This window comes from Ranitomeya variabilis, chromosome 4 (assembly GCF_051348905.1).
Source record: "Ranitomeya variabilis isolate aRanVar5 chromosome 4, aRanVar5.hap1, whole genome shotgun sequence".
NCBI classification, from domain to species: Eukaryota; Metazoa; Chordata; class Amphibia; order Anura; family Dendrobatidae; genus Ranitomeya; species Ranitomeya variabilis.
The window spans coordinates 247,357,097-247,429,185 of NC_135235.1; the positions used below are offsets into that span (position 1 = coordinate 247,357,097).

Sequence of the window (72,089 nt, forward strand, 5' to 3'; positions counted from 1 at the left end):
GCAAAAGGGCCAACAAGTGCTAAGCATCTCTGGGAACTCCTTCAAGATTGTTGGAAGACCATTCCCGTGACTATCTCTCGAAGCTCATCAAGACAATGCCAAGAGTGTGCAAAGCAGTCATCAAAGCAAAAGGTGGCTACTTTAAAGAACCTAGAATATAAGACATAATTTCAGTTGTTTCACACTTTTTTGTTAAGTATATAATTCCACATGTGTTAATTCATAGTTTTGATGCCTTCAGTGTGAATGTACAATTTTCATAGTCATGAAAATATAGAAAAATCTTTAAATGAGAAGGTGTGTCCAAACTTTTGGTCTGTACTGTATGTCACACAAAATACTTAATAAGTAACATTTCCCACATATCTACGTTACATCAGCACAATTTTGGAACCAAAATTATTTTTTTTTGTTAGGGAGTTATAAGGGTTAAAAGTTGAACAGCAATTTCTCTTTTATACAACACCATTTTTTTGGGGGGACCACATCTCATTTGAAGTCATTTTGAGGGGTCTATATGATAGAAAATAACCAAGTGTGACACCATTCTAAAAACTGCACCCCTCAAGGTGCTCAAAACCACATTCAAGAAGTTTATTAACCCTTCAGGTGTTTCACAGGAATTTTTGGAATGTTTAAAAATGAACATTTAACGTTTCTTCACAAAAAAATTACTTCAGCTCCAATTTGTTTTATTTTACCAATGGTAGCAGGAGAAAATGGACCCCAAAAGTTGTTGTGCAATTTGTCCTGAGTATGCTGATACCCCATATGTGGGGGTAAACCATGGGTGCATGGGAGAGCTCGGAAGGGAAGGAGCACCGTTTGACTTTCCAATGCAAAAATTGACTGGAATTGAGATGGGACGCCATGTTGCATTTGGAGAGCCCCTGATGTGCCTAAACATTGAAACCCCCCACAGGTGACACCATTTTGGAAAGTAGACCCCCTAAGGAACTTATCTAGATGTTTCGTGAGCACTTTGCTTCACAGAAGTTTATAATGTAGAGCCGTAAAAATAAAAAAATCATACTTTTTTACAAAAATGATCTTTTCGCACCCAATTTTTTATTTTCCCAAGGGTAACAGAAGAAATTGGACTTTTCAATGCAAAATTGGCTGGAATTGAGATCAGACACCATGTCGCATTTGGAGAGCCCCTGATGTGCCTAAACAGTGGAAACCCCCCATTTCTAACTCAAACCCTAAGGCTACTTTCACACTTCCGTCTTTTGTCCTCTGTCGTAATCCGTCGTTATGGGCAAAAAACGGATCCTGCAAATGTGCTTGCAGGATGCGTTTTTTGCCCATAGACTTGTATTAGTGACGGATGGGCACACGTCACATCGGTCGTGCGACGGATGCGTCGTGTTTTGGCGGACGCGACGCACAAAAAAAGTTCAATGTAACTTTTTTTGTGCGACGTGTCTGCCATTTCCAACCACGCATGCGCGGCCAGAACTCCGCCCCCTCCTCACCACTTATCACAAGGGCAGCGGATGCGTTGTAAAACTGCATCCGATGCCCACGTTGTGCTAAATTTAGCACAACATCCGTCGGTGCGTCGGGCCGACGGTTTGCGACGGCCCCGTACAGACACATGTGTGAAAGTAGCCTGACCCAAACACACCCCTAACCCGAAAACGCCCCTAATCCCAACCACATCCCTAACTCCAACACACCCCTAACCCTAATCCCAACCCTAACCACACCCCTAACTCAACACACCCCTAACCCCTAACATAACCCTAACCGCACCCATAACCCTAATCCCAACTATAAATGTAATCTTAACCCTAGCCCTAACTTTAGTCCCAGCCCTAACCCTAATGGAAAAATGGAATTAAATACATTTTTTTTATTTTACTATTTTTCCCTAACTAAGGGGGTGATGAAGGGGGGTGTGATTTACTATTTATAGCGGGTTTTTTGATTGCTGATGTCACACTCTAAAAGACGCTTTTTTATTGCAAAAAATTGTTTTTGCGTCTCCACATTTTGAGATATACATATAAAAAAAGTGAAACAGCACACTATAAATGCCTTTCGGGTGCACAGGCTTTAATTGCAATCCATCCACTATACATAAATCCAAAAAGAAGAAAAAATAAGGCAGCACTCCTTTTCTTCAAGTGAAAATCTGTGTTTTAATTCAGACCCACATAGCAGGTGACGTTTCGGCTCTGCTTGAGAAAGGCTCATCCAGAGCCGAAACGTCGCCTGCCATGTGGTTCTGATTTAAAACAGATTTTCACTGCCTTATTTTTTCTTCTTTCCACATTTTGAGAGCTATTTTTCCATATTTTGGTCCACAGAGTCATGTGCGTTCTTGTTTTTTGCGGGACGAGTTGACCTTTTTATTGGTTACATTTTCGGGTACGTGACACATTTGATCGCTTTTTATTCCGATTTTTGTGAGCCAGAATGATCAAAAACCAGCATTTCATGAATTTCTTTTTTTTTGGGGGGGGGCCCGTTTATACCGTTCCACGTTTGGTAAAATTGATAAAGCAGTTTTATTCTTCGGGTCAGTACGATTACAGCGATACCTCATTTATATAATTTTTTTATGTTTTGGCGCTTTTATACGATAAATACTATTTTATATAAAAAATAATTATTTTTGCATCGCTTTATTCTGAGGGCTGTAACTTTTTTTTATTTTTTCACTGATGACACTGTATGGCGGCTCGTTTTTGGCGGGACCATTTTTTTTATATCCCTCTTTTTGATTGCGTGTTATTCCAGATTTTGTTCAGCGGTATGATAATAAAGCGTTGTTTTTTGCCTCATTTTTTTTTTTAAGGTGTTCACTGAAGTGGTTAACTAGTGGGACAGTTTTATAGGTTTGGTCGTTATGGACGCGGCAGTACTAAATATGTGTACTTTTATTTTTTTTTTATATTTAGATAAATAAATGTATTTATTGGAACAATATTTTTTATTTCTCTATTTAGGGTTTTTTTTTTATACTTGCTTACTTTGTCCCGGGGGGTGGACATGACTATATATTGTCAGATCACTTATCTGACACTTTGCAGTGCATTGTGTTAGATCAGCGATCTGACAGGCACTGCAGGAGGCTTGCTGGTGCCTGCTCTGAGCAGGCACTTGCAAGCCAGACCCGGAAGGAGCCCCGCGGCCATTTTGGATCTGGGGTCTGCAGGGAGGAGGAGGTAGGAGACCCTCGGAGCAATGCGATCACATCGCGTTGCTCCAAGGGTCTCAGGGAAGAACACAGGGAGCCCCCTCCCTGCGCCGCCGGAACACTGCGATCATGTTTGATCGCAGTGTTCCAGGGGTTAATGTGCCAGTAGGGGACCGATCCTGGCACATAGTGCCGGTTGTCAGCTGCGATAGTCAGCTGACACCGAGCCCCGATCGGCCGCGCTCCCCTTGTGAGCGCGGCTGATCGGTGATGACATACTAACCCGTCGGTGGTCATACGGGCCAAGCCCACCTCGACGGGATAGTACGTCCAATGTCAGAAAGGGGTTAAACATACTAAAGTGTGATTTCACACTAAAATGTAAAATCCTACAAATATATATTACGACAAAATGTAAAACTCTTCCTGTTTTCATATTGTGACCATTTCCAAATGCCAAATAGAATTTTTCGATATTTCATTCATGTGAAAACAAAAAAAACTATTATTATTATAGCGCCATTTATTCCATGGTGCTTTACATGTGAGGAGAGGTATACATAATAAAAACAAGTACAATAATCTTAAACAATACAGGTCACATCTGGTCCTGGAGGAGAGAGGACCCTGCCCGCGAGGTCTCACAATCTACAACGGATGGGTGAGGATAGTCGGTGAGGATAGAGCTGGTTGTGCGGCGGTTCAGTAGGTTGAGGATCACTGCAGGTTGTAGGCTTGTCGGAAGAGGTGAGTCTTCAGCTTCTTTTTGAAGGTTTCGATGGTAGGTGAGAGTCTGATATGTTGTGGTAGAGAGTTCCAGAGTATTGGTGATACACGAGAGAAATCTTGTATGCGATTGTGGGAAGAGGATATAAGAGGGGAGTAGAGTAGGAGATCTTGTGAGGATCAGAGGTTTCGTGTAGGAAAGTACCGGGAGACAAGGTCACAGATGTATGGAGGAGACAGGTTGTGGATGGCTTTGTATGTCATGGTTAGGCTTTTTTACTGGAGTATCTGGGTGAGAGGCCGGGGAATAGCGGGGGGAACAGGTGGATTAGTCGGGTAGCAAGTTTAGAATAGATTGGAGGGGTGCGAGAGTGTTCGAGGGGAGGCCACAGAGCAGGAGGTTACAGTAGTCAAGGCGGGAGATGATGAGAGCATGGACTAGGGTTTTTGCAGATTCTTGGTTTAGGAATGTACGGATCTGTGAAATATTTTTGAGTTGAAGGAGGCAGGAAGTGGAAAGGGCTTGGATATGTGGTTTGAAGGAGAGATCAGTGTCAAGGATTACCCCGAAGCCGCGAGCTTGTGGGACTGGGGAGAGTGGGCAGCCGTTTACTGTAATGGATAGGTTTGTTGGGGGGGTCGTGTGAGATGGGGAAAGACAATGAATTCTGTTTTGTCCATGTTAAGTTTTAGAAATCTAGCGGAGAAGGATGAAATAGCGGATATACATTGAGGGATTCTGGTTAGTAGGGTGGTGATATCTGGTCCAGAGATGTAGATCTGTGTGTTATCAGCATAGAGATGATACTGAAAACCGTGAGATTCTATGAGCTGTCCCAGGCCAAAAGTGTAAATGGAGAAGAGCAGGGGCTCTAGGACTGCACCTTGCGGGACTCCGACAGATGGGGGCGAGGTGAGGAGGTGGTGTGTGAGTGGGAGACGCTGAATGTCCGGTCTGTTAGGTATGATGAGATCCAGGATAGGGCCAAGTCTGTGATGCCAAGGGATGAGAGGGTCTGTAGTAATAGGGAATGGTCCACTGTGTCAAAGGCAGCCGACAGGTTAGAGGAGGAGGAGGATAGAGTAGTGTCACTTGCTCTTGGCGGTTAATAGGTCATCGGTGACCTTAGTTAGGGCAGTTTCAGTGGAGTGGTGTGACCGGAAGCCTGATTGTAAGCGGTCGAAGAGGGAGCAGGAAGATAGATGGGAGGACAGTTCAAGATGGAGGTGTTGTTCCAGTAGTTTTGAGGCATAGGGGAGAAGTGATATAGGGCGATAGCTAGATACAGAGGATGGGTCAAGAGAGGGCTTTTTGAGGATAGGTGTGATTGAGGCATGTTTAAAGCTTGAGGGGAAAACACCAGTTGTTAGTGATAGGTTGAAGAGATAGGATAGGGTTGGGATGAAGACGGTGGCAAGGTTTGGGATGAAGTGGGATGAGATCGGGTCAAGCGCACAGGTGGTGAGATGCGATCTTGAGAGTAGAGTGGAGAGTCAATCTTCTGTAATGGTGGAGAAGTTGGTTTTGGAGGTGAAGGGCTGGGCAGTTGGGAGGAAGGGCTCTGGGGGTTGTCGACTAAAACCGTCTCTGATGTTATCAATTTTCTGCTTGAAAAATTAGGCAAAGTCTTCAGCTGAGATGAGTGGGGAGGGAGGAGGTGCTGGGAGACGGAGGAGAGAGTTGAAGGTGTTGATTAACTGTTTAGGGTTGTGAGACAGGGAGGATATGAGAGATGAGAAGTAGGTTGTTTTGCTGTGGCGAGTGTGCTCTTGAAAGTAGTGAGGGACTGTTTGAATGCGATGAAGTGCTCTTTGGAATGGGATCTTTTCCATCTCCGCTCAGCAGCCCTGGAAGCTCGCCTCAGTTCTTTGGTCAGGCTGGTGTGCCAGGGTTGTCTATTGATTTTGTGAGCTTTGGTATGTGTGAGAGGGGCGAGATTACAAAGCTGCAGCTATTGTGGTTTGTATAGAGCGGCAGCGTCATCCGCATTGTGCAGGGAACTTATGTCTGTGAGAGGGAGGAGGGATTCAGAGAGTGAGTGTAGATCGAGATGTTTAAGATTTCTGCGAGGGTGTGCATGTTTGTGGGGTGGTGATTGTAGACAAGGAGTGCAGAGAGAAGAGAATGTGAGTAGATTGTGGATATGATATTTTATACCTCTCAGTTTGCTTTGTACATCATATACCCTCTATAACATCATTTAATCCATCTGGGTATAATGTACCCAGACTGAAGATCCAATATGATTCTTTCCGGTTTAACTTTTGTACCCTATTAGTGCAATTCTCAGGTATTTGCTCCAACGGGGTTACGGAAATATTGAATGTTTTATTATGCTTCACACATAAATGCCAGCATAAGCTGATTTAAAAAACATTTTTAGTATTGTGTCTGTGGCCGTTCATACAGGATTGTAAGTACTGAATAGTCCAACTCACGTATTGCAGACCACAGGCACCGGTAATAACATACACAAAATCACTATCACACATTAATTTTTGTGTGATCGCTATGGTTTCACCCGTACTATACGACATGATGTAATGAGTCATATGGGTGATAATTTTGCAGGTAGAACATTTTCGGGAACTACATTGATAGATACCCGATTTGGAAGCATCCGTTTTGTTTATCCTATTTTTTTCTTTATACATTCCTGTTCCCCATCTTTGGTCATTCTGAGATTACTAGGGGCAATTATGCCCTTCACTGGCCCTGTAATGGGGTCTACCGTGCTGGAGTACCTCTTTCAGTACCACCCCGTGTTTCAGGAGGTCCACTCTGCTTTGGCTGGAGTCTGAATGAAGGACGCTGGCTGGAATTGCTTGGTTACATGGGCGCATATAAAAGATCACTGCTTCTCCACGTATTTCCAGTGTGACAACACTTTACTCACAGGACACAGAATATATCACACAGATACAGAGGGCGGGCCAATTGAAAAGTGGCAGGCCAGACATACATTCCCATAGCCGCAGCTGGCCCGAGCCTGCCGATATTTACTGTGGGAATTACAAAGGTGGGGGAGGTCAGAAGGGGGATATCTTGTCCCCTCTGCCCAGGGGAGCAGCCTGTGGGCTGATGCATTAGGGGCATGCATCTCACATGGAACCTATTATACATACATATAACTGCACAATATATTCTGGGTGCTGGGGGGTTCCGTAGCACGGCTCCCCTTTTCAGCGACGCGATCGGCATACACAGTCTGATCCTTAACGGATCGGTTTGGGGATGACCGAAGTTTATGGGGTTGGTACAAGTTCCGTTTGTCGACTTAGTCCATCGGCGTTACCGTTTTGTTTGCCGGGTCTGTAGTGGATGGTGAAGTCCAGAGGTTTTAGGGTTAATCTCCACCGCAGTAATCTGGCGTTGTATCCAGAGACTCGATTAAGCCAGACTAGGGGATTATGGTCCGTTAGGAGGGAAAACTGTCATCCATACAAATATGGTTGCAACTTTTTGAGTGCCCATACTACCGCCAGGCACTCCTTCTCGATGGCCGCATAGCTTACTTCACGGGGCAGTAGTTTCCGACTCAAAGTAAGCTACCGGGTGTTCTTGGCCGTCTGGCCCGACTTGGCTCAGTACTGCCCCAATCCAAACATAGAAGCGTCCGTGTGAACAAGGAAACGTTTAGTTGGATCGGGTGCGGCCAATACAGGGGTATTGGTGAGGGCGTCCTTTAGCTGGCGGAAGGCTTCCTCACACTCTGGGGTCCAGGTTACCTGGCGGGGTTGGTTCTTATGGGTCAGATCCGTGAGGGGCTTGGCTATGCTGCTGTAATTGGGAACGAATTTCCTGTAATACCACACTGGCCCTAGAAACGCCATGACCTGGGTTTTAGTGCGTGGGGTGGGCTATTTGGCTATGGCCTCAATCTTGGCTGGTTCTGGTCGCTGTTTCCCACTTCCCACCCAATGCCCTAAATGCTGAACCTCTGCTTTGCCCACGTGACACTTGTTTGGGTTCAGGGTGATTCCGGCCTTGTGGATCCTGTCCAATACTGTCTCTAGGTGATTTAGATGCTCTTCCCATGTCGCGCTGTAGATGGCGATGTCATCCAGGTAGGCACAAGCATAGTCCTGGAGACCATCCAGAAGCCGGTCAACCAGCCTCTGGAAGGTCGCCGGGGCAGACTTCATCCCGAATGGCATAACTCGAAACTGGAATAAGCCGAACGGGGTGACAAATGCAGACTTGGGAATAGTGTCAGGACTAAGGGGAATCTGCCAGTAGCCTTTGCATAGATCGATGGTGGTCAAATACTTTGCCCCCGCCAGCCGGTCTAACAACTCATCCACACGCGGCATGGGATATCCATCCGTCACCGTTTTCTCATTGAGCTTACGATAGTCTACACAAAACCGTGTAGTCCCATCCTTCTTGGGCACTAACACTACGGGGGATGCCCAGGACAATCTGACTCTTCAATGACCCCTAAACGCAACATCTCTTGTCGCATCCCTTCTCGTACAGACTCAGGGAAGCGGAAGGGGGGTTGTCACAGGGGGGTCTGATCCTGGGTCTCAACCTTGTGCTGTGCCAGGCGAGTGTACCCTGGTCTCCCTGAAAACATCCTGTCGCTGCCTCAACGCCTCCGCCTCCTGAGGTCTTCACCCAAGTGTACCTGGTCCCATGTTTTAGACTGAGTTCTTTCCCCTAAGACATCAGGCAAGGGAAGTCTGGCTAAATCCTCTGCCTCAGGTGCACAGATGGTCATTACCTCTTCAGGGCGCTCCCGGTAGGGCTTCAGCATATTCACGTGGAACATGCAGATAACCCTGGGGTCGTCACAATCGGCGACATTATAGGTGGTGTCGGCTATTTTCCCCACTACCTGGTAGGGCCCCTGCCATGCAGCTTGGAACTTGTTCTGCCTAGTGGGCTCTAACACCAGGATCTTCTGTCCTATTTCCAAGGTGCGTCCTCTGGCCCTCCGATTGTACCATACGCGCTGGCGCCGCTGTGCCACCTGCATGTTCCCACGTACAGCCTGGGTCAGCTCCTGTACGCGGTCCCGGAATTCCGGCACATAGGGTACAATAGGTACCCCTATGATACCCTCCCCTTCCCAGTGTTCTAGCACTAAGTCTAGGGGTCCCCTTACCCGCCTCCAGCATACCAGTTCAAACGGGGAAAACCCCGTGGATTCTTGGGGCACCTCCCGATAGGCAAACAGGAGGTGTGGCAAGAATTTCTCCCAGTCCCTGTAGGTCCTGGTAAAAGTCCCATTGAGTTGTTTTAACGTCCCGTTAAAGCGTTCATACAACCCATTGGTTTGCGGGTGGTGCGGGGCGCTTCTAATGGACTTTAAGCCGCACAGCTTCCACAGTTGGTTGGTCACCTCTGCTGTAAACTGGGTACCCTGGTCCGAGATAATCTCCCGGGGAAATCCAACCCGTGAGAAAACCTGGAGCAGGGCAGCCGCCACCGTCTCTGCCAGTATGTTAGGTAACGCAACCGCCTCTGGATACCGTGTGGCATAATCCACCACTGTCAATATACACCTTTTCCCTGACGGACTGGGTTTGGCTAACGGCCCTATCAGATCGACCGCTGCTCGGCTAAATGGTTCCTCCACAATGGGGAAGGGGCGTAATTTGGCCTTGCATCGATCTCCCCTTTTGCCAATGCGCTGGCAACTGTCACAGGTCTGGCAGTACTGACGAACATCATAGGTTACCCCCGGCCAAAAGAAGTTGTGTGTCAGACGATGCCTGGTGCGACTGACGCCGAAGTGCCTGGCCAAGAGTATGTCATGAGAGATTCGCAGTAACTCCTGCATATACTTCTTGGGAACTACCAGCTGTCGTTTTATAGTGGGGCTCGTCCCTGTGTGGTGCTACTCTGTGATCCGGTAGAGGAGTCCCTGCTTCCATACAAACTGTTTCCCTTCCAGTACCCCTCTCCCCTCCTGTGCCTTCCCACGATATCCCTCCAATGAAGGACCTCAAGTAACTCCCTCTTAAATTCAGCTGGGGTGGCCCAAGAAATGTGTCTGGCTATGGGAATACGTGTAGGGCTGGGATGTCATACCTGGGTCTCCTCTGAGTGTGATTCCGCCTCCGCAGCTCGAGTTTGTCTCCGGGTGGTCACAGGATATGTCTCAGCCAGAGGGGCAACCGAGAAGGCAGACAACATGGGCCCCAAGTCATTTCCCAGCAAGACGTCTGCAGGCAAATCCTCCATCAAGCGGACCTCAACAAGGCCATCCCCGACTCACCAGTTCAGGTGAATCCTGGCAGTGGGCAGTCGATGTATGGCTCCCCCTGCTACACGGACTGCCACTGTCCGGTCCGTCTTCTCTTGGTCCCGGACGAGATGAGGCTTCACAAGGGTCAAAGTTGCCCCGGAATCTCTTAGTCCCTGCATACGTTTCCCATTTACCCACACGACCTGTCGATGCTGTTGTCGATTATCTGCCCGGGCTGCCTGCACGGGGTCTATTTCATGCAGCACTTACTCCAGCTCTTCCACCCCCTGGTTAGTCATAGCCCCCAATGCCGGGTCAGCTTCGCCTTGGTAGCAGTGTACAGCGGCCCGGCTGAAGGTAGCTGTTCCCGCCTTTGGCCACTGGGTATGCTGAGTCCGGTTGGGACATTGTCTTTGCAGGTGGCCCAGCTGATGGCAGGTGTGGCATCGCGCCCCAGGGGGACTGTGGTAGGCCGGGTTTTTAGCTGGACCCCCTTCAATCTCCTGTGGTTTGGGGGCCTCCAGGTCCATGGGCGGACCCCTAGTGACCATCTTTGATCCGTACAACTGAGGCCTCCTGGCATCATGATGTTCATTGGCCAGACGAGCGGCCTCCTCAAGAGTCGTTGGCCGCCTGTCCCAAAGCCATTCCTGTGTCTTGGGGGTTAGTCCATTAAAGAATCGTTCTAACAAGAAGAGCTGGAGGACGTCCTCCTTAGTTGTTGCTTGGCTCCCTTGTACTCACTGTAGCAGAGACCGCCGTAATTTACAGGCCCATTCAGCGTGGGGATCGGTTACTCGTTTTATAAGTCCGCGGAACTTTTGGCGGTATGCCTCGGGTGTCAGCGCATACCGGGCCAAGATCACTTCTTTGATCCGCTCATAGTCCATACAGTCCTCATCAGGTACCGTGCGATAGGCGTCCGCTGCCCGTTCTGCTGGCCAGAATCTGAACTGAATCTGGCTTCACTTGATGAAGGGCACACTGCCGCTCAAAGTGCTGCAGAAAGCCATCAATGTCTTCCTCTGCCTCCCCCAACTGTCGGAAGGCATTATACTGGATCTTTTTGTGGCTTACTGTTGAAGGTACCTGGGCGGAGGCCAGAGCTCCCCTTGCTCGCTGACTCTCCATCTTGGCCAGCTCCACTTTGGTCCGCTCTGCCAACTCCATCTTGGCTAGCTCTATCCTGGTCCGCTTGGCCATCTTTTCCTTCAGATCAGTACGCACATCAGCCATCACCTCTCGTATGATCTCTACTGCAGGGTTTGGGCCATAGAACGCCAGTCTGTTCTTTACCTCCCTCTGGAATTCAGTCTCCACCACGTTCACATTGGGGGGCGCTGCACTGTCGTGTTCCATGATGGCTGCTATCAAATCCGCTTTTGTTTTGTTGCTGGCGATTAACCCTCAGGCTTCCACCAGATCTTTTAATGTAGACCTCTTTAACTTCTGGTAGTTGTTTTCCATTCATTCCTTTCCTCCTGTAGACGGGGTATCACATCCCGCTGTCTGCCACCAGTGTAACAGGGTCTACCGTGCTGGAGTACCTCTTTCAGTACCACCCCATGTTTCAGGAGGTCCACTCTGCTTTGGCTGAAATCTGAATGAAGGACGCTGCCTGGAATTGCTTGGTTACATGGGCGCATATAAAAGATCACTGCTTCTCCACGTATTTCTAGTGTGACAACACTTTACTCACAGGACACAGAATATATCACACAGATACAGAGGGCGCGCCAATTGAAAAGCGGCAGGCCAGGCATACATTACAATAGCCGCAGGTGGCCGGAGCCTGCCCATATTTATTGTGGGAATTACAAAGGTGGGGGAGGTCAGAAGGGGGGATATCTTCTCCCCTCTGCCAGGGGCGCAGCCTGTGGGCTGATGCATTAGGGACATGCATCTCACATGGAACCTATTATACATACAGTCATGGCCAAAAGTATTGACACCCCTGCAATTCTGTCAGATAATACTCAGTTTCTTCCTGAAAATGATTGCAAACACAACTTCTTTGGTATTATTATCTTCATTTAATTTGTCTTAACCCCTTCACCACCAAGGGTGGTTTGCACGTTAATGACCGGGCCAATTTTTACAATTCTGACCACTGTCCCTTTATGAGGTTATAACTCTGGAACGCTTCAACGGATCTTGGCGATTCTGACATTGTTTTCTCGTGACATATTGTACTTCATGATAGTGGTAAAATTTCTTTGATATTACCTGCGTTTATTTGCGAAAAAAATGGAAATTTGGCGAAAATTTTGAAAATTTTGCAATTTTCCAACTTTGAATTTTTATGCCCTTAAATCACAGAGATATGTCACACAAAATACTTAATAAGTAACATTTCTCACATGTCTACTTTACATCAGCACAATTTTGGAACCAAAATTTTTTTTTGTTAGGGAGTTATAAGGGTTAAAAGTTGACCAACAATTTCTCATTTTTACAACACCATTTTTTTTTAGGGACCACATCTCATTTGAAGTCATTTTGAGGGGTCTATATGATAGAAAATACCCAAGTGTGACACCATTCTAAAAACTGCACCCCTCAAGGTGCTCAAAACCATATTCAAGAAGTTTATTAACCCTTCTGGTGCTTCACAGGAATTTTTGGAATGTTTAAATAAAAATGAACATTTAACTTTTTTTCACAAAAAATTTACTTCAGCTCCAATTTGTTTTATTTTACCAAGGGTAACAGGAGAAAATGGACCCCAAAAGTTGTTGTACAATTTGTCCTGAGTACGCCGATACCCCATATGTGGGGGTAAACCACTGTTTGGGCGCATGACAGAGCTCGGAAGCGAAGGAGCGCCATTTGACTTTTCAATGCAAAATTGACTGGAATTGAGATGGGACGCCATGTTGCGTTTGGGGAGCCCCTGATGTGCCTAAACATTGAAACCCCCCACAAGTGACACCATTTTGGAAAGTAGACCCCCTAAGGAACTTATCTAGAGGTGTGGTGAGCACTTTGACCCACCAAGTGCTTCACAGAAGTTTATAATGCAGAACCGTAAAAATAAAAAATCATATTTTTTCACAAAAATTATTTTTCGCCCCCAATTTTTTATTTTCCCAAGGGTAAGAGAAGAAATTGGACCCCAAAAGTTGTTGTACAATTTGTCCTGAGTACGCTGATACCCCATATGTGGGGGTAAACCACTGTTTGGGCGCATGGGAGAGCTCGGAAGGGAAGTAGCACCGTTTGACTTTTCAATGCAAAATTGACAGGAATTGAGATGGGACGCCATGTTGCGTTTGGAGAGCCACTGATGTGCCTAAACATTGAAACCCCCCACAAGTGACACCATTTTGGAAAGTAGACCCCCTAAGGAACTTATCTAGATGTGTTTTGAGCGCTTTGACCCACCAAGGGCTTCACAGAAGTTAATAATGCAGAGCCGTAAAAATAAAACAAAAATTTTTTCCCACAAAAATTATTTTTTTAGCCCCCAGTTTTGTATTTTCCCGAGGGTAGCAGGAGAAATTGGACCCCAAAATTTGTTGTCCAAGTTGTCCTGAGTGCGCTGATACCCCATTTGTGGGGGGGAACCACCGTTTGGACGCATGGAAGGGCTCGGAAGTGAAGGAGCGCCATTTGGAATGCAGACTTAGATGGAATGGTCTGCAGGCGTCACATTGCGTTTGCAGAGCCCCTAATGTACCTAAACAGTAGAAACCCCCCACAAGTGACACCATGTTGGAAAGTAGACCCCCTAAGGAACTTATCTAGATGTGTGGTGAGCGCTTTGACCCACCAAGGGCTTCACAGAAGTTTATAATGCAGAGCCGTAAAAATAAAACTAAAATTTTTTCCCACAAAAATTATTTTTCAGCCCCCAGTTTTGTATTTTCCCGAGGGTAACAGGAGAAATTGGACCCCAAAAGTTGTTGTCCAATTTGTCCTGAGTGCGCTGATACCCCATATGTGGGGGGAACCACCGTTTGGATGCATGGGAGGGCTCGGAAGGGAAGGAGCGCCATTTGGAATGCAGACTTAGATGGAACGGTCTGCAGGCGTCACATTGCGTTTGCAGAGCCCCTAATGTACCTAAACAGTAGAAGCCCCACACAAGTGACCCCATTTTGGAAACTAGACCCCCCAAGGAACTTATCTAGATGTGTTGTAAGAACTTTGAACCCCCAAGTGTTTCACTACAGTTTATAACGCAGAGCCGTGAAAATAAAAAATCCTTTTTTTTCCCACAAAAATTATTTTTTAGCCCCCAGTTTTGTATTTTCCCAAGGGTAACAGGAGAAATTGGACCCCAAAAGTTGTTGTCCAATGTGTCCTGAGTACGCTGATACTCCATATGTTGGGGTAAACCCCTGTTTGGCGCACAGGAGAGCTCGGAAGGGAAGGAGAACTGTTTTACTTTTTCAACGCAGAATTGGCTGGAATTGAGATCAGACGCCATGTCGCGTTTGGAGAGCCCCTGATGTGCCTAAACAGTGGAAACCCCCCAATTATAACTGAAACCCTAATCCAAACACACCCCTAACCCTAATCTCAACAGTAACCCTAACCACACCTCTAACCCTGACACACCCCTAACCCTAATCCCAACCCTATTCCCAACCGTAAATGTAATCTAAACCCTAACCGTAACTTTAGCCCCAACCCTAACCCTAACTTTAGCCGCAACCCTAACTGTAGCCTTAACCCTAGCCCCAACCCTAGCCCTAAACCTAATGGGAAAATGGAAATAAATACATTTTTTTTATTTTTCCCTAACTAAGGGGGTGATGAAGGGGGGTTTGATTTACTTTTATAGCGGGTTTTTTAGCGGATTTTTATGATTGGCAGCCGTCACACACTGAAAGACGCTTTTTATTGCAAAAAATATTTTTTGCATTACCACATTTTGAGAGCTATAAATTTTCCATATTTTGGTCCACAGAGTCATGTGAGGTCTTGTTTTTTGCGGGACGAGTTGACGTTTTTATTGGTAACATTTTTGGGCACGTCACATATTTTGATCACTTTTTATTCCGATTTTTGTGAGGCAGAATGACCAAAAACCAGCTATTCATGAATTTCTTTTGGGGGAGGCGTTTATACCGTTCCGCGTTTGGTAAAATTGATAAAGCAGTTTTATTCTTCGGGTCAGTACGATTACAGCGATACCTCATTTATATCATTTTTTTATGTTTTGGCGCTTTTATACGATAAAAACTATTTTATGGAAAAAATAATTATTTTTGCATCGCTTTATTCTCAGGACTATAACTTTTTTATTTTTTTGCTGATCATGCTGTATGGCGGCTCGTTATTTGCGGGACAAGATGACGCTTTCAGCGGTACCATGGTTATTTATATCTGTCTTTTTGATCGCGTGTTATTCCACTTTTTGTTCAGCGGTATGATAATAAAGCGTTGTTTTTTGCCTCGTTTTTTTTTTTTTTTCTTACGGTGTTTACTGAAGGGGTTAACTAGTGGGCCAGTTTTATAGGTCGGGTCGTTACGGACGCGGCGATACTAAATATGTGTACTTTTATTGTTTTTTTTTTAAATTTAGATAAAGAAATGTATTTATGGGAATAATATATTTTTTTTTTTTCATTATTTTGGAATATTTTTTTTTTATTTTTTTTTACACATTTGGAAAATTTTTTTTTTACTTTTTTACTTTGCCCCACGGGGGGAAAATACAGATCGGTGATCTGCCAGTTTGCATAGCACTCTGACAGATCATCGATCTGCGAGAAGTGCAGGCTGCTTCACAGTGCCTGCTCTGAGCAGGCTTCTGTGAAGCCACCTCCCTCCCTGCAGGACCCGGATCCGCGGCCATCTTGGATCCGGGTCTGGAGCAGGCAGGGAGGGAGGTAAGACCCTCGCAGCAACGCGATCACATCGCGTTGCTGCGGGGGGCTCAGGGAAGCCCGCAGGGAGCCCCCTCCCTGCGCGATGCTTCCCTGCACCGCCGGCACATCGCGATCATGTTTGATCGCGGTGTGCCGGGGGTTAATGTGCCGGGGGCGGTCCGTGACCGCTCCTGGCACATAGTGCCGGATGTCAGCTGCGATATGCAGCCGACACCCGGCCGCGCTCCCCCCGTGAGCGCGGCCCATCGTGTATGACGTACTATCCCGTCGGTGGTCATACGGGCCCACCCCACCTCGACGGGATAGTACGTCAAATGTCGGGAAGGGGATAAATGAAAAAACACAAAAGAGAATGAAGCAAAAAGCAAAACATTAATCATTTCACACAAAACTCCAAACATGGGCCAGACAAAAGTATTGGCACGCTCAGTCTAATACTTGGTTGCACAACCTTTAGCCAAAATAACTGCGACCAACCGCTTCAGGTAACCATCAATGAGTTCCTTACAATGCTCTGCTAAAATTTTAGACCATTCTTCTTTGGCAAACTGCTCCAGGTCCCTGATATATGAAGGGTGCCTTCTCCAAACTGCCATTTTTAGATCTCTCCACAGGTGTTTTATGGGATTCAGGTCTGGACTCATTGCTGGCCACCTTAGAAGTCTCCAGTGCTTTCTCTCAAACCATTTTCTAGTGCTTTTTGAAGTGTGTTTTGGGTCATTGTCCTGCTGGAACACCCATGACCTGTGAGGGAGACCCAGCTTTCTCACACTGGACCCTACATTATGCTGCAAAATTTGTTGGTAGTCTTCAGACTTCATAATGCCATGCACACGGTCAAGCAGTCCAGTGCCAGAGGCAGCAAAGCAACCCCAAAACATCAGGCAACCAACGCCATGTTTGACTGTAGAGACCGTGTTCTTTTCTTTGAATGCCTCTTTTTTTCTCCTGAAAACTCTATGTTGATGTATTTGCCCAAAAAAGCTCTACTTTTGTCTCATCTGACCAGAGAACATTCTTCCAAAACGTTTTAGGCTTTTTCAGGTAAGTTTTGGCAAACTCTAGCCTGGCCTTTTTATGTCTCGGGGTAAGAAGTGGGGTCTTCCTGGGTCTCCTACCATACAGTCCCTTTTCATTCAGACGCCAACGGATAGTATGGGTTGACACCGTTGTACCCTCGGACTGCAGGGCAGCTTGAACTTGTTTGGATGTTAGTCGAGGTTCTAAATCCAACATCTGCACAATCTTGCGTTGAAATCTCTTGTAAATTTTTATTTTCCGTCCACATCTAGGGAGGTTAGTCACAGTGCCATGGGCTTTAAACTTCTTGATGACACTGCGCACGGTAGACACAGGAACATTCAGGTCTTTGGAGCTGGACTTGTAGCCTTGTGATTTGCTCATGCTTCCTCACAATTTGGTTTCTCAAGTCCTCAGACAGTTTTTTGGTCTTCTTTCTTTTCTCCATGCTCAATGTGGTACACACAAGGACACAGGACAGAGGCTGAGTCAACTTTAATCCATGTCAACTGGCTGCAAGTGTGATTTAGTTATTGCCAACACCTGTTAGGTGCCACAGGTAAGTTACAGGTGCTGTTATTTACACAAATTAGAGAAGCATCACATGATTTTTCAAACGGTGCCAATACTTTTGTCCACCCCCTTTTTTATGTTTGGTGTGGAATTATATCCAATTTGGCTTTAGGACAATTATTTTTGTGTTGTTTCATTTAAGACAAATTAAATGAAGATACTAATACCAAAGAATTTGTGTTTGCAATCATTTTCAGGAAGAAACTGAGTATTATCTGACAGAATTGCAGAGGTGTCAATACTTTTGGCCATGACTGTACATATAACTGCACAACATATTCTGGGTGCTGGGGGTTTCCGTAACAGGCCCCTCCGAAAAGTAAGATTGGGTTTATCTGGTAAAAGTTTTTTACAAAATGTATCCTTTTCCAACAATTACCAATATGTATTTAAAATGTTTCTTCTCTCCATATTACTACAATTAAAAGTGGTGATAAAATTATACTGCCACCCATCTTTTTTTCTATCCTAATTCTTATTTTTGTTTTCATCAGTTATCTGCTCAGGTTTTTCTCCTCCTTCATTTGTTATCCCCTCTTCCACGTCCTTATTTTTATTATTCTCTCTAGATAAGCACTCCTGCTGAGTTCCTTCTAGATCGGTTTAGAAATACGGATAAGAAATATCCAAAGCGATAATGGCAGCATATAGAACCAATGTGGTCTGATCATGGTGCCTGTGGAAATGAGATCTTCCCTCCATCCACAAGTGATAAGAAACAGTAATGTGACACATACAGCTAACTGCTATCCCGACCTGTACCCTCACTTTATCTGTACTTCTGGCTGCATTACCTGTATATTACCCTGTATATATTTGTAGTTTCTAGTGCACCTTTCGGCCATATCAATTAATTTTGGGCTGCTCTTTTTTCTCGAAACCCGATTTTCCCACATCCATGAGTCCGGCTAGTCCTTACACGCTAACTGGGGTTGGTCTCTGACCCGCTATCAGCTATTTAATAGACCGGGCTTATATCTAACGAGTAACTGGTGGCAGCATACCATTCTGGTGTTATTGGGGGATCCTGGCAGTGACGGACTGGAGGTTTATATATATAAGAGAAAACAAAATCGTGGAAAGATGAAAGGTCACCACCATAGTAATTATCTACCCACTCAGGGTATATATCTATATATATATATATATATATATATATATATGTCTCGACTGGGACCCAATAGATAGGACCATACTGGACTAACTGCCAGACAATAGAACACAAAGCCACATGGAGAAAAAGAGCAGCAAACAGTCCGATTCTTACAAATATACAAAATTCTTTATTAAATATCAAGACCAGGAAAAAACATGACAAAGGGAAGTTATCCCTGTGCAAATAACAACATGCATCAAGTAGGGACAGGGTATAGGTGACTAAAAATACATGCAATTAACTATATACTTGCCGGCAACAATCATATTTACTAGGTCTCCTGTATCAGAGTATCCACATCTGATATAGTAAGGACATAGTGTCCACAGAAATAACAGGAAAACTCTAATACATCAGAGGATCCAAAGTGTACATACCGGTCAGTGTAAGGATCTGTCAGGCTGGAATAGCACCTCACCCTCGTCCACCCCGACGTACGTTTCGACGGATGTCTTTATCAAGGGGTACATCGGTATAGTGCTGGGCTACATGTATATATAGGGGGAAGGGGCACACAATCATACATAAACTGACCAATCACATCGGATTGCCTCCTGAGTACACTCAGAAAACACCTGACGCCACACAACAAGGAGCACATGGGGCCCCATGCGCTCCTGAGATGTCAGCGCCATGGTGCCGAGGACAGAGGAAGCAGTTCCGGGTTGAAGAGCGGATGTATGCGCATGTCATAAGGGAATATCACTATATAGAGAAAAACCGCAACAGAGCCCACAGTGTGTGGCCATATTGCTGTAGTCTGGCATGCGCAATTGAAGTAGACACTGCCAGACACTAGAGGATTACATTTCTGTATCAAGGAATAATAGCGGCGGCCATTTCCTAGTAGTCTACCATGCGCAATGGGAGTTATGCTGACACATTGGTACAGACTCCGGCGCAGCTGCAGTGGTAAGTAAATAGACAATTGAATAGAATAAAAGAAATACAGCGGTACTCAATATAACAGTGCATCCTATTGATTGAAAGACCTATAGTCAATCAATATTATCCATGGATTGGAACAGCCCATATACTACAATACAAAAAAAGGGGGAAGGGGGGGAAAGAAAACTAGACCTAAGTGAAATACCAGGGAAAAAGAAACAAAAAAACCAAAAACCACCAAATAACATATAAAAACCATATAAGGGTAGGTGAAAAAATACTGAAAATAATAAAAATAAATATGAAAAAAAATATGAAAAAAATAGAAAAATCCCCAAGAGTGTATGATTAAATTCCTAACAATATTCAAAAACAATATCTCGAACCGGGGGACCATTCTCTATTGTAGATACCCTCATTCCACCATGGCATATGTAGAAAATAGTAAAAAGTCCACATTTCTCAAGTTTAAGTAGATATGTAGGTACGTATAGCAATTGATGTAAGCATAAATATAGTCCAAATGGATTTCTTCAACCAAAATCGTCACAGTCTGCCTGTTGATTCCGCAATATGGATGAATAGAAGACATTCATATAGATATCCTTCCCGGAAGATAGCCAAATACACGTCCATAGGTGCCACACGATTAATACTAAAATTGAAAAATAAAATATAATACCATTAAAAACCGATTAAAACCAAATGCATGCGGAAACATGCAAAGGGAAATACAGCACCAACAACCGGTGGACTATAGAAATGGGGCGAATTAAATATTCTCATTAAGGCCCTCTGGGTGGATAGTATGGAGACGCCAAATCCATTGCGTCTCCAGTCTACCCAGCCTCTTCGAAAGTTGACCCCCTCTAATATTTATTTTTAGGGCATCAATGCCCCTAACTCTCAACAATGATGCATTGCAGCCATGGAACTCCTTGAAGTGTCTGGGCAAAGTGTCAAGTTTGGATACATCCGTGTGGCCGGAGGCCGCCTGTATCCCTAGGACATGTTCCCTAATGCGGACTTTCATCTGGCGGGTGGTTAAACCCACATAGATGAGTCCGCATGGGCAGGTAGCATAGTATACTACATATCGTGTAGTACATGTAATGTAAGATCTAATAGAATATGTCCTAGAGCCCCTAGAGTCAACAAACGTGCCACAAGTATCCACATTGGGGCAGGCGACACAGCGGCCACACGGATAGCACCCAACTTTAGGAGCAGATCTTCCCAGAAAAGTTGGAGGGAGCTGACTAACATGGTGACTCCGTACCAAACAGTCCCGAAGATTCCTAGCACGTCTAAATGTCATCAGAGGTCGAATAGGGAGGAACTTCCCAATAATTGGGTCCACCTTTAATATAGGCCATGCTTTCTCCAAGGACCGGCGTATCTGATTTGATTGGCTACTAAAGGTAGTGATAAATCTAGTTTTTCCATTAGAGGAGGATCGTGTAGGGGGGCCATATATCAATGCATCTCGAGGGGTATGTTTAGCTCTTAAATATGCTCTTTTTATGGACCTCCCACTATATCCACGCTCCCTGAATCTTAGGGACAGTTTTTGTATTCAAGGGGTCCTTCTACCTACAGCTCCAGGGGACCGCTATGGGGGCTGCCTTCGCGCCCGCATATGCTGGTCTTTTCCTGGGGCTGTGGGAGAGGGACCTTCCCCTGTCAGATGAACAGGGATCGATTGAGCGTGTCCCGTTGTGGACACGCTACATCGATGATGTCTTCTTCATCTGGCAGGGCACATCCGTCGACCTTACTCAGTTTATGTCTCTCCTGAACGGTAATGACCTTAACATTCACCTTACCTTTGTGTCTGATGTTAATTCTATAGACTTTTTGGATGTCACGGTTAAGAAAAGCAATGAGGGTATTTTGAATACGGACATATTCCGCAAACAAACATCTACCAATACCCTACTACACGCCACCTCAGGACATCCAAAACATATGGTTAAATCTATTCCGGTGGGGCAGTTCCTCCGTTTAAGGCGCATATGTTCCAGTATGGTTGACTTTGAAAGACGGGCAGAGAAACTGTCCCTAAGATTCAGGGAGCGTGGATATAGTGGGAGGTCCATAAAAAGAGCATATTTAAGAGCTAAACATACCCCTCGAGATGCATTGATATATGGCCCCCCTACACGATCCTCCTCTAATGGAAAAACTAGATTTATCACTACCTTTAGTAGCCAATCAAATCAGATACGCCGGTCCTTGGAGAAAGCATGGCCTATATTAAAGGTGGACCCAATTATTGGGAAGTTCCTCCCTATTCGACCTCTGATGACATTTAGACGTGCTAGGAATCTTCGGGACTGTTTGGTACGGAGTCACCATGTTAGTCAGCTCCCTCCAACTTTTCTGGGAAGATCTGCTCCTAAAGTTGGGTGCTATCCGTGTGGCCGCTGTGTCGCCTGCCCCAATGTGGATACTTGTGGCACGTTTGTTGACTCTAGGGGCTCTAGGACATATTCTATTAGATCTTACATTACATGTACTACACGATATGTAGTATACTATGCTACCTGCCCATGCGGACTCATCTATGTGGGTTTAACCACCCGCCAGATGAAAGTCCGCATTAGGGAACATGTCCTAGGGATACAGGCGACCTCCGGCCACACGGATGTATCCAAACTTGACACTTTGCCCAGACACTTCAAGGAGTTCCATGGCTGCAATGCATCATTGTTGAGAGTTAGGGGCATTGATGCCCTAAAAATAAATATTAGAGGGGGTCAACTTTCGAAGAGGCTGGGTAGACTGGAGACGCAATGGATTTGGCGTCTCCATACTATCCACCCAGAGGGCCTTAATGAGAATATTTAATTCGCCCCATTTCTATAGTCCACCGGTTGTTGGTGCTGTATTTCCCTTTGCATGTTTCCGCATGCATTTGGTTTTAATCGGTTTTTAATGGTATATTTTATTTTTCAATTTTAGTATTAATCGTGTGGCACCTATGGACGTGTATTTGGCTATCTTCCGGGAAGGATATCTATATGAATGTCTTCTATTCATCCATATTGCGGAATCAACAGGCAGACTGTGACGATTTTGGTTGAAGAAATCCATTTGGACTATATTTATGCTTACATCAATTGCTATACGTACCTACATATCTACTTAAACTTGAGAAATGTGGACTTTTTACTATTTTCTACATATGCCATGGTGGAATGAGGGTATCTACAATAGAGAATGGTCCCCCGGTTCGAGATATTGTTTTTGAATATTGTTAGGAATTTAATCATACACTCTTGGGGATTTTTCTATTTTTTTCATATTTTTTTTCATATTTATTTTTATTATTTTCAGTATTTTTTCACCTACCCTTATATGGTTTTTATATGTTATTTGGTGGTTTTTTTGTTTCTTTTTCCCTGGTATTTCACTTAGGTCTAGTTTTCTTTCCCCCCCTTCCCCCTTTTTTTGTATTGTAGTATATGGGCTGTTCCAATCCATGGATAATATTGATTGACTATAGGTCTTTCAATCAATAGGATGCACTGTTATATTGAGTACCGCTGTATTTCTTTTATTCTATTCAATTGTCTATTTACTTACCACTGCAGCTGCGCCGGAGTCTGTACCAATGTGTCAGCATAACTCCCATTGCGCATGGTAGACTACTAGGAAATGGCCGCCGCTATTATTCCTTGATACAGAAATGTAATCCTCTAGTGTCTGGCAGTGTCTACTTCAATTGCGCATGCCAGACTACAGCAATATGGCCACACACTGTGGGCTCTGTTGCGGTTTTTCTCTATATAGTGATATTCCCTTATGACATGCGCATACATCCGCTCTTCAACCCGGAACTGCTTCCTCTGTCCTCGGCGCCATGGCGCTGACATCTCAGGAGCGCATGGGGCCCCATGTGCTCCTTGTTGTGTGGCGTCAGGTGTTTTCTGAGTGTACTCAGGAGGCAATCCGATGTGATTGGTCAGTTTATGTATGATTGTGTGCCCCTTCCCCCTATATATACATGTAGCCCAGCACTATACCGATGTACCCCTTGATAAAGACATCCGTCGAAACGTACGTCGGGGTGGACGAGGGTGAGGTGCTATTCCAGCCTGACAGATCCTTACACTGACCGGTATGTACACTTTGGATCCTCTGATGTATTAGAGTTTTCCTGTTATTTCTGTGGACACTATGTCCTTACTATATCAGATGTGGATACTCTGATACAGGAGACCTAGTAAATATGATTGTTGCCGGCAAGTATATAGTTAATTGCATGTATTTTTAGTCACCTATACCCTGTCCCTACTTGATGCATGTTGTTATTTGCACAGGGATAACTTCCCTTTGTCATGTTTTTTCCTGGTCTTGATATTTAATAAAGAATTTTGTATATTTGTAAGAATCGGACTGTTTGCTGCTCTTTATATATATAACCCTATATCTACTATATAATTGTCTAGGGGTCACTTCCGTCTGTCTGTCTGTCACGGATATTCATTGGTCGCGGCCTCTGTCTGTCATGGAAATCCAAGTCGCTGATTGGTCGCGGCAAAACAGCCACGACCAATCAGCGACGGCCACAGTCCGGAAGAAAATGGCCGCTCCTTACTCCCCGTAGTCAGTGCCCGGCGCCCGCATACTCCCCTCCAGTCACCGCTCACACAGGGTTAATGGCAGTGTTGACCGCGGTGTAACGCACTCGGTTAACGCTGCTATTAACCCTGTGTGACCAACGTGTGCCTATGCAGCATGAATAGTAAAAAGATCTAATGTTAAAAATAATTTAAAAAATAGAAAATAGTTACATACTCACCCTCCGTTGGCCCCCGGATCCAAGCGGTTACCGATGCTCCCGGATCGAAGCGGTTACCGACTCTCCTCGCGACGCCCCGGTGACCACTCCATGCATTGCGGTCTCGCGAGATGATGACGTGCGGTCTCGTGAGACCTCTATGTCATCATCTCGCGAGACTGCAATGCACTCTTCAGACCGGAGCACGCGAGGACCATCGGTAACCGCTTCGATCCAGGAGCCAACGGAGGGTGAGTATGTAACTATTTTTTATTTTAATTCTTTTTTTTAACAGGGATACGGTGCATACTACGTGACTGGCCAATGTATTACGTGACTGGGCAGTATACTACGTGACTTGGCAGTATACTACGTGACTGGGCAATATACTATGTGGCTGGGCAATATACTACGTGGCTCTGTGCTGTATACTACGTGGCTTGGCAATATACTACGTCGCTGGGCAATATACTATGTGGTTGGGCAATATATTGCGTGGCTGGGCAATATACTACGTGACTGGGCAGTATACTACATGGCTCTAAACTGTATACTATGTGACTGGGCAATATACTATGTGGCTGGGCAGTATACTATGTGGCTGGGCAATATACTACGTGGCTCTGTGCTGTATACTACATGGCTCTAAACTGTATACTATGTGACTGGGCAATATACTATGTCGCTGGGCAATATACTACGTCGCTGGGCAATATACTATGTGGTTGGGCAATATACTACGTGACTGGGCAATATACTACACGGCTCTAAGCTGTATACTACGTGACTGGGCAATATACTATGTGGCTGGGCAATATACTACGTGGCTGAGCAATTAACTACGTGGGCTGTGCAATATACTACGTGGACATGCATACTCTAGAATACCAGATGCGTCAGAATCAGGCCACCATCTCGTATATAATATATATATATATATATATATATATATATATATATATATATATATATATATATATATATATATATATATATATATATATATATATATATACACTCACTGGCCACTTTATTAGGTACACCTGTCCAACTTCTTGTTAACACTTAATTTCTAATCAGCCAATCACATGGCGGCAACTCAGTGCATTTAGGCATGTAGACATGGTCAAGACAATCTCCTGCAGTTCAAACCGAGCATCAGTATGGGGAAGAAAGGTGATTTGAGTGCCTTTGAACGTGGCATGGTTGTTGGTGCCAGAAGGGCTGGTCTGAGTATTTCAGAAACTGCTGATCTACTGGGATTTTCACGCACAACCATCTCTAGGGTTTACAGAGAATGGTCCGAAAAAGAAAAAAAATCCAGTGAGCGGCAGTTCTGTGGGCGGAAATGCCTTGTTGATGCCAGAGGTCAGAGGAGAATGGGCAGACTGGTTCGAGCTGATAGAAAGGCAACAGTGACTCAAATCGCCACCCGTTACAACCAAGGTAGGCCTAAGAGCATCTCTGAACGCACAGTGCGTCGAACTTTGAGGCAGATGGGCTACAGCAGCAGAAGACCACACCGGGTACCACTCCTTTCAGCTAAGAACAGGAAACTGAGGCTACAATTTGTACAAGCTCATCGAAATTGGACAGTAGAAGATTGGAAAAACGTTGCTTGGTCTGATGAGTCTCGATTTCTGCTGCGACATTCGGATGGTAGGGTCAGAATTTGGCGTAAACAACATGAAAGCATGGATCCATCCTGCCTTGTATGGAGCATCTTTGGGATGTGCAGCCGACAAATCTGCGGCAACTGTGTGATGCCATCATGTCAATATGGACCAAAATCTCTGAGGAATGCTTCCAGCACCTTGTTGAATCTATGCCACGAAGAATTGAGGCAGTTCTGAAGGCAAAAGGGGGTCCAACCCGTTACTAGCATGGTGTACCTAATAAAGTGGCCGGTGAGTGTATATATATATATATATATATATATACTCCCGGCCTCGTGATATATATACCACCCTCACTGCAGAGTGCACTGATAACCAGTACGTGACAGGGCAGCCTCTTCCCTGACTGACCTAAGGGTAAGGGAGGCGCGGGAGAGCTGTGCTGTCTAAGCTCTGTCACAGACTGGTGACGGCGGGGGGACATCCGTATCCCAGCTCTCCTCAAATGTTTTTCCTTACAGGCGCGCTTGGCACTTCCGGGGTCTCCAATCTATGTGGCCGGCTCGCTCGGCACTTCTGGGGTCTCCAATCTATGTGGACGGCACGTCCGGGGTCTCCAATCTATGTGGACGGCACGTCCGGGGTCTCCAATCTATGTGGACGGCTCGCTCGGCACCTCCGGTATCTCCAATCTAAGGGGACGGCACGCTCGGCACCTCCGGGGTCTCCAATCTATGTGGACGGCACGCTCGGGACGTTTGGTGTTTCCAATCTACGGGGACGGCGCGCTCGGCAGATCCGGGGTCTCCAATCTATGAGGACGGCTCGCTCGGCACATCCGGGGTCTCCAATCTATGAGGACGGCTCGCTCGGCACCTCCAGGGTCTCCAATCTACGGGGAAGGCGCGCTCAGGACGACCGGGGTCTCCAATCTACGGGGACGGCTCGCTCGGGACGTCCGGGGTCTCCAATCTATGTGGACGGCTCGCTCGGCACTTCCGGGGTCTCCGGCATACAGGAACTTTGTACCGCATCCGCCAGAGTCTCCGGTTGCTGTGGTTCCTTCGCTCTGTTGCCAGGTAACCAGTGAGCCAGACAGGCCCCGCCCTCCGCGCTGCGTCGCTCCCCCTCCCGCTCTGTCGCGCTGGATTGTGGGACACAAACAAACTGATGCGCTGTCCTCCCCTTCGGCCCCCGCCGCTGAGCAGTGGAAGATTCCGAGACCTGGGCCTGTATAATCCACGGAGGCTGACGGCGCGCACTATCTGCCGCCAGAGGGAGAAGTAGGGCACAGAGTGACGGTAGCGGCCGGGATACTGACGTGTGGACAGGCCGCTGTCTGTGTCGGCCGGGGCCGCGGCGGGGGTCTGAGGCCTGTGAGGCGGAGAGCGCGCTGGACGCCTGGTGGGCGACACGGAGGTTAAACTGGCAGGTGAGGCTCGCCGCGTCCGATTCCCGGAGGGTCTGTGGGGAAGAGGCAGCGTGTCCGCCTCTATATGTGACTGCCCAGGGGTATACCGGCGACTACAGAGCGGAGCGCGGACGAGTGTACAACCCCAGTGTGTGTGTGTAGCCCCCCCTCCGTCAGCGGTGTGTGTAGCCCCCCCTCCGTCAGCGCTGTGTGTAGCCCCCCCTCCGTCAGCGGTGTGTGTAGCCCCCCCTCCGTCAGCGGTGTGTGTAGCCCCCCCTCCGTCAGCGGTGTGTGTAGCCCCCCCTCCGTCAGCGTTGTGTGTAGCCCCCCCTCCGTCAGCGGTGTGTGTAGCCCCCCTCCGTCAGCGGTGTGTGTAGCCCCCCCTCCGTCAGCGGTGTGTGTAGCCCCCCCCTCCCGTCAGCGGTGTGTGTGGCCCCCCCCTCCCGTCAGCGGTGTGTGTGGCCCCCCCCTCCCGTCAGCGGTGTGTGTGGCCCCCCCCTCCCGTCAGCGGTGTGTGTGGCCCCCCCCTCCCGTCAGCGGTGTGTGTGGCCCCCCCCTCCCGTCAGCGGTGTGTGTGGCCCCCCCCTCCCGTCAGCGGTGTGTGTGGCCCCCCCCTCCCGTCAGCGGTGTGTGTGGCCCCCCCCTCCCGTCAGCGGTGTGTGTGGCCCCCCCCTCCCGTCAGCGGTGTGTGTGGCCCCCCCCTCCCGTCAGCGGTGTGTGTGGCCCCCCCCTCCCGTCAGCGGTGTGTGTGGCCCCCCCCTCCCGTCAGCGGTGTGTGTGGCCCCCCCCTCCCGTCAGCGGTGTGTGTGGCCCCCCCCTCCCGTCAGCGGTGTGTGTGGCCCCCCCCCTCCCGTCAGCGGTGTGTGTGGCCCCCCCCTCCCGTCAGCGGTGTGTGTGGCCCCCCCCTCCCGTCAGCGGTGTGTGTGGCCCCCCCCTCCCGTCAGCGGTGTGTGTGGCCCCCCCCTCCCGTCAGCGGTGTGTGTGGCCCCCCCCTCCCGTCAGCGGTGTGTGTGGCCCCCCCCTCCCGTCAGCGGTGTGTGTGGCCCCCCCCTCCCGTCAGCGGTGTGTGTGGCCCCCCCCTCCCGTCAGCGGTGTGTGTGGCCCCCCCCTCCCGTCAGCGGTGTGTGTGGCCCCCCCCTCCCGTCAGCGGTGTGTGTGGCCCCCCCCTCCCGTCAGCGGTGTGTGTGGCCCCCCCCTCCCGTCAGCGGTGTGTGTGGCCCCCCCCTCCCGTCAGCGGTGTGTGTGGCCCCCCCCTCCCGTCAGCGGTGTGTGTGGCCCCCCCCTCCCGTCAGCGGTGTGTGTGGCCCCCCCCTCCCGTCAGCGGTGTGTGTGGCCCCCCCCTCCCGTCAGCGGTGTGTGTGGCCCCCCCCTCCCGTCAGCGGTGTGTGTGGCCCCCCCCTCCCGTCAGCGGTGTGTGTGGCCCCCCCCTCCCGTCAGCGGTGTGTGTGGCCCCCCCCTCCCGTCAGCGGTGTGTGTGGCCCCCCCCTCCCGTCAGCGGTGTGTGTGGCCCCCCCCTCCCGTCAGCGGTGTGTGTGGCCCCCCCCTCCCGTCAGCGGTGTGTGTGGCCCCCCCCTCCCGTCAGCGGTGTGTGTGGCCCCCCCCTCCCGTCAGCGGTGTGTGTGGCCCCCCCCTCCCGTCAGCGGTGTGTGTGTGGCCCCCCCCCCTCCCGTCAGCGGTGTGTGTGTGCCCCCCCCCCTCCCGTCAGCGGTGTGTGTGTGGCCCCCCCCCTCCCGTCAGCGGTGTGTGTGTGGCCCCCCCCCTCCCGTCAGCGGTGTGTGTGTGGCCCCCCCCCTCCCGTCAGCGGTGTGTGTGTGGCCCCCCCCCTCCCGTCAGCGGTGTGTGTGTGGCCCCCCCCTCCCGTCAGCGGTGTGTGTGGCCCCCCCCTCCCGTCAGCGGTGTGTGTGGCCCCCCCCCTCCCGTCAGCCCTGTGTGTGGCCCCCCCTCCCGTCAGCCTTGTGTGTGTGTGTAACTAACCGTAAGGAAAACGCACACACAAGAACCGGGGATACGGATATCACCCTGCCGTCACTAATCTGTGACGGAGCTTACACAGTCACCACACTCTGGCGCCCCCCCCCCCCTTACTCTCAGGTCAGTCAGGGAACTGCACCCAGGATAAGTAGTCACCGGAGAGGCTGCCCTGTTACATACCGGTTATCAGGGCACTCTGCAGTGAGGGTGGAATATAAATATATATAAGCCTCCGGTCCATCACTGCCAGGGTTCCCCAATAACACCAGAAAGCTATGCTGCCACCAGTTCCTTGTTAGATATAAGCCCGGTCTGTTAACAAGCTTATATCAGGTCAGAGACCAACCCCAGGTAGAGTATAAGGACTAGCCAGACTCATGGACGTGGGAAATCGGGTTTAGAGATAAAAGAGCAGCCCAATATTAATTGATATTTAAATTGCCAAAAGGCGCACTAGAAACTACAAATATATACAGAGTAACATACAGAGATTACAGCCAGAGGTGCAGATAAAGGGAGAGTACAGGTCAGGATAGCAGTTAGCTGTATGTGTCACGTTACCGTTTCTTATCACTTGTGGATGGAGGGAAGTTCTCATATCCACAGGCACCTGCTTCGTTTCTGGTCCATCTCCACACGTGACGTGACGCGGCTTCCATGGCAGAACAAAGGCTGGAAGTGTGTAGCTAGCTTTTAACCCCTATGTCGCCCCCTCCGATATTCGCCACCACCCCTCTGGGTTGAACTGAATTCTCCTCTCTTGACCTCCTAGCCAAAATAATTCCCAATATCTAGGATGGGTCATAACTTCCTAGCTGGAGGTCGAAACGGGCTGGCTGACATCTCAATGGGTCAGTTCGGGCTGGACTGATAGAGTCCAAACTCTGGTCGGCTAAGTGGTTCTGGATAGCCAGTCTTGATAGCGCGGAATCCGGGGCCGCTAAAGAAATATGAGACGCAGGGGTGCATGCAGGGGGCTCCCTGGATTCTGGTGGTGTATCGGACTTAACCATGAGATGCACAGTACTTCCATAATTCATCTCTAGATGTCGATGACGCTGGGTCTAGATTGGGTATTGATGTTGGCTGCCTTGCACAAAAGACAGCAGGGGTCCAGTTCTGCTCCTCTGTGCTTTCATTAACACGTGGCCTCTAATTCAGTGGCCATTTGGCAGAAGTCCTGCTCTGGTGGGAATCTGTATTTTCCCAAAGGTGGGGGCACATAAGTCCAAAATGGAGTCTCCCTCGTCCACCCCCCGTCAGGTGTGTGTGTGGCATCCCTGCCGTTATTTTCCATTGACTGCAACTCCTCCCTGTCGTCGTTGCTTTGTGCAAAGTTGTCGTGTGTGTGACCCTGAACTTTTACGCTGACCAGGTAGTGTAGCCAGTGGCGGCCTCCTCCTGTTTTGCAGGTACTGTAGCTGGTGGCAGCCTACTGTTTTGCCCTGGCTGGGTAGTGTAGCCGGTGGTGGCCTCCTGTTTTGCCCTGGCCGGGTAGTATAGCTGGTGGCGGCCTCCTGTTTTGCCCTGGCTGGGTAGTGTAGCCGGTGGTGGCCTCCTGTTTTGCCCTGGCCGGGTAGTGTAGCCGGTGGCGGCCTCCTGTTTTGCCCTGGCCGGGTAGTGTAGCCGGTGGCGGCCTCCTGTTTTGCCCTGGCCGGGTAGTATAGCCGGTGGCGGCCTCCTGTTTTGCCCTGGCCGGGTAGTATAGCCGGTGGCGGCCTCCTGTTTTGCCCTGGCCGGGTAGTATAGCCGGTGGCGGCCTCCTGTTTTGCCCTGGCCGGGTAGTGTAGCCGGTGGCGGCCTCCTGTTTTGCCCTGGCCGGGTAGTGTAGCCGGTGGCGACCTCCTGTTTTGTCCTGGTCGGGTAGTTTAGCCGGGGGCGGCCTCCTGTTTTGCCCTGGCCGGGTAGTGTAGCCGGTGGCGACCTCCTGTTTTGTCCTGGTCGGGTAGTTTAGCCGGGGGCGGCCTCCTGTTTTGCCCTGGCCGGGTAGTGTAGCCGGTGGCGGCTTCCTGTCTTGCCCTGGCCAGGTAGTGTTGCCGGTGGCGGCCTCCTTCTGTTTTGTTCTGGTCGGGTAGTGTAGCCGGTGGCGGCCTCCTGTTTTGCCTGGTCCCTGGTGCTCCTGTATCATCTCTAACCAGTCACTGCTGCTGTAGCCTCCTTGGTGGGTTGGTGGCCTGGTACCACTTTTTGGACTGCTCTCGTGACGTCTCCATATTTCTCCCCCGCAGTCACACTTCTGTAGCTGGTCCCAGGATTTGATGTCTCCTCCCCAGCACCTGATGCCAGTAATGGAGCTGTGGATTAATGTGCTCTTATGTGGGATTCTGCTCAGGGGCTGAATAATCCTGAGGGAATGTTCAGGTTTTTTTTTTACTTGGTTTTTGAAGCAGATCCGTCCAGAGGTGTTCTAAATATCTGATGGGTGAAGTTATGTGCAGGTGGGAACGGAAGGAGACCCTGTAGCCCATGCGAGATCATGTTTTCCACTATCCTGCCCACTCTCACAGCTATCTGTGGTGAGGGAGATAAGGGGCTGCCATCTCCTATGATGCCGCTTGTTTCGGTGTAATAAATGCTGGATTCTGATGCCCTGCTGGCAATACTTTGTATTTCCCGTGGTGTAGTCGGGGTCTTCGCCCCTGCACCGTTGTATTATAGAGAGCCACGTGCATACAGGTCACTGCCTGGTGATGAGGGGCTGCCAACACCATGCTAAATGCCAGTGATGCCTGCCCCGTCATCTCTAGCTTCACCTGCTGCTTGTTATGGATGGCACCGGCCTCTGTAGGATTTAGTCACCATAGTAACCAATCTAGGACAGACAAGGTGGGCTCCGGAGCAGCATTCAAATCCTCATACCAGTCCTCTGCCTGGAGGCAGGCGGGCGTGCTGCAGCCTGTGCGCCCAGGATGGTATGTGGAGCAGCAGCTGCCAGTCCTGCAGTAAAGCCGGGGTCTGCTCCTTGTATGCCTCCTCCAGCCATCCAAGCAAGGCTGAAAGGGAGCAGTGGCACACTGAAAGATTGATCAGATAAGGGTCTAATGTCCCTTTATGACATCCATCATATAAACAAACCCTCCTTGTACCAGGGCCTGGCACGCGGACCGGGCGCCTCAGTTTTTACAGTCATTCTTACATTGCTAAGGGAAGCTAAACCAGAATTTGTCTTTTATCCTAAAGGTACCGTCACACTAAGCGACGCTGCAGCGATACAGACAACGATGCCGATCGCTGCAGCGTCGCTGTTTGGTCGCTGGAGAGCTGTCACACAGACCGCTCTCCAGCGACCAACGATGCCGAGGTCCCTGGGTAACCAGGGTAAACATCGGGTTACTAAGCGCAGGGCCGCGCTTAGTAACCTGATGTTTACCCTGGTTACCAGTGTAAAATGTAAAAAAACAAACACTACATACTCACCCTCTGATGTCTGTCACACGTCCCTCGCCGTCCGCTTCCTGCACTGACTGAGCGCCCGCCCTAACAGCAGAGCGGTGACGTCACTGCTGTGCTGTACTTTCACTTACGGCCGGCGCTCAGTCAGTGCAGGAAGCGGACGGCGAGGGACGTGTGACAGACATCAGAGGGTGAGTATGTAGTGTTTGTTTTTTTACATTTTACACTGGTAATCAGGGTAAACATCGGGTTACTAAGCGCGGCCCTGCGCTTAGTAACCCGATATTTACACTGGTTACCATTGTAAAACATCGCTGGTATTGTTGCTTTTGCTGTCAAACACAACGATACACGGCGATCTGACGACCAAATAAAGTTCTGAACTTTAATCAACGACCAGCGATATCACAGCAGGATCCTGATCGCTGCTGCGTGTCAAACTCAACGATATCGCTAGCCAGGACGCTGCAACGTCACGGATTGCTAGCGATATCGTTTAGTGTGACGGTACCTTAAGTTATATGGTAAGGCTCGTTGTAGTGAAATATGTATAGGTATATATGTGTGACTAGCAGTAATTTATCATCTGTCCTGAGACTGCAGGTCTCACAGAGGTCACAGCATATGTTACCCTGAGAAGGCAGTCTACTGTCTCCAATCTCGCCAGGGGGTCTTGCTAAGAACCAGGAAGGGGAAATGTTTCACACCTTCTGTCTCTTTTGAAGGGAGATGTCAATTACAGCCTGACACTATCTATCTATGAGAAACGTTACACAGAGAATTTCACAGGAAATAATGTATTAATTGGCAGAGTGGCCATGGTCCAGTCATAGACAAGCAATTATAATATCAACCTGAGAGGCTGGTCTAGAAATCTGACCTCCAGGATGACTCTATAAATTAGGCCTGTACACATAGAATAGTGGTTCCCAGATTGAGGGGTAGCCAAGCTGATGTGTTCCAGCCTCTTCCCGCTGTGTGCCGTGCGGTGCGTCTCCCTGCCTATTCCCGCTGTGCCGTACGGTGCGTCTTGCTGCCTCTTCCCGCTGTGTGCCGTGCGGTGCATCTCGTTGCTTCTTCCCTCTGTGTGCCGTACGGTGCGTCTCCCTTTTCCCTCTGTGTGCCGTATGGTGCGTCTCGCTGCCTCTTCCCACTGTGTGCCGTGCGATGCCTCTCGTTGATTCTTCCCTCTGTGTGCCGTACGGTGCGTCTCACTGCCTCATCCCTCTGTGTGCCGTGCTGTGCGTCTCTCTGCCTCTTCCCTCTGTGTGCCGTACGGTGCGTCTCGCTGCCTCTTCCCGCTGTGTGCCGTGCAGTGCGTCTCGCTGCCTCTTCCCGCTGTGTGCCGTGCGATGCGTCTCGCTGCCTCTTCCCTCTGTGTGCCATGCGGTACGTCTCTCTGCCTCTTCCCTCTCTGTGCCGTGCGGTACGTCTCGCTGCCTCTTCCCGCTGTGTGCCGTGAGATGCGTCTCGTTGCTTCTTCCCTTTGTGTGCCGTGCGGTGCGTCTCTCTGCCTCTTCCCTTTGTGTGCCGTGCGGTGCGTCTCTCTGCCTCTTCCTTCTGTGTGCCGTACGGTGCATCTCGCTGCCTCTTCCCTCTGTGTGCCGTGCGATGCATCTCGTTGCTTCTTCCCTCTGTGTGCCTTGCGGTGCGTCTCTCTGCCTCTTCCCTCTGTGTGCCGTACGGTGCGTCTCGCTGCCTCTTCCCTCTGTGTGCGGTGCGTCTCTCTGCCTCTTCCCGCTGTGTGCCGTGCAGTGCATCTCGTTGCTTCTTCCCTCTGTGTGCCGTGCGGTGCGTCTCTCTGCCTCTTCCCTCTGTGTGCCGTACGGTGCATCTCGCTGCCTCTTCCCGCTGTGTGCCGTGCCGTGCATCTCGTTGCTTCTTCCCTCTGTGTGCCGTGCGGTGCGTCTCTCTGCCTCTTCCCGCTGTGTGCCGTACGGTGCGTCTCGCTGCCTCTTCCCGCTGTGTGCCGTGCGGTGCATCTCGTTGCTTCTTCCCTCTGTGTGCCGTGCGGTGCGTCTTCTGCCTCTTCCCGCTGTGTGCCGTGCGGTGCGTCTCTCTGCCTCTTCCCTCTGTGTGCCGTGCGGTGCGTCTCTCTGCCTCTTCCCGCTGTGTGCCTTGCGGTGCATCTCGTTGCTTCTTCCCTCTGTGTGCCGTGTGGTGCATCTCGCTGCCTCTTCCCGCTGTGTGCCGTGCAGTGCGTCTCGCTGCCTCTTCCCGCTGTGTGCCTTGCGGTGCATCTCGTTGCTTCTTCCCTCTGTGTGCCGTGTGGTGCGTCTCTCTGCCTCTTCCCTCTGTGTGCCGTACGGTGCATCTCGCTGCCTCTTCCCGCTGTGTGCCGTGCAGTGCGTCTCGCTGCCTCTTCCCGCTGTGTGCCGTGCGGTGCGTCTCTCTGCCTCTTCCCGCTGTGTGCGGTGCGTCTCTCTGCCTCTTCCCGCTCTGTGCCGTGCGGTGCGTCTCTCTGCCTCTTCCCGCTCTGTGCCGTGCGGTGCGTCTCGTTGCCTCTTCCCTCTGTGTGCCGTGCGGTGCGTCTCGTTGCCTCTTCCCTCTGTGTGCCGTGCGGTGCGTCTCGTTGCCTCTTCCCTCTGTGTGCCGTGCGGTGCGTCTCGTTGCCTCTTCCCTCTGTGTGCCGTGCGGTGCGTCTCTCTGCCTCTTCCCTCTGTGTGCCGTGCGGTGCGTCTCTCTGCCTCTTCCCTCTGTGTGCCGTGCGGTGCGTCTCGTTGCTTCTTCCCTCTGTGTGCCGTGCGTCCCGCTGCCTCTTCCCCTCGCCCTATGCCATGCGGCGGCCCCTTGTATATAGCGTGTGGCGCACCTCACAGCCCCCTGTATACTGTGCGGCCCCTTCCACTCCCTCATTTATGGAGTGCAGCCCCCCCCACTGCCTTACACTAAACGTGATGTACCTACGGTAGGCCCTGACAGCAAGCTGAGATATTGATGAGCGCTTGATACAGTTCCTATTGGGAGCATGTGAGGGCCGTGTGTGCGCCCTCTGAGGCTGCGGGTGCATCGTCCTCCTGGTCCCTTCATGGTACATTTTTGCTGTAATGACGTTGGCGGTGACCACACATTTTGCAGCATTTTGTCAAGGTCTCTGGCAGGCGGCAGCAGCATCCATTATTCTTCAGGGCCCAGTGCAGTGGAAGGTGAGTTCCGGGGCCTGTCCGCCCTGTTGGCTGCCGGCCGCCTGCACCTGTGCTACATGTGGACCCGCGTGACGGCTGCTGTGACTTCACCTCCTCCCTTGCTGCAAAGATCAAACCCCTCATAAAGCCCTTTGTACACACTGCTGCAGCCCCCCAGATGTCCCCTGTGTTTAGTATTGGGGTCAGAGGGCATGATGGCGTATTGAGCTGGGGCCCTTGTGGAGTTCTGGTTATTCTCACAGCTGATGGTTTGTAACATTGTATCCTGTCTAGACAGTGAGTCTGGATCCATTGTGGGTAACTATGGTGTGACCTGCCATGGATATCGGACCCCAGGCTCTTCCTACCTGCTCTGATGCTACATTGGCACCACTTTAAAAGGCCGCACGGCCGACATTCGCTAACGGCGCCCCGTGGATGTAAATACCACCGCAGCGGACATCCCCCAGAGCGAGGAGCCGAGTGTCGCCCCAGGCATTGGGTGCAATTCTTGGCCCTTGGGTCACCACTATGATTTTCTCTCTTGTCAATTGAGTCCCTTCCGTGATTTTTATTTAAACTTAGCATAATATGCCCAGCAAAGCGGCACTAACCCCGGGCCGACACATAATCACAGCCCTGCTCTGTTATCTAAACCGCTCACACAGGCACACGTACAAATCCCCAACTCAGAGCATTGAAGGTCGGCGGCAGCCAAAACCCCTGTATAATATCATGTTCACAAGTAGAGGCGCAACAAAGGAAAAGCTGATGTAGAAATATCATCTAAATATATCACCCTGTACTGATCCTGCCTTACATCCTGTATCATACTCCAGAGCTGCACTCACTATTCTGCTGGTGCAGTCACTGTGTACATACATTACATTACTGATCCTGCCTTACATCCTGTATTATACCCCAGAGCTGCACACACTACTGTGCTGGTGCAGTCACTGTGTACATACATTACTGATCCTGAGTTACATCCTTTATTATACCCCAGAGCTGCACTCACTATTCTGCTGGTGCAGTCACTGTGTACAAACATTACATTACTGATTCTGAGTTACACCACGTATTATACTCCAGAGCTGCACTCACTATTCTGCTGGTGCAGTCACTATGTACATACATTACTGATCCTGAGTTACATCCTGTATTATACCCCAGAGCTGCCCTCACTATTCTGCTGGTGCAGTCACCGTGTACATACATTACATCACTGATCCTGAGTTACACCCTGTATCATACATACTCCAGAGCTGCACTCACTATTCTGCTAGTGCAGTCACTGTGTACATACATTACACTACTGATCCTGAGTTACATCCTGTATTATACTCCAGAGCTGCACTCACTTTTCTGCTGGTGCAGTCACCGTGTACATACATTACATCACTGATCCTGAGTTACATCCTGTATTATACTCCAGAGCTGCACTCGCTATTCTGCTGGTGCTGTCACTGTGTACATACATTACATTACTGATCCTGAGTTACATCCTGTATTATACCCCAGAGCTGCACTCACTATTGTGCTGGTGCAGTCACTGTGTGCAAACATTACATTACTGATACTAAGTTACCTCCTGTATTATACCCCAGAGCTGCACTCACTATTCTGCTGGTGCAGTCACCGTGTACATACATTACATTACTGATCCAGAGATACCTCCTGTATTATACCCCAGAGCTGCACTCAATATTCTGCTGGTGCAGTCACTGTGTACATACATTACTGCCACGAATCCCAGGGAGGATAACTTTATTATCCCCACTGCCCAATTTGTCATGAACCGGCGTTGTTTGCTTGTCCCTGCTTCCTTTCTGAATGGGGATTTATCTATATCCCACCTCCCAGTTTCGGTTTGGAACTTGCAGCTCTCTGGCGCCCCCTTACCTTCAGGTCAGACCGGGTACTGCACCTAGGATAATTAGTCGCCAGAAAGGCTGCCTTACTTTGTACTGGCTAATGGGCATGCTGCAGGGCGATAGAACTACTCTCACTCAGGCGGGAACAATAATTATCAACGCCGTCTGTCACTACAAAGCCTCCCAAACGCACAGGACAAATCTGCTGCCACCAGCTCCGATTACTTAATTAATAACGGGTCTGGAGCCAACCCAAATTAGTAGCGTAATTCACTTCAGAGGACATGACAGTACGTTATAGAGCAAAGAGGAACAAAGCTAGTAATTTTACATATTTTACTCCAAAAAGGTAGGTAGTGTTTACAAAAGGGTAAAAGGATATTATAAAAGAAAAGTATCGTATGTACAGTACAATTACAAATAAAATGGGATTAACGTTGAAAAAACACTTACAGTTCCTTATGTAATTTGATCTCAAGGCAGACCATGTGGCTCGGTCGACACATCTAGATGCATTTCAGATGGGTCTCGCAGCTAGACCCTAGACAAGACTAATGAAGAATGATGTCTCACTCACTTATCTCCGTGCCCAAAACCAAGGCACTCCCCCTGTGGTGACCTCTCTCAGAGGCTGAATACTCCCTTTTCTTAGTGTTATGACAAGCCATTTCTGTATATAACTCGCTGTATGAACCTCGTAGAAGAACGACACAAGGATCATGATGCTCACTACTTCATGGGGGTTCTTATAAGTATAAACACGGCGTATATACATGACCCACTTACGGAGAAATCCGTTCCTTGCATTTCGTTGGATTTAGATCCTAGCGATTTCAGTGAGTTATAGATTTCTTGGTGGACATTCGGAATATGTAACCTTTATATCTCTATCCCTGATCGGTGCCATTATACATAACTTTTCAAGAACAAGAGTCCCATGTGATTTGAAAGTTGCTGTACCAGTTATAGCTGGTATCAGGTGGGAGGGAGGATTAGGGGTTTAGACAGAAGACTGGCTTTCCCAGCTCAAAGCCATGAAAATTCCTCAGCGATTTCAGTGAGTGTTGCTGTCACGCTGGTCTCACATTACAGCTAGATAGCAGGGGGGAGGGCGGGAGAAAGGTGAAATTGCCCACTGGCACATGCAAGCAGAGGAAACTGCAGCTGAGAGCTCTGTATGTGTAATTGAAGTAATACGAAATTCTTCATCTTTCCTGAGAATTACTGATCCTACATCCTGTATTATACCCCAGAGCTGCAGTCACTGTTCTGCTGGTGCAGTCACTGTGTACATACAATACATTATTGATCCTGAGTTACATCATGTATTATATTCCAGAGCTGCACTCACTATTCTGCTGGTGCAGTCACTGTGTACAAACATTACATTACTGATCCTGAGTTACCTCCTGTATTATCCTCCAGAGCTGCACTCACTATTCTGCTGGTGCAGTCACTGTGTACATACATTACATTATTGATCCTGAGTTATATCCTGTATTATACTCCAGAGCTGCACTCACTATCCTGCTGGTGCAGTCACTGTGTACATACAATACATTACTGATCCTGAGTTACATCATGTATTATACCCGAGAGCTGCACTCACTATTCTGCTGGTGCTGTCACTGTGTGCATACATTACATTACTGATCCTGAGTTACGTCCTGTATTATACTCCAGAGCTACACTCACTATTCTGCTAGTGCAGTCACTGTGTACATACATTACTGATCCTGAGTTACGTCCTGTATTATACCCAAGAGCTGCACTCACTATTCTGCTGGTGCTGTCACTGTGTACATACATTACTGATCCTGAGTTACATCCTGTATTATACCCCAGAGCTGCACTCACTATTCTGCTGGTGCAGTCACTGTGTACATACATTACTGATCCTGAGTTACATCCTGTATTATACCCCAGAGCTGCACTCACTATTCTGCTGGTGCACTCACTGTGTACATACATTACATTACTGATGCTGAGTTACATCCTGTATTATACTCCAGAGCTGCACTCACTATTCTGCTGATGCAGTCACTGTGTACATACATTACATTACTGATCCTGAATTACATCCTGTATTATACTCCAGAGCTGCACTCACTATTCTGCTGGTGCAGTCACTGTGTACATACATACATTACTGATCCTGAATTACATCCTGTATTATACCCCAGAGCTGCACTCACTATTCTGCTAGTGCAGTCACTGTACATACATTACTTATCATGCATTCTCCTCCAGAGCTGCACACTCAGATCTCGTCTTTGTCTTCCAGATTCGGAGTTACTGCACTTGTTTCTGAAGAGGAGAAAGCACCATCTCTCCAGAAACCTCAGGATGGGGGTGAAGACGTTCACTCACAGCTCGCCGGCGCACAGTCAGGAGATGCTGGGGAAGCTGAACATGTTGCGGAATGACGGCCATTTCTGTGACATCACCATCCGGGTGCAGGACAAGATCTTCCGGGCACATAAGGTGGTGCTGGCGGCATGCAGCGAGTTCTTCCGCAGTAAGCTGGTGGGTCAGGCAGAGGAGAGCGCTCAGTGCGTCCTGGATATACACCACGTGACGGTGACCGGATTCATCCCGCTGCTGGAGTACGCCTACACCGCCACCCTCTCCATCAACACGGAGAACATCATCGACGTGCTGGCCGCCGCCAGCTACATGCAGATGTTCAGCGTGGCCAGCACCTGCTCCGAGTTCATGAAGTCCAGCATATTGTGGAACACTCAGCAAGAGAAGGTGCTGGACACCGGGCAGGAGAACACCAGCAGCAACTTCCGGGACGGCAGCTTGTCCCCGGTGTCCTCCGAGTGCAGTGTGGTGGAGAGGACCATCCCCATCTGTCGCGAGTCCAGACGTAAACGGAAAAGCTACATTGTGATGTCCCCCGAGAGCCCCCTGAAGTGCAGCACACAGACCAGCTCCCCACAAGTGCTTAACCCCACACCTTCCTACACCGAGGCCAGGGGTCAGCCCGTGGACTCTTCTCACGCCTTCCCGTGGACTTTCCCCTTCGGCATTGACCGGAGATTGCAGCCAGATAAGGTGAAGCAGATAGAGTCCAGAACATTAGAACTGCCCGGACCCTCGGAGATCGCCAGAAGGGTGACGGATTATGTGCCCTGTGAAAGTACGAAGGTCAGCTCCCCGTTGGTGATGGAGGACGACGTGCGGGTTAAGGTGGAGCGGCTCAGTGACGAGGAGGTGCACGAGGAAGTGTCCCAGCCGGTCAGTGCCTCCCAGAGCTCCATGAGCGACCAGCAGACCGTCCCGGGCAGCGAGCAGGTGCAGGAGGATCTTCTGATCAGCCCACAGTCATCCTCCATAGGTGAGAGCCGCCAGCTGTGCCAGCCGATAGTGCTGCCCCCGGAGCTGCCACACAGCGGATCAGTGCCCCCATCATCCCCGACCCCCGGGGGTACCACACAGCAGAACTCTACCCCCATCATCCCCGATTCCTGGAGCTCGCAGTGTAATGTACCACACAGCGGATCACTACCCCCGCCATCCCTGAGCTTTTGGTGTAGACCCCAGCAGACATTCCATGTGATAATCCAGTCCCAGTAATGCCAGACTTTACGGCCCGTCGCCTCGTGTACGGCCTCCCACGCTCTAGTCCTGCAGCACAGAGGGTGTCGGGCTCCTATATATGATGTAGTGATAATCTAGGATGTTCATTGTTAAGGGGGGTCCACCATTATTCTCCTGTTGGGTTCTCAGCCGTCTTTATACCACACTGTGTGACCAAAAAAAGCCCCAGCTGCTCTTCCTCTCCTGCGGCTCTGGGGCTGTGAGGCCCCTGTGGTCTCTGAGGCAGAGGAGCTGCGTACACATCAGGTGTTGGCCTTAGCCGTGACCCCACGGTGTGAGGCTCCCCCTATGTCACATACACACACCACTCAGTATGGATGGTCACATGACAGTCCAGGACCCCACACAAAGGTGGTCCTGCTCCAGTTCTCCACAGTGAATGGAGAAACTTGTAAGTCTGATCAGCGAGGGTCCCGGACCACCACAATCATGGAACAATATCACACTGTCTTCTGTGGTTGGATTAACCTTTGCTGAATGGCTCTTGTCCAGTAGCTGGTTTGCTCCTGTGATGGCGCCAGGACCCCGCTGTGTATTTGTGCCCCTTCTGTGATGGCGCCAGGACCGTACTGTGTATGTGTGCCCCTCCTGTTATTGCGCCAGGACCGTAATGTGTATGTGTGCCCCTCCTGTGATGGCGCCGGGACCCCGCTGTGTAGGTGTGCCCCTCCTGTGATGATGCCAGGACCCCGCTGTGTATCTGTGCCCCTCCTGTGATGGCGCCATGACCCCGCTGTGTATCTGTGCCCCTCCTGTGATGGCGCCAGGACCCCGCTGTGTACAGTACAGACCAAAAGTTTGGACACCCCTCATTTAAAGATTTTTCTGTATTTTCATGACTATGAAAATTGTACATTCACACTAAAGGCATCAAAACTATGAATTACCACATGTGGAATTATATACTTAACAAAAAAGTGTGAAACAACTGAAATTATGTCTTATATTCTAGGTTCTTCAAAGTAGCCACCTTTTGCTTTGATGACTGCTTTGCACACTCTTGGCATTCTCTTGATGAGCTTCAAGAGGTAGTCACCAGGAATGGTCTTCCAACAATCTTGAAGGAGTTCCCAGAGATGCTTAGCACTTGTTGGCCCTTTTGCCTTCACTCTGCGGTCCAGCTCACCCCAAACCATCTTGATTTGTGTCAGGCCTGGTGACTGTGGAGGCCAGGTCATCTGGCGTAGCACCCCATCACTCTCCTTCTTGGTTAAATAGCCCTTACAAAGCCTGGAGGTGTGTTTGGGGTCATTGTCCTGTTGAAAAATGATGGTCCAACTAAATGCAAACCGGATGGAATAGCATGCCGCTGCAAGATGTGGTAGCCATGCTGGTTCAGTATGCCTTCAATTTTGAATAAATCCCCAACAGTGTCACCAGTAAAGCACCCCCACGCCATCACACCTCCTCCTCCATGCTTCACGGTGGGAACCAGGCATGTAGAGTCCATCCGTTCACCTTTTCTGCATCGCACAAAGACACGGTGGTTGGAACCAAAGATCTCAAATTTGGACTCATCAGACCAAAGCACAGATTTCCACTGGTCTAATGTCCATTCCTTGTGTTCTTTAGCCCAAACAAGTCTCTTCTGCTTGTTGCCTGTCCTTAGCAGGGGTTTCCTAGCAGCTATTTTACCATGAAGGCCTGCTGCACAAAGTCTCCTCTTAACAGTTGTTGTAGAGATGTGTCTGCTGCTAGAACTCTGTGTGGCATTGACCTGGTCTCTAATCTGAGCTGCTGTTGACCTGCGATTTCTGAGGTTGGTGACTCGGATAAACTTATCCTCAGAAGCAGAGGTGACTCTTGGTCTTCCTTTCCTGGGGAGGTCCTCATGTGAGCCAGTTTCTTTGTAGAACTCGATGGTTTTGCCACTGCACTTGGGGGGAGACTTTCAAAGTTTGTCCAGTTTTTCGGACTGACTGACCTTAATTTCTTAAAGTAATGATGGCCACTCGTTTTTCTTTACTTAGCTGCTTTTTTCTTGCCATAATACCAATTCTAACAGTCTATTCAGTAGGACTTGCATGTGGGATAGCTGCGGAGACACCATCACGTGTTTCTCAACGCAAGCAGTGAATAGCCAGGCCTTTCCCCGGGAAGGAACAACCACGGGAAGGGCAGCATCCAATACAGGAAAACCACCTATGCCAAGCATGGTATCCATCCACAGACAGCTGTTTCGGGGTGTTTGCCCCTCATCAGTGTGGAGTAGGAATCTGGCTATTAGGAGCAGTGCCTAGTAAAAGGCTGTAAAGGCACAGATGATTGGCCTCGGGGAGACCAAAACATCCAACACCGCGGAGACACCATCACGTGTTTCTCAACGCAGTGATCCAGAACACTGCCCCCATCCCTTATGGGAAATATGCAAATGCATGTGGGATAGCTGCGGAGACACCATCACGTGTTTCTCAACGCAAGCAGTGAATAGCCAGGCCTTTCCTAATAGCCAGATTCCTACTCCACACTGATGAGGGGCAAACACCCCGAAACAGCTGTCTGTGGATGGATACCATGCTTGGCATAGGTGGTTTTCCTTTATTGGATGCTGCCCTTCCCGTGGTTGTTCCTTCCCGGGGAAAGGTCTGGCTATTCACTGCTTGCGTTGAGAAACACGTGATGGTGTCTCCGCAGCTATCCCACATGCATTTGCATATTTCCCATAAGGGATGGGGGCAGTGTTCTGGATCACTGCGTTGAGAAACACGTGATGGTGTCTCCGCAGTGTTGGATGTTTTGGTCTCCCCGAGGCCAATCATCTGTGCCTTTACATATTCAGTAGGACTATCAGCTGTGTATCCACCAGACTTCTGCACAACACAGCTGATGGTCCCAACCCCATTTATAAGGCAAGAAATCCCACTTATTAAACCTGACAGGGCACACCTGTGAAGTGAAAACCATTCCCGGTGACTACCTCTTGAAGCTCATCAAGAGAATGCCAAGAGTGTGCAAAGCAGTCATCAAAGCAAAAGGTGGCTACTTTGAAGAACCTAGAATGTAAAACATAATTTCAGTTGTTTCACACTTTTTTGTTAAGTATATAATTCCACATGTGTTAATTCATAGTTTTGATGCCTTCAGTGTGAATTTACAATTTTTCATACAGAAAAATCTTTAAATGAGAAGGTGTGTACAAACTTTTGGTCTGTACTGTATGTGTGCCCCTCCTGTGATGGCGCCTGGACCGTGCTGTGTATGTGTGCCCCTCCTGTGATGGCGGGAGCACCCCGCTGTGTATGTGTGCCCCTCCTGTGATGGTGTCAGGACCCTGCTGTGTATGTGTGCCCCTCCTATGATGGCGCCAGGACGGAGCTGTGTGTGTGCCTCTCCTGTGATAGCGCCAGGACCCTGCTGTGTATGTGTGCCCCTCCTGTGATGGCGCCGGTACCCTGCTGTGTATGTGTGCCCCTCCTGTGATGGCGCCAGGACGGAGCTGTGTATGTGTGCCCCTCCTGTGATGGCGGGAGCACCTCGCTGTGTATGTGGACGCTGTTGTTTCCCTCCTGTATTACATCCCCCGATGATTACCCGCGCTCTGTGCCCTCTGTCCTCTAGGCTCCATTGATGAGGGTGTTGGTGAAGGTCTGCCCACGCTCCAGGGGACGGCCAGCAGCAATGTCCATGCAGATGACGATGACAGGTGAGTGTGTGACCGCTCGTACACCATCCTCTGATTTTTGCGGCTTCTCCTTATATGTTCCTTGTCATGAGGTTGCAGGTTGCCCTCGAGCCCGTCACAGACCCTCCTCCGTCATCCGTTATATGGGCGGTCCCGACCCGTCAGTGAATGGCGCCATCACTGTGTCCTCCTGTCGTTATAGGTTGGAGAATGTCCAGTATCCATACCAGTTGTACCTGACTCCATCCACGAGCAGCACGGAGCGGCCGAGTCCCAACGGCCCCGACAGACCTTTCCAGTGCCCGACCTGCGGCGTGCGCTTCACCCGAATCCAAAACCTGAAGCAGCATATGCTTATTCATTCTGGTTAGTCTGCGAAAATGGCGTCGCGCGGCCGTCACTTCCTTCATTGTGTCTGCCTGTCAGTGTATCGCCTGCGCAGCGAGGAAGAACAAGTAGTGTGTAACCTTGCGGACACATCCTTCTGATTCATCATGTATAGTGAGACGACATGGCCGCACGCTCCGCTGATATAGTGAGACGACGTGGCCGCACGCTCCGCTGATATAGTGAGACGACGTGGCTGCACACTCCGCTGATATAGTGAGACGACGTGGCCGCACGCTCCGCTGATATAGTGAGACGACGTGACCGCACGCTCCCCTGATATAGTGAGACGACGTGACCGCACGCTCCCCTGATATAGTGAGACGACGTGACCGCACGCTCCGCTGATATGGTGAGACGACGTGGCCGCACGCTCTGCTGATATAGTGAGACGACGTGACCGCACGCTCCGCTGATATAGTGAGACGACGTGGTCGCACCCTCCGCTGATATGGTGAGACGACGTGGCCGCACGCTCCGCTGATATAGTGAGACGACGTGACCGCACGCTCCGCTGATATAGTGAGACGACGTGGCCGCAGCCTCCGCTGATATGGTGAGACGACGTGGCCGCACGCTCCGCTGATATAGTGAGACGACGTGACCGCACGCTCCGCTGATATAGTGAGACGACGTGGCCGCACCCTCCGCTGATATAGTGAGACGATGCTCCGCTCGCATAGTGAGGTTGTCTGGGGTTATAGGCTTCTCCATCCTCGTACCTTGCCCGTACTCTGCATGACGTGGGCCCTTTTCTCCCTTCTGTACCTTGTGAATGGGAAGTATTGGAAGGACAGTGCCATTTTGAATGGCAGCCAACAGAGAGCAGTAGACGTCTTTGGTGTAAACTATTCACGTATTTGATCGCTCCCTTTTCTTTTCCTAGGAATTAAACCATTTCAGTGTGATCGCTGTGGGAAAAAATTCACTCGGGCTTACTCCTTAAAGATGCATCGGCTGAAACACGAAGGTAAACGCTGTTTCCGGTGCCAGATTTGTAGTGCAACATTCACTTCCTTCGGGGAATACAAACACCACATGCGGGTTTCCCGGCACATTATCCGCAAGCCTCGGATATACGAGTGCAAAACATGCGGCGCCATGTTTACCAACTCTGGAAATTTAATCGTGCACCTGAGGAGCCTGAACCACGAAGCGTCAGAGCTAGCAAACTACTTCCAGAGCAGGTGAGGTGCACAGCAAGATGCCAGCCGATGTAACCCAATGTTCCTCCACACAGCAGCCGCCGGGGCGCAGAGCAGCACCGACATTGATACACGGGTGTCTATAGATGCGTGCATGGGGCTGCAGCAGAGATGCCCTATGGGAGCCCATGGAGGGTGCAGTACAGCTCCGCTCCACTGCCAGGAGCCATAGTGCAGCCGCCAGCACGGGGCAGCCAGAGGACGGACGGGTAGGTACAGGAGGACACGCTGATTGCAGCACAGAAATCCACATTTTGTGTGAATATCCGTTTCCTCAACCTCGTTCACAAGCATCAGAATATGTTGATGGAGTAAAAAGTGTGACAGAACGTAGTGTCCTGTGTATCCCCGAGAGTCTGCACCAAAAGCGGATGCACTGGTCCCCAAATTGCCGCAGACTTAATGTAACGGAGGGATGAGTCTGCAAAGCCTTTTACTCCATCATGTAATCGTAAAGACAGGAAAGCAAGAAGGTCAGCCATGTACAGCCTGCTCCGTCCTGGAGACCATGCATATCCAGAGGTTCTAGGTAGGGTTGATCGAATAGCTTCAGTGCTTCCCGAATATCTGCATCGGTGACCCGGCTTCCTGGGGCCCCCGATAATCAGCTGTCCGATGCTGGATGTGTCACTGTGGTGTGACCGACACAGCACATACCTGGGGCCCGCCGATAATCAGGTGTCCGATGCTGCATGTGTCACTGTGGTGTGACCGGCACAGCACATACCTGGAGCCCCCGATAATCAGGTGTCCGATGCTGCATGTGTCACTGCAGTGTGACCGGCACAGGACATACCTGGGGCCCCCGATAATCAGGTGTCCGATGCTGCATGTGTCACTGCGGTGTGACCGGCACAGCACATACCTGGGGCCCCCGATAATCGGGTGTCCGATGCATGTGTTACTGTGGTGTGACCGGTGCAGCACATACCTGGGGCCCCCGATAATCAGCTGTCCGATGCTGGATGTGTCGCGGCGGTGTGACCGGCACAGCACATACCTGGGGCCCCCGATAATCAGGATAGCCGGTTTGTTCTGCTCTCCATACATGTGCTGTGCCGGTCACCCACCCGCAACACATGCAGCTGATTATCGGGGGCCCCAGGAAGCCGGGTTCCCTCTGTATATTCGATGAGTGCTGAAGCTATTCAATCTACCCTAGTTCTAGGCCCAAAGCCTGAGGCTGCACTACTGAGGGTGACGGTAGTGTCCTATCCACGTTCTGCCGGACTGCCCTCACCCCATCAGGGCAGAGATTGCCTCAGTAGTGCAGCCTCTGGGTTTGGGCTGTCTGATCTCCTCAGCTTTTCTTGCTGACTTCATGTTTTCTCATTTTCCAGTAATCCTGAACCTTCCACCCGTCCCTTCTCCCATCTGCCTTCCGGGTTCACATCAGCCCTTGTATTTCTCATTTTATATTCCATCAGTGGAGCAGAAAGCTAAGAAATCCGGACATCGGGGTGACAGATGGACGGACACCATTCATTACTGAGGTGCCGGCATAGAAAATATCAAACTCTGCTATACTCTCCCTCTGTGGGACGGCTGCCCCCGAGTCTGTGCCCTCACCACACTCCTTCCCTCAGGTCGATGCTCCTCCTCCGAGTCGGCGCTCCTTCACCCTCCGGATCGGCGCTCACCCCCAACCCCCCTTTCCCCTCCGGATCGGTGCTAAACACCCTCCCCCTTACCTCCGTGTTGGCGCTCATCCCAGAACACCCCACCTTTCCCCTCCTGGGCGGCACTGACCCCTAATGTCTCTCCCCCCCCCTTCCTCCTCTGGGCCGGCGCTCCCCTACCCCGCCATTATCCCTCCGGGTTGGCGCTACTTCCCCCATTTCCCCTCTCCTCCCGCGGGTTGGCATGCCCCATCCTCCACCTCTGCCCTGTTTTTAGTAAGGCTGGGTTCACACTGCGTCTGTGGCGTCCGTTAAACGGACTACGTTACACCGCGGCATAACGCGGTGTAACGTAGCCTGTTAACGCCGCCATTAAGTTCTATGTCGGACGCATCACTAGCGCCCGCCCACAATAAGCATGCGCTAGCCATGTACCGTCATTGAGTGACGGACCCTGGGACGCGGGCTGCAGTGTTTCCGGGTCCGTCACTGCTAGCGCAGATAGAGATAGCAGATGTTCTATCAGCGCTAGTGATGTGACAAGTCGGCACTTGCGTTAACAGCAGCCCGTTACTGTATGTGTTTAACGGGCTGCTGTTAATGCAGTGTGAACCTAGCCTTACGGGCTGCAGTGGTCACGACTAGTTGCATCGGTCACACGCGCTCCCATTGCTGGGCTCATTGGTGGCGCTGATGTCGGGGCAGCTCACTGGACCTCAGAGGGCGAGTACTGCACTTATTTTCTACATCTTCACCCCTATAATATTGAAGTGCAGCCCAGCCGGCCCCCCGATACCGTGTTTGCAGACAAGGTGATGGCTGATTAGATGGCTTGTGTATTTTCCTGACCCCCGAGGGGCCGGAGCTGCTGTATTCGGTGCAGACCCTACGTCTGTCCACCGTATCTCTGGTGCCGGCCCCATCAGAAACGTGCTGTGAACAGGCCGTGATTCCGGGAGGGAGGATACTGGTGGTCTCTGCTCCGGTGGTGTGCCCTCATGGTAAGAGTGTGCTGTTGTCTTCTTCTCCGCAGTGATTTCCTAGTCCCGGATTACCTGAGTCAGGAGCAGGAAGAGGTTCTTGGGCAGTACGAGCTGGTAGAACACGGCTTTGAAAGCAACTCGTCTGTCCAAATGCCTGTCATCTCCCAGGTGTCCTCCACCCAGAACTGCGAGAGCTCCTTCCCGCTGGGCTCCCTGAGCGGCCTCGCAGACAAGGAGGGCGACGAGGAGGAGCTGACGGAGCCTGCCAAGGCCTCCCCGCTGGAAGGAGAAACCAGCCGAGATGACACCCCCAAAGCAGAGGTGGCTTCCATTGCTGTGGAGTAGCTGAGCACCTGCGCCCGGACTTCACGTTTCTTCATTTTTAACCTTTTTTTTCTTCTTTTTTGGAAAATGCCTATGTTTGGTCAGTTCTAGTTTCTCTTTACATTTCTTTTCTGAGTAATGAGTATATGATCCCCATGCGGACACTACGGGGAGGCAGCCGCATCTACCGCAGGCCGACACCTGGAAACCACTGCTTGCCCCTTAATGGGAGGAGCCTCTGCTTTACCTGGATAATTCCCTCACTGTCGCCATGGAGCCGGCGGTGCAGAGACTCCTCCCCCACCGCTGGCTTTGTGTGATCGTCTGATCCTTAAAGGTACAGGCAGGCGAGCGCAGGGATCCTCCCCAGCCCTTGACGTTTTCATGTCCTTGTGATCTCTGATTGGAGTGTTTGATCCTTTTTGATGTGAGGAGTGACCGTGTCGTCTCGGTGGGATGTCGCTGCCCTGGTACAGACATTTATCTCCTTTGTCCCCAGCTTATCCCGCGTGTTCATTTTAGAACGTCTCTGACCAAATGTGTTCACCAGCATCGTGAATTGTACGGGTCGCCTCCCGCCCTGCGGAGCGCTGTACACACGTGTAGGCTGACCGGCCAATGCTACGGTCCAGCTAAAGTCGCCAAGCACAAGGTATGGAGACCGGCGACGCTCCGACTGCTTCATGTTTCATCGTTCGGCTGCTGTTGCTCTAGGTAACGATGTCGCCGGTTTCCTCTTTATGTACTAACCTTTTATTATACCAGAACTTGTACCTTTACTACTTTATAGGGGTTTATTATTTTTTCTTTTATTTTAAGCCTTAGCGGAGCGGAGGTCCCATGTTTCTGCTCTGGGGGGGGCGTTAGAGATCTGCGGTGGTCGTGGGCACAGCCGGTGTTGTCATTGGCTGGTGGCAGCGTTTGGAAGGATGAGCAGTCTCTGCTCCGGGAAAGCCACCGCTGGTAATAGCGGCAGACCAGGGTACGGCTGGTGCTAACTCTGCACAAGGACCTGACCCGTATCAGTATGACGGCGCATGGGTGGTTAGCAGGTGTGCCCAGTTGGGAGCCCCCCGAATGTGCTGCTCTCTTGCCAGGATGGCAGGCACGGGGTGTCTGAGCACTGTGGACCCTGCTGTGCCAACTTCTGGCAGGGCCGAGGCATTTGTGAGGAGAGCACCGCGTGGTGCCAAAAAACAACGTGTGGGGTTTGTTCAGACTGCCCCCGGGCGTGGGTCTGGGTGTGGCCCCGGGCGTGGGTCTGGGTGTGGCCCCGGGCGTGGGTCTGGGTGTGGCCCCGGGCGTGGGTCTGGGTGTGGCCCCGGGCGCGGGTCTGGGTGTGGGCGCGGGTCTGGGTGTGGCCCCGGGCGCGGGTCTGGGTGTGGCCCCGGGCAGCTGGAGCTGTGCCTTTTACTCTTAGTTTTTAGATTTCTGTAGAGAAGATGCGGTTAGGAGCTATGAATACACTACAAGGTCGATGGCCGCTACGGGGGTGGGTGAACCGGTGGTTGTTCAGGTCTGTTATCATTGGTGCCGATAAATGATGCCATTACTGAAAAATCTCAGTACGAAAAACCCAAAATGTTGCAGAAGTTCCTGTCGCGTGTTTCTTTTTCTCAGTTACAGGAGCCTGTGATGGATGACTCTCCGCTCCGGCCGCTCCTCACTCTGGGCATCAGCCGCTCCTCTTTCACCATGCAAGTCTATGGAGTTTTGTTCTCAGCCTCGCTCTGACGCTCCGTAGACTTGCATTGTACACAGAGCGCAGCGTCGGGCCACGTTCACACAGTCAGTATTTTACATCAGAACCAGGACCGGGGGATAATACAGATGCGGTGACGTGTTTCTAGTACTTTTCCTCTGACTGTCCCACTCCTTGCTTTGCCTACAAATACTGATGTGAAGTGCTGACCGTGTGAACGTGGTCTTATCCAGAGAGTGTGATGAGGAGCAGAGCGATCCCCGAGAAGGTGAGGATACGAATACACACTACATCACATACACAAAAGGCAAAACCAATCAATGAACAAAAGAGAGGTAACTCCCATCAGTATCTGGTGAGCGCCCTGGAAGTGGTGGATCCCTGATCTCCCATCATCCCGTCTGTCTGGGATCACATGAAGAGACAGAAGGATCGGCACAAGCCTCATACCAAAAGATCTGAGGTCAGTCCTCCAAGATGTTTGGTGCAACCTCCTGCCAAGATCCTCCATAACCTGTGTACAAGTGACGAGAAGATGGTGAGGCGCCAGGCGGTCACCAGATACTGGTGATGGAGGGGACAGGAGGTCATCAGATACTGATGACTGAGGCGACGGGCGGTCACCAGATACTGATGCCTAAGGGGACGGGCAGTCACCAGATACTGATGTTGGAGGCGATGGGTGGTCACCAGATACTGGTGATGGAGGGGACAGGAGGTCATCAGATACTGATGACTGAGGCGACGGGCGGTCACCAGATACTGATGCCTAAGGGGACGGGCAGTCACCAGATACTGATGTTGGAGGCGATGGGTGGTCACCAGATACTGATGATGGAGGCGATGGGTGGTCACCAGATACTGATGATGGAGGCGCCGGGCGGTCACCAGATACTGATGATGGAGGCGACGGGCGGTCACCAGATACTGATGATGGAGGCGACGGGTGGTCACCAGATACTGGTGATGGAGGCGCCGGGCGGTCACCAGATACTGATGACGGAGGCGATGGGTGGTCACCAGATACTGATGATGGAGGGGATGGTCGGTCACCAGATACTGATGATGGAGGTGACGGGCGGTCACCAGATACTGATGATGGAGGCGATGGGCGGTCACCAGATACTGATGATGGAGGCGCCGGGCGGTCACCAGATGCTGATGATGGAGGCGATGGGCGGTCACCAGATACTGATGATGGAGGCGCCGGGCGGTCACCAGATACTGATGATGGAGGCGATGGGCGGTCACCAGATACTGATGATGGAGGCGATGGGCGGTCACCAGATACTGATGATGGAGGCGCCGGGCGGTCACCAGATACTGATGATGGAGGCGCCGGGCGGTCACCAGGGATTTCCATATGTCCCTGCTATGTGTGACGCTTCTGGCTCCTCTACACCTCTTGCACTGGGGTGCGTGCACGTCGCTCTGTAGAAGGTATTGTGATTACTAATTACTGTACAGGTGGATGATTCTTAGCAAGCAGCAGTCTGTCAGCGAGCGCTCTACCACCGCTACCTTGCCGGTATAGGGCTCACTGCATGCACTACAACTCCCAGCAGTCTCTAAACCATTTGAGATAAATTGCCTCAAGTACTTCAGGTCTGTTTAGGGTCCCACAAACTTCAGGAAACAACGGAAAAGTGCTGAGTGACGATTTGTAGATCAGGGGAGAGTGTGACCTAGCGTGTGATAGTTCAGTGTCAGCGCGACGTCTCTGGCGGCTTTGTTCGTTCCTTTTACTTTAAAAAAAAAAAAAAAAAAAAAAGCCAAACTACACAGCACAATATGAAGAATTGCACAATACTCAGTGTGACATCGTGTCTCCATAATCCGGAAGTTTTATATTGACCCTGGAAATAAGTTGTTTCTTAGATCCAGCAGTCACCCCCAGCCCGACTTCCAGCAGTGACCCCCAACCAGAGGTCCAACAGTGGCCCCTACCCCGAGGTCCAGCAGTGAACATCCCCAACTTCCAGCAATGACACCCCTGCATCCCAAGGTCAGTAGTGACCCTGGTGTCAAGCAGTGACTCCCCTCCCCCCCATACACCGAGGTCCAGCAATGACTCCCCTCCCCCCGTACACCTATGTCCAGCAATGACTCCCCTCCCTCATACACCGAGGTCCAGCAATGACTCCCCTTCCTCATACACCGAGGTCCAGCAATGACTCCCCTCCCCCATACACCGAGGTCCAGCAATGACTCCCTCCCCCCATACACTGAGGTTCAGCAATGACACCCCTCCCCCCCATACACCGAGGTCCAGCAATGACTCCCCCCATACACCAAAGTCCAGCAATGACTCCCCTCCCCCATACACCAAGGTCCAGCAATGACTCCCCTCCCCCCATACACCAAGGTCCAGCAATGACTCCCCTCCCCCCATACACCAAGGTCCAGCAATGACTCCCCTCCCCCCCCCCATACACCGAAGTCCAGCAATGACTCCCCTCCCCCCATACACTGAGGTCCAGCAATGACTCCCCTTCCCCCATACACCGAGGTCCAGCAATGACTCCCCTCCTCCCATACACTGAGGTCCAGCAATGACCCTGTAATGGGGCTCCCATTATAACGGTTCGGCCCAGTATTGTGTCCTCCGGGGATGGAGCGGCCATTATCCCGCTGCTTGTAACCATCACACGGTGTGACTGTCCCACGTTCAGTTGTGGTGACATGATATAATGGAGGTTGGGGATGTTACACGTCTGGTTACTGAGGATGTGTGCGGACCACCCAGCTGGTGCCGTGTCGTCTGTGCAGGGTCTCCATGTCTCTGGATAGTGGGGGGTAAATTACCAGTCCTGACGGTCCCCGCTCGTCAGTGGTGTGGCGGCTCCTGATTCCTCTGCGCTGCTGTCGGGGGCTGTATGTTGAGTCCTTGCGCCCCCAGCACAATCCTCCGCCGTGTCCAGTCCTGGGGCACAGGGTGGGCTGCGGATTTGTCACGTCTGGGCGCAGGCTCCCTCCCCGTACGTATCTTACTCCTTGCATGTATATTACGAGGGTCGCTTTCTTTGTTTGAAATATATACAATGTTTAATGAGAATTGACACATTTTATATACTTGTATCTGGCTTTTAACATTTTTATAGTACCCCATTGTTCTTGGTGGCGACAATATCTATTTTTGTGCCCATTTTTGGAAAACAAGTGCAGTTTTGGAAATATTACAATTATTTCTACAGTTCTTGTATGCAATGTGAAGGTCGCGGTTGTTTTATTTGTCCTTTTTTCCTTTTTGATCTGAATTTTGAGCCGTAGCTGTACGCTTTTGATGTTTCCCAATGTCTGAGTGGGTGGAGCCAAACATCAAGACCCCACCCACTGCTAAAGTGGGAGGAGCAGCGGTGGCCCCTGAAGTGAGGTGTCTGCACAATCAGTTCGTGAGGGGGCTGTCCTCTCATCTGCACCCAGTTTTAGGGGCTGTATGTGTCCCCTCAGCTCTGTGGCATCTGGGGGCGGCTCACAGCAGCAACCGTCAGCCTTCCAGAACTCATGAGACTATAACTCCCAGCATCTCCAACAAGTGTGGCTCTAAGGGATGCAGAAAGTTCTAGTCCACCGGTTATGGGGAGGCTGATGGCCAGCACTTTTTATCTGCCATAAACGGGGTCTGTCGTCGTGGCTCCTGCTGTAGAAATGATAGTCGGAGAATGGGAGATTCATGTTCTCCTCCACGGTGATTTAGCACTTAAGGTACCGTCACACTCAGCAACTTTGCAACGAGAACGACAATGATTCGTGACGTTGCAGCGTCCTGGATAGCGATCTCGTTGTGTTTGACACTCAAAAGCGATCTGGATCCCGCTGTGCCATCGCTGGTCAGAGCTAGAAGTCCAGAACTTTATTTCATCGCCAGGTCGGCGTGTATCGTCATGTTTGACATCAAAAGCAACGACGCTAACAATGGATGTAATGGAGCTAACAACCAGCGAGAACCAGAAGTGAGTCACCGTTACGTCACTGTATCGCTCCTGCATCGTTCTGGAGTTGCTGTGTTTGACGTCTCTACAGCGACCTAAACAGCGACGCTCCAGCGATCTAGTTTAGGTCGGCTCGTTGTCTATATCGCCGCAGCGTCTCTGAGTGAGACGGTACCTTTAGTTGCTGGCAGATGAGGTTTAAGGAAACCTTCTATCGGGTAGAACACACTCCCTGTATATGGAGCAGCTGCACTGACCGGGAGGACACTAGAGAGGGGGCCGGCCAGGATGAGCGCTACATCCACATGGCCTGCCCCAGCGTATTGTTCATAATTACAGAATAATACAGAACGTCTCATTAGTAATTGGGACAAAGCGCTGAAGGTGAAGCCGCCTCCGTTACACATTCAACACAGGACTAGTCAGAAAAGGGCAACGATGAAGCAGAGAGGAAGAGTCTGGAGGGCGGAGTCTGATGGGAAAGAGGAGTCGGGGGAGCGGTGAGAATTTCCCACTTGTGTAGAGTAAATTGGCGCAGGGGGTGGAGGGATTGTGTTTGGCTCTGCCCACTTGTGAAATGTATATACTCTGAATAGCTACATGGAATCGCAGCTTGTGGGATATACAAGGAGGACGTTCGCCTGGTTGTTTAAACATGAAAATAAAAGTATGAAAACGCAGACAAGATTTCAAGTCTTGCCCGGCGCCGTCATAGGTCAAATTAAGGACAAAAAAATCAGTTAGTTTTGAGTGTCTTTGGATAGAAACTGATGATGGAAGATTTTTCATTAAAATATATTATTATTAATGTTTTCTGCTGGTGGCTGCTTCTTCTTTATGGACGACTCCTTATATTCTGTGTCCTGAGTCTAAGATCAACGGACGACGAGAGGCAGCAAGTAGAAATGCTCCTGAAGATTTCCTTGTACACATGAATGCTCGTTTCAGCCTTGTGTACATGTGTTCTCTATGGGGAGAGGGACAGAGTAGACTGGAGAATATATGAGACTTGATAATAGACGAGTCTAGAGGTGGACAGGAGGCTGGAGAATAGACTGGTCTAGAGGTGGACAGGAGGCTGGAGAATAGACTGGTCTAGAGGGGGCTGGAGAATAGACTAGTCTGGGGGGGGCTGGAGAATAGACTAGTCTGGGAGGGGCTGGAGAATAGAAGAGTATAGAGGTGGACAAGAGGCTGGAGAATAGACTGGTCTAGAGGGGGCTGCAGAATAGACTGGTCTAGAGGTGGACAGGAGGCTGGAGAATAGACTGGTCTAGAGGGGGCTGCAGAATAGACTGGTCTAGAGGTGGACAGGATGCTGGAGAATAGACTGGTCTAGACGTGGACAGGAGCCTGGAGTCCTAGAGGGGGCATTAGGCTGGAGAATAGATGATAACACATATTAGTTGTAGACACTTCAATCAATACACATCAACAGGGTGTCTGTTATGGTACAATTGCCACCAGACAAGAAGTGATTCCAACCAGAATAAAGTTAAAAATGCAGAATTTATGGATGGTTAAAATAAATGGATATATAAAATATACAGGGCTAAAAACCTCCATATAGAGGGGGAGAGGCACAGTATCCTAGCACTATTGGTAAGGTGATTACAAAACAATAATAGGAGTGTCAATATAAAGGGTATGAATATCACGCAGACTATATCAATCTTATATACAATATGTAATCCCAATGGCACTAAAGAAAATAAGTAATTGACTTCAAAAAAGTGCGTATATCAGAAGTTTAAGAAACCTAGTACAGGAAATAAATGAGCCTATATGCTGGTACCTGAAATAGGTTTTATCACGGATCCCTACTCCGTGGTGTAACTAATTAGTCACATGTCCGCTCTCAGCACGTGACTTGGGTTGTGCCTGCAAGGGTTAATCTATCTCCCCTCAGTCCAGCATTCAGCCTCTGTCCTATGCTGTAATGGGAGCATAAATCACACACCGACCCAGGCCACACACCCGCTCATACACGCTGCCACCACTCATCGAATACACGGGCGATGATTCCCTGAAATATTAATACTTATAATGTCTATCACTCATAAGGCTCACACACCTTAGGCTATGGATTCTTTTAGAACATTCAAGGTTCAACTTGTTAAAGTTTTATACTTTAATACAAAAAGTTCAGTGCTTACAGTAAGAAAAAGGTATAAAAATATGATAATAAAAAGACATACATCTTATGCAAAACAGTATAAAATAACAGGAGAAAACTTACAGAAATCATCTAACTGGTAGTTTGCTTTCTGCTCCCTGGGGGGGGGGGGTGTGAATGGAGTTGGTGGAACACATCAGCGTCAGCTGCCCTCACATGTGAACACGATTCTCTGAGTACCGGTCTAATTTATATCTTTGGTCTGGAGGTCAGGCTTCTAGACCAGCCCCTCAGGTTAATATCATTATTGCTTGTTTTTTGATTGGACCATGGTCGCGACCCCCAATGAATATATTATTTTTCTCTTGAGATCCTTTGTATAAACGTTCTGACAGATACTATCAGGCCGTAATTAACATCTCTCTTCCAAGGGCTAGGAGGTGCCAAATGTTACCTTTCTTCTTGGCTTCCCGCAGGACTCCCTGGTGAGATTGGGGACAGAGTCTACTTGTCCCAGGAAAATACATATTAACACCTGGGTGTGACATGCATCTTTCAAGACAGATGTTACATTATTGCCAGTGACACAATAAATCTATACATAGTCCACTACACACACACACACACACACACACACACACACACACACACACACACACACACACACACACACACACACACACACATATATATATATATATACACACACACACACACACATATACACACACACACACACACATATATACACACACACACACACACACACATATACACACAGTGTGTGTATGTATATATATATATATAATATATATACGCATATTTCACCACATGTTTATCCGACAACTAGCTAAAGATCAACACACCGCGGTATCTAGTTGTTGGATAAACCTATTTCAGGTACCAGCATATAGGCTCATTTATTTCCTGCACTATGTGTTTCTTAAACTTCTGATATACGCACTTTTTTTTTTAGGTCAATAACATCACTTTCTTTAGTCCCATTGGGATTACATATTGTATATAAGATTGATATAATCTGTGTGATATTCATACCCTTTATAATGACATATGGGCACTCCTATTATTATTTTATCACATTAACAATAGTGCTAGGATACTGTGCTGTGTCTCTCTCCCTCTATATGGAGGTTTTAGCCCTGTCTATATATCCACTTATTTTAATTATCAATAAATTCTGTGTTTTTAACTTTTTTTCTTGTTGGAGTCACTTCTTGTCTGGTGGCAATTGTACCATAACAGACACCCTGTTGGTGTTGGAGAATAGATGAGTCTGCAAGTGGACAGGAGACTGGAGAATAGAGGGCGATGGAGAATAGGGTCCTCTAAAGGTGGACAGGAGGCTGGAGAAGAGACGAGTCTATAGGGGGGCTGGAGAATAAAGGGGTCGAGTGGTGGACAGGCAACGGACGAATAGAGGGGGACAGGAGGCTGGAGAATAGAAGGGGACTGGAAAATAGGCGAGTCTAGAGGGGGCAGGAAGCTGCAAAATAGACAAATCTAGATGTGGACAGGAGGCTGCAAAATAGAGGAGTCTAGAGGGGGTTGGAGAATAGAGGCGGACTGGAGTCTAGAGGGGGCTTGAGAATAGATGGGTCTAGAAGTGGATAGGAGGCTGGAGAAGAGACGAGTCTAGAGGTGGACTGAAGGAAGCTGAAGAAAGGTGATAGGACAGGAGTTTTGGATAGATGGGAGTCGGGTGGAAGAGGACTTCCTCTCCCTATTTAGACAGGTGCGTAATCTCGTGTCTGTGAATGTTGGGAGAGCTTATTGTTGACCGGTGAGTGATGAACCGACCTTCACCCTCGGTGTCTGACCCACTTCAGCCTACAGTTGATGAAAGTGGAGGGTCTCTGCTATAACATTACAAATTCTGTCAGTGACACCTTGTGATTTGGATAAATGCCAGCCATTGTCTAAATTTTTGGTGACTATATGACCAGTCAGTCTGTGACAGATCTCTTAAGGTACCTTCACACTAAGCGACGCTGCAGCGATACAGACAACGATGCCGATCGCTGCAGCGTCGCTGTTTAGTCGTTGTGTGGTCGCTGGAGAGCTGTCACACAGACGGCTCTCCAGCGACCAACGATGTCGAAGTCCCCTGGTAACCAGGGTAAACATCGGGTTACTAAGCGCAGGGCCGCGCTTAGTAACCCGATGTTTACCCTGGTTACCATTGTAAAAGTAAAAAAAAAAAAAACACATACTCACATTCCGGTGCCCGGCGTCCGCTTCCCTGCACTCCTGCATCCTGTGTCAGCGCCGAACATCTCCAGCATCTCCCACAGAGCAGAGCGGTGACGTCACCGCTCTGCTTTACGGCCGGCACTTACACAGGATGCAGGAGGAGTGCAGGGAAGCGGACGCCAGGCACCGGAATGTATGTGTTTTTGTTTTTTTTTACTTTTACAATGGTAACCAGGGTAAACATCGGGTTACTAAGCGTGGCCCTGCGCTTAGTAACCCAATGTTTACCCTGGTTACCAGTGAAGACATCGCTGGATCGGTGTCACACACGCCGATTCAGCGATGTCAGCGGGAGATCCAGCGAAGAAATAAAGTTCTGGACTTTCAGCAACGACCAGCGATCTCACAGCGGGATCCTGATCGCTGCTGCGTGTCAAACACAATGATATCGCTATCCAGAACGCTGCAACATCACGGATCGCTATCGTTATCGTTGTAAAGTCGCTTAGTGTGAAGGTACCTTTACTCTTCAGATGTGAACATCAGCTATGGCAATGCATCCACCATAAGTCACCTGCTGCCATTGATCATGTATGGCTATTTACCAGAGTGATAGAACAATCTTTCACTAGCAACGGATTGTTCTACCGTCATCCTGTATCTAGTGTGAGCTCTGATTCCTCGAGCCCGTTGGTTATCTCCCTTTGGAAATTCTTTCTGGTAATATTATCTCCTGGTTCTCAATTCTCACGTTCCCATTTCCCAGTTCTGGTGGTCACAGCCGCTCAGCATGAGATGACCACATTGCTGCTCTATGAGATGATCCCACTACTGCTGTATCAGGTGACCCCACCTCTGCTCAACATGAGGGGACCCCACTGCTGCTCAGCATGAGATGACCGCACTGCTGCTCTATGGGCTGACCCCACTGCCGCTCTGAGATGATCCCACTACTGCTGTATCAGGTGACCCCACTTCCGCTCAGCATGAGGTGACCCTACTTCCGCTCAGCATGAGGTGACCCCACTACCCCTCTGTGAGATGACTCCAGTACTGCTCTATGAGGTGACCCCTCTGCCCCTGTATGAGGTGGCCTCACTGCCGCTCTATGAAGTGACCCCCAGTGTCACTCCTGCTAGTTTCCTGCTTTCGCGCCTCCCTCTGCACATGGGTCTCTCTTGCTGTACACCTGTGATTACTGAAAACACCACACGTATAACTTGGCTGCTCCCTGTAAACATGTCTACCTCCCAGGGCGCTGCATGAAGACACTTGCCGTTGCCGCCTCTTGGCATTGACAGAAATTCCTCCCAATAAATGATGATCAGATATAAAGATTCCTCACGGATGAGTGATGTCCGCTGTGGCCAGAAAGGTTGCAGAACATGGCCGGCCGAACCGAGCGCTGCCAGAGTCCTATGTACTGAGTTATGTCTGAGCCGGCACTGGGAACCTGCAGCGGCAGTGATATCCCAGAGATGGGCCAAGCATGAGAGCAGGAGCTTACTGAGGGTTTCCAGAGAGCATCACCTAAAAAGTATTATGGGGGATCATTTCTGAATATGTTTGTGTGCACGAGTCTGAAGTGTCATGGCAATGAGCATCATCGTCGACATGCCGAATCTCTGCACATTAAGTAAATAGGGCTGTTTTAGAGGTTCGTGAGTTGTCCCGGGATGTCTTGCTGTTGGAGAACGTGCCCCGGGATGTCTCGCTGTTGGAGGACAGGTCTCCAGAGGTCTCGCTATTGGAGGACATGTCCCGGGATGTCTCGCTGTAGGAGGACATGTCCCCAGAGTTCTCGCTGTTCTTGCCTTTGCTGGGTTCTGGTGTTTCCATTGAGTTATGCCTTTAGCTACTTGACTCTGTATAGAGAAATGTCTCAATGTCCTCCACACGGCAGCGGCACGACATATAGAGATCACTGTGGAGGAGATCGCTATGGAGGAGATAGCATTGAAGGAGATCCCTATGTAGGGGATCGCTATGGGGAGATAGCTGGGGAGGAGCGTCACACCGTCCGGGCATCCAGACTCATACCCAATGGTACGTGCAGCGTGGAGGATGTCAGCCCTGCCACCACACAACAGGCTGGGTGTTACAGGAGGGCTTGAACGGTTCATGGAGAACTTGTTTTTTCTGAATGTGAACGTCCATCTTCCAGAAGCAGATAAATGAGGCTTCACGTGTCTGTTGAAGGGAGTGGTCTGTGCCGGTTGTGAGAAGAGGACCTCTAACGGGGACCCAGGGGGCGAAAATATGAAGTCTGACCTTCTACATACCTACAGAAAAGAATGGAACCAACTGCAGCCACAATGAGCCCACAGCTGCATGTGTGTGTGTGTGTATGTATAAATATATATATACATACATACAGTGGGGAAGAAAAGTATTTGGTCAGCCGCTAATTGTGCAAGTTCTCCCACTTAAAAAGATGAGAAGTCTGTAATTGACATCATAGGTAGACCACAACTATGAGAGTCAAAAATGAGAAAACAAATATAGAAAATCACCTTGTCTGATTTGGCAAGATTTATTTTCCAATTATGGTGGAAAATAAGTATTTGGTAATTTAAAAAAGTTCATCTCAGTATTTTGTTCTCTATCCTTTGTTGGCAATGACAGAGGTGAAGCGTTTTCTGTAAGTCTTCACAAGGTTGGTGGTATGTTCGCTCATTCCTCCATGCAGATCTCTTCTAGAACAGTGATGTTTTGGGCCTGTCGCTGGGCAACACAAACTTTCAACTCCTTCCAAAGGTTTTCTATGGGTTTGAGATCTGGAGACTGGCTAGGCCACTCCAGAACCTTCATATGGTTCTTACGAAGCTACTCCTTTGTTGCCCTGGCGGTGTGCTTGGGATCATTATTGTGCTAAAAGACCCATTCACGTTTCATTTTCAATGCCCTTGCTGATGGAAGGAGCTTTGCACTCAAAATCTCACGCTACATGGCCCCAAAGCATGATGTTGCCACCCCCATGCTTCACAGTAGGTATGGTGTTCTTTGGATGCAACTCAGCATTCTGTCTCCTCCAAACACGACGAGTTTTGTTTCTACCAAACAGTTCTACTTTGGTTTCTTCACACCATATGACTTTCTCCCAATACTCTTCTGGATAATCCAAATGCTCTCTAGCAAACTCCAGACGGGCCAGGACATGTACTGGCTTAAGCAGGGGGACACGTCTGGCATTGCAGGATTTGAGTCCCTGGCGGTGTAGAGTGTTACTGATGGTAGCCTTTGTTACGGTGGTCCCAGCTCTATGCAGGTCAATCACTAGGTCCCCCCGTGTGGTTCTGGGATTTTTGCTCACCGTTCTTGTGATCATTTTGACCCCATGGGGTGAGATGTTGCGTGGAGCCCCATGTCAAGGGAGATTATCAGTGGTTTTGTATGTCTTCCATTTTCTTATTATTGCTCCCACAGTTGATTTCATCACATCAGGCTGCTTGCCTATTGCAGAGTCAATCTTCCCAGCCTGGTGCAGGGCTACAATTTTGTTTCTGGTGTCCTTCGACAGCTCTTTGGTCTTCACCATAGTGGAGTTTGGAGTGTGACTGTTTGAGGTTGTGGACAGGTGTCTTTTATACTGATAACAAGTTCAAACAGGTGCCATTACTACAGGAAATGAGGGGAGGACAGAGGAGCCTCTTAAGGAAGAAGTTACAGGTCTGTGAGAGCCAGAAATCTTGCATGTTTTTAGGTGATCATATACTTATTTCCACCATAATTTGAAAAATAAATCTTACCTAATCAGACAAAGTTATTTTGTGGATTTGTTTTCTCATTTTGACTCTTTTAGTTGTGGTCTATCTATGATGACAATTACAGGCCTCTCATCTTTTTAAGTGGGAGAACTTGCACAATTGGTGGCTGACTAAATACTTTTCTCCCCAGTGTGTGTGTGTGTGTGTGTGTGTGTGTGTGTGTGTGTGTGTGTGTGTGTGTGTGTGTGTGTGTGTGTGTGTGTGTGTGTGTGTATATATATTCAGATCCAACCAGACATTGTGATTGATGGTAGACAAGGATCAGAAGACAGCAATGATAATAGATGTGGCAGTGCCAAGTGACAGCAACATCAGAAAGAAGGAATATGACGATCTGGAGAAATACCAGGGCCTCAAAGGAGAACTGGAGAAGATGTGGAAGATGAAGGCAACAGTGATACCAGTGATGATAGGAGTACTTGGAGCAGTGGCCCCTAAGAGGGAATAATGGCTACAACAGATCCCAGAAGCAACATCTGAGCTCTCTTGTCCAGAAAAGCGCAATGCTGGAAACAACTAAGATCTTGCCCAGAACCCTCAAACTCCCAGGCCTCTGGTAGAGGACCCGAGAATGAGAAAGGACAACAAAGCCCACCCCCATTGGGGGTGAGAAGGATGTTTTTTAAATATAATAAAGTGTGTGTGTGTGTATGTATGTATATGTGTGTGTATGTATGTATGTATGTGTGTGTGTATATATATATATATATATATATATATATATATATATATATATATATAATATACAGTATATGTAGTGAAATATGTATAGGTAAGATTGTGTGACTAGCAGTAATTTAACATCTGTCCTGAAGGCTGCAGGTCTCACCAAGGTGATATGTGTTATCCTGAGATAAGGCAGTTGTCCTGTTCTCAGACCACAGGGGGCCTTTCTGGAAAGGCAGAATTGGAAACATTTAACGCCTCTGAGGCCTCAAAGGCAGATGCCAAATGGGACCTAGTGCAGCCTGACAAATTATATTTACTATCTATCTGAGAGAAATTACACTTAGAATTTCAAAGGAAATAATATATTCATTGGTGGAGTGGCCGTGGTCCAGTGAAAAACAAGCAATTATAATATCAACCTGAGAGGCTGGTCTAGAAATCTGACCTCCAGGGTGACTATAAATTAGGCCTGTACACATAGAATCGGGGTTCACAGATTGAGGGGCAGCCAAGCTTATGTATTCCAGTCCATATTTGTCCCCCCTCAGGGAGCAGAAAGCAGAATGCAAAGTTAGATATTTCTGTAAGTTTTCTCCCGTTTATTTTTATAACTGTTTTGCATATTTGTATGTCACTTTTTATTACCATATTTTTATACCTTTTTATTGTAAGCACTGTACCTTTTCTATTAAAGCATAAAACTTTAATAAGTTGAACCTTGCATTTTCCAAAGAATCCATAGCCTTAAAGTGTGTGAGCCTTATGATTGGCAGACAGTAGTAATAATAGTCCGGGACTCATCGCCCGTGTGTTCGGTGAGTGGTAGCAGCGTGTATGAGTGGGTGTGTGGCCTGGGTCGGGGTGTGATTTATGCTCCCATTACAGCATAGGACAGAGGCTGAATACTGGACTGAGAGTGGGGAGATAGATTAACCCCTTTCTGACATTAGACGTACTATCCCGCTGAGGTGGGGTGGGCCCGTGAGCCCACCGACGGGATAGTACGTCATAGCGATCGGCCACGCTCACGGGGGGGAGCGCGGCCGATCGCAGCCGGGTGTCAGCTGACTATCGCAGCTGACATCCGGCACTATGTGCCAGGTGCGGTCACGGACCTCCCCCGGCACATTAACCCCCGTCACACTGCGACCAAACATGATCGCAGTGTTCCAGCGGTATAGGAAAGCATCGTGCAGGGAGGCCGCTCCCTGCGTGCTTCCCTGAGACCCCCGGAGCAACGCAATGTGATCACGTTGCTCTCTTACCTCCTGCCTGCAGCAGGCCCGGATCCAAAATGGCCGCGGGGCTGCATCCGGGTCCTGCAGGGAAGTGGCTTACCAGCGCCTGCTCAGAGCAAGCGCTGGTAAGCCTGCAGGATTGCACAGCAAAGTGTGAGATCAGCGATCTTACACTATAACATGATGCCCCCCCGGGGCAATGTTGTAGTGTAAAAAAAAAAAAATTCACATGTGTGAAAAAAATTTAAAAAAAAATTCCTGAGAAAAAAAAAAAATATTAAATTTCTTTATCTAAATAAAAAAAACAATAAAAGTACATATTTAGTATCGCCGCGTCCATAACAACCCAACCTATAAAACTGTCCCACTAGTTAATCCCTTCAGTGAACACCGTAAAAAAAAAAAAGAGGCAAAAAACAGCGCTTTATTATCATACCACCAAACAAAAAGTGGAATAACACGTGATCAAAAAGACGGACATAAATAACCATGGTACCGTTGAAAACGTCATCTTTTCCCGCAAAAAACGAGCTGCCATACAGCATCATCAGCAGAAAAAACGATGCAAAAATAATCATTTTTTCTATAAAAAAGTTTTTATCGTATAAAAGCGCCAAAACATAAAAAAATGATGTAAATGAGGTATCGCTGTAATCGTACTGACCCAAAGAATAAAACTGCTTTATCCATTTAACAAACGTGGAACGGTATAAAAGCCCCCCCCCCCCAAAAAAAAAAAAAGAAATTCATGAATAGCTGGTTTTTGGTCATTCTGCCTCACAAAAATCAGAATAAAAAGCGATCAAAAAATGTCACGTGCCCGGAAATGTTACCAATAAAAACGTCAACTCGTCCCGCAAAAAGCAAGACCTCACATGACTCTGTGGACCAAAATATGGAAAAATTATAGCTCTCAAAATGTGGTAACGCAAAAAATATTTTTTGCAATAAAAAGCATCTTTTAGTGTGTGACGGCTGCCAATCATAAAAATCCACTAAAAACCCGCTGTAAAAGTAAATAAACCCCCCCTTCATCACCCCCTTATTTAGGGAAAATCTAAAAAGTTGGAAATAAATGCATTTTTTTATTTTCCCATTAGGGTTAAGGTTTGGGCTAGGGTTGGGGCTAAAGTGAGGGTTAGGGTTGGGGCTAAAGTTAGGGTTTGGATTATATTTACGATTGGGATTAGGGTTAGGGGTGTGTCAGGGTTAGGGGTGTGGTTAGGGTTACCTTTGGGATTAGGGTTAGGGGTGTGTTTGGATTAGGGTTTCAGTTATAATTGGGGGGTTTCCACTGTTTAGGCACATCAGGGGCTCTCCAAACGCGACATGGCGTCTGATCTCAATTCCAGCCAATTCTGCGTTGAAAAAGTAAAACAGTTCTCCTTCCCTTCCGAGCTCTGCTGTGCGCCAAACAGGAGTTTACCCCAACATATGAAGTATCAGCGTACTCAGGACACATTGGACAACAACTTTTGGGGTCCAATTTCTCCTGTTACCCTTGGGAAAATACAAAACTGGGGGCTAAAAAATAATTTTTGTGGAAAAAAAGATTTTTTATTTTCACGGCTCTGCGTTATAAACTGTAGTGAAACACTTGGGGGTTCAAAGTTCTCACAACACATCTAGATAAGTTCCTTGGGGGGGTCTAGTTTCCAATATGGGGGTCACTTGTGGGGGGTTTCTACTGTTTAGTTACATCAGGGGCTCTGCAAATGCAACGTGACGCCTGCAGACCAATCCATTTAAGTCTGCATTCCCAATGGCGCTCCTTCCCTTCCGAGCTCTGCCATGTGCCCAAACGGTGGTTCCCCCCCACATATGGGGTATCAGCGTTCTCAGGACAAATTGGACAACAACTTTTGGGTCCAATTTCTCCTGTTACCCTTGGGAAAATACAAAAGTGGGGACTAAAAAATAATTTTTGTGGGAAAAAAAAATTATTTTCACGGTTCTGCGTTATAAACTGTAGTGAAACACTTGGGGGTTCAAAGCTCTCACAACACATTTAGATAAGTTCCTTAGGGGGTCTACTTTCCAAAATGGTGTCACTTGTTGGGGGTTTCAGTGTTTAGGCACATCAGTGGCTCTCAATGCAACATGGCATCCCATCTCAATTTCAGTCAATTTTGCATTGAAAAGTCAAATGGCGCGCCTTCCCTTCCAAGCGCTGCCATGCGCCCAAACAGTGGTTTACCCCCACATATGGGGTATCAGCGTACTGAGGACAAATTGTACAACAACTTTAGGGGTCCAATTTCTTCTCTTACCCTTGGGAAATTGAAAAATTGGGGGCGAAAAATCATTTTTGTAAAAAAAATATGATTTTTTATTTTGACGGCTCTGCATTATAAACTTCAGTGAATCACTTAATGGGTCAAAGTGCTTACCACACATCTAGATAAGTTCCTTAGGGGGTCTACTTTCCAAAATGGTGTCACTTGTGGGGGGTTTCAATGTTTATGCACATCAGGGGCTCTCCAAACGCAACATGGCGTCCCTTCTCAATTCCTGTCAATTTTGCATTGAAAAGTCAAATGGCGCTCCTTCCCTTCCGAGCACTGCCATGCGCCCAAACAGTGGTTTACCCCCACATATGGGGTATCGGGGTACTCAGGACAAATTGTACAGCAACATTTGGGGTCCATTTTCTCCTGTTACCCTTGGTAAAATAAAACAAATTGGAGCTGAAGTAAATTTTTGGTGAAAAAAAGTTAAATGTTCATTTTTATTTAAACATTCCAAAAATTCCTGTGAAACACCTGAAGGGTTAATAAACTTCCTGAATGTGGTTTTGAGCACCTTGAGATGTGCAGTTTTTAGAATGGTGTCACACTTAGAAAATACCCATCATATAGACCCCTCAAAATGACTTCAAATGAGATGTGGTCCCTAAAAAAAAAAATGGTGTTGTAAAAATGAGAAATTGCTGGTCAACTTTTAACCCTTATAAACTCCCTAACAAAAAACAATTTTGGTTCCAAAATTGTGCTGATGTAAAGTAGACATGTGGGAAATGTTACTTATTAAGTATTTTGTGTGACATATCTCTGTGATTTAATTGCATGAAAATTCAAATTTGGAAAATGGCAAAATGTTCAAAATTTTCGCCAAATTTCCGTTTTTTTTTCACAAATAAACGCAAGTTATATCAAAGAAATTTTACCGCTATCATGAAGTACAATATGTCACGAGAAAACAATGTCAAAATCACCAGGATCCTTTGAAGCGTTCCAGAGTTATAACCTCATAAAGGGACAGTGGTCAGAATTGTAAAAATTGGCCCCGACATTAACGTGCAAACCACCCTTGGGGCTTATCCCTTGCAGGTGCAACCCAAAGTCACATGCTGAGAAGTGGGTACGTGACTATATATATATATATATATATCTATATATATATATATATATATATATATATATATATATATATATATATATATATATATATATATACACATATACATACAGGGTGGTCCAATAGTAGGTGGTCAGTATGCGTAACAGAGTTCTGAAGGGGAGATTTATCAACCATGGTGGAAAGTGAAACTGACTCAGTTGCCCTTAGCAACCAATCAGATTCCACTTATCATTCTTCACAGACTCTTTGGAAAATGAAAAGTGGAATCTGATTGGTTGCTAAGGGCAGCTGAGTCAGTTTCAGGCCGGCGTCACACTCCGCGTATGAAAATACGGTCAGTCTTTTATGGCCGTAATACGCAGAAATGTTCCCAAAATAGTGATCCATATGTCATCCGTAGGCAGGGTGTGGCAGCGTATTTTGCGTATATATATATATATATATATATATATATATATATATATATATATATATATATATATATATATATATACACACACACACACACATCTGTATGTGAGCAGCTCCCTCTAGTGGTGACTGTATATATATATATATATATATATATATATATATATATATATATATATACACATCTGTATTTGAGGAGCTCCCTCTAGTGGTGACTGTATATATATATATATATATATATATATATATATATATATATATATATATATACATCTGTATTTGAGGAGCTCCCTCTAGTGGTGACTGTATATATATATATATATCTACTAGATTGTGGCCCGATTCTAACGCATCGGGTATTCTAGAATATGCATGTCCCCGTAGTATATGGACAATGATGATTCCAGAATTCGCGGCAGACTGTGCCCGTCGCTGATTGGTCGAGGCAACCTTTATGACATCATCGTCGCCATGGCAACCATTATGACATCTACGTCGATACTGTGCCCGTCGCTGATTGGTCGAGCCCAGGCGGCCTCGACCAATCAGAGACGCGGTATTTCCAGGACAGACAGAAAAACCCTTAGACAATTATATATATAGATGTGAGGAACTCCCTATAGTGGTGACTAGTGTTGAGCATTCCGATACCGCAAGTATCGGGTATCGGCCGATAGTTGCGGGTATCGGAATTCCGATACCGAGATCCGATACTTTTGTGGTATCGGGTATCGGTATCGAAACAACATTAATGTAAAGATGTGTAAAAGAGAGAATTAAAATAAAAAATATTGCTATACTCACCTCTCCGACGCAGCCTGCACCTTACCGAGGGAAGCGGCAGCGTTCTTTGTTTAAAATTCGCGCTTTTCTTTCCTTTACGTGAAGTCCCGGCTTGTGATTGGTTGCGTCGCAGTCACATGGGCGACGCAACCAATCACAGCAAGCCGTGACGTAATTTCAGGTCCTTAAGGATTTTAAAATTATGTCCCGGCTTTGTGATTGGTTGCGTCGCAGTCACATGGGCGACGCAACCAATCACAGCAAGCCGTGACGTAATTTCAGGCCCTTAAGGATTTTAAAATTACGTCCCGGCTTTGTGATTGGTTGCGTCGCAGTCACATGGGCGACGCCACCAATCACAAGCCGTGACGTCACGGGAGGCTGGACACGCGCGCATTTTAAAATGCGCGCTTGTCCAGCCTCCCGTGACGTCCCGGCTTGTGATTGGTTGCATCGCGGTCAACCAATCACAAGCTGGGAGGCTGGACACGCGCGCATTTTAAAATGCGCGCTTGTCCAGCCTCCCGTGACGTCACGGCTTGTGATTGGTTGACAGCGACGCAACCAATCACAAGCCGGGACATCACGGGAGGCTGGACCCGCGCGCATTTTAAAATGCGCGCGTGTCCAGCCTCCCGTGACGTCACGGCTTGTGATTGGTTGCGTCGCCCATGTGACTGCGACGCAACCAATCACAAAGCCGGGACGTAATTTTAAAATCCTTAAGGACCTGAAAGTACGTCACGGCTTGCTGTGATTGGTTGCGTCGCCCATGTGACTGTGACGCAACCAATCACAAAGCCGGAGCGTAATTTTAAAATACTGAATGACCTGAAATTACGTCACGGCTTGCTGTGATTGGTTGCGTTGCGGTCACATGGGCGGCACGCGACCAATCACAAGCCGGGACTTCACGTAAGGAAAGAAAAACGCGAATTTTAAGCAAACAACGCTGCCGGTTCCCTCGCTGAGGTCCAGGCTGCGTCGGAGAGGTGAGTATAGCAATATTTTTTATTTTAATTCTTTATTTTACACATTAATATGGTTCCCAGGGCCTGAAGGAGAGTTTCCTCTCCTTCAGACCCTGGGAACCATCAGGAATACCGTCCGATACTTGAGTCCCATTGACTTGTATTGGTATCGGGTATCGGTATCGGATTGGATCCGATACTTTGCCGGTATCGGCCGATACTTTCCGATACCGATACCGACGGTATCGCTCAACACTAGTGGTGACTGTATATATACACATCTGTATGTGAGGAGCCCCCTCTAGTGGTGACTGTATATACATATATACACATCTGTATGTGAGGAGCCCCCTCTAGTGGTAACTTTATATATACACATCTGTATGTGAGGAGCCCCCTCTAGTGGTAACTATATATATATACACATCTGTATGTGAGGAGCCCCCTCTAGTGGTAACTGTATATATATATATATACACATCTGTATGTGAGGAGCCCCCTCTAGTGGTAACTATATATATATATATACACATCTGTATGTGAGGAGCCTCCTCTAGTGGTGACTCTTAAAGTAGAAGTTACAGGTCTGTGAGAGCCAGAAATCTTGATTGTTTGTTTCTGACCAAATACTTATTTTCCACCATAATATGCAAATTAAATGTTAAAAAAACAGACAATGTGATTTTCTGGATTTTTTTTACTCAGTTTGTCTCCCATAGTTGAGGTCTACCTATGATGTAAATTACAGACGCCTCTCATCTTTTTAAGTGGTGGAACTTGCACTGTTGCTGACTGACTAAATACTTTTTTGCCCCACTGTATACACATCTGTACGTGAGGAGCCTCCTCTGGTGGTGACTATATATATATATATATATATATATATATATATATATATATATATATATATATATATATATATATATATATATATATATATACACATCGGTATGTGAGGAGCCCCCTCTAGTGGTGACTGTATATATATACACCTGTATGTGAGGAGCTCCCTCTAGTGGGGACTGTGTGTATATATATATATATACACACACACAGTCATGGCCAAAAGTGTTGACACCCCTGCAATTCTGTCAGATAATACTCCGTTTCTTCCTGAAAATGATTGCAAGCACAAATTCTTTGGTATTATTATTTTCATTTAATTTGTCTTAAATGAAAAAACACAAAAGAGAATGAAGCAAAAAGCAAGACATTGATCATTTCACACAAAACTCCAGAAATGGGCCAGACAAAAGTATTGGCACCCTCAGCCTAATACTTGGTTGCACAACCTTTAGCCAAAATAACTGCAACCAACCGCTTCCGGTAACCATCAATACCTCTTTTTTCTCCTGTAAACTCTATGTTGATGCTTTGCCCAAAAATCTCTACTTTTGTCTCATCTGACCAGAGAACATTCTTCCAAAAGGTTTTAGGCTTTTTCAGGTAAGTTTTGGCA

At 48.7% G+C, this 72,089-nt stretch overlaps 1 protein-coding gene across 7 annotated transcripts; it reads left to right on the forward strand.

Moving 5' to 3' along the window:
- Window positions 1–27,088: 27,088 nt before the first annotated feature.
- ZBTB44 (zinc finger and BTB domain containing 44) lies at window positions 27,089–55,917 on the forward strand. 7 transcript variants are annotated; one of them, XM_077249364.1, is made up of 8 exons: window positions 27,089–27,382; window positions 40,009–41,067; window positions 44,889–44,973; window positions 45,155–45,318; window positions 46,226–46,309; window positions 46,580–46,753; window positions 49,197–53,611; window positions 53,682–55,917. In XM_077249364.1, exons 2-6 carry the CDS (start codon window positions 40,071–40,073, stop codon window positions 46,714–46,716), a joined length of 1,467 nt encoding a protein of 488 aa, XP_077105479.1. In that variant the 5' UTR covers window positions 27,089–27,382; window positions 40,009–40,070; the 3' UTR covers window positions 46,717–46,753; window positions 49,197–53,611; window positions 53,682–55,917. The 7 variants fall into 7 exon arrangements, with proteins under 7 accessions (XP_077105479.1, XP_077105480.1, XP_077105473.1 ...); XM_077249365.1 differs by lacking the exon at window positions 53,682–55,917 and adding an exon at window positions 47,972–48,037 and having other exon boundaries at window positions 49,197–49,330; XM_077249358.1 differs by lacking the exon at window positions 46,580–46,753 and having other exon boundaries at window positions 27,090–27,382; window positions 46,226–46,526.
- The last annotated feature ends 16,172 nt before the right edge of the window (window positions 55,918–72,089 follow it).

Coding starts and splice junctions, on each gene's coding strand:
- ZBTB44 (XM_077249358.1), top strand. CDS start 40,071: ATGGGGGTGAAGACGTTCACTCACAGCTCGCCGGCGCACAGTCAGGAG. Junction 41,068..44,888: donor CCCACAGTCATCCTCCATAG/GTGAGAGCCGCC, acceptor TCTGTCCTCTAG/GCTCCATTGATGAGGGTGTT. Junction 46,527..49,196: donor GCAAACTACTTCCAGAGCAG/GTGAGGTGCACA, acceptor TCTTCTCCGCAG/TGATTTCCTAGTCCCGGATT.